At 41.8% G+C, this 72,089-nt stretch overlaps 2 protein-coding genes and 2 pseudogenes across 5 annotated transcripts; 3 read left to right on the plus strand and 1 right to left on the minus strand.

Annotated features, from left to right (window-relative positions):
* The first annotated feature begins 10,585 nt into the window (after positions 1-10,585).
* KRR1 (KRR1 small subunit processome component homolog) lies at positions 10,586-25,915 on the plus strand. 4 transcript variants are annotated; one of them, XR_004958368.1, is made up of 6 exons: positions 10,586-10,746; positions 14,335-14,502; positions 15,836-15,956; positions 18,692-18,863; positions 22,877-22,956; positions 25,745-25,915. XR_004958368.1 is itself a non-coding variant. In XM_036252876.1 (3 exons), the coding sequence occupies exons 1-3, from the start codon at positions 10,663-10,665 to the stop codon at positions 15,881-15,883; spliced, it is 300 nt and encodes a 99-aa protein (XP_036108769.1). In that variant the 5' UTR covers positions 10,586-10,662; the 3' UTR covers positions 15,884-16,245. The 4 variants fall into 4 exon arrangements, 1 of the variants encoding a protein (XP_036108769.1); XR_004958369.1 differs by lacking the exon at positions 15,836-15,956; XR_004958367.1 differs by lacking the exons at positions 22,877-22,956; positions 25,745-25,915 and having other exon boundaries at positions 18,692-19,295.
* Positions 25,916-27,330: 1,415 nt separating this feature from the next.
* On the minus strand, positions 27,331-59,301 carry GLIPR1 (GLI pathogenesis related 1). The gene is made up of 6 exons (XM_036251459.1): positions 59,000-59,301; positions 57,346-57,591; positions 34,614-34,723; positions 29,684-29,769; positions 27,642-27,668; positions 27,331-27,539 (listed from the first exon to the last, which is right to left on the minus strand). Exons 1-6 carry the CDS (start codon positions 59,171-59,173, stop codon positions 27,412-27,414), a joined length of 771 nt encoding a protein of 256 aa, XP_036107352.1. The 5' UTR covers positions 59,174-59,301; the 3' UTR covers positions 27,331-27,411.
* LOC118623653 lies at positions 43,515-44,094 on the plus strand (annotated as a pseudogene).
* Positions 59,302-70,490: 11,189 nt separating the features above from the next.
* Positions 70,491-72,089, plus strand: part of LOC118623722 — a 4,406-nt pseudogene continuing 2,807 nt past the window's right edge.

Genomic DNA, 72,089 nt, shown 5'->3' on the forward strand with positions numbered 1-72,089 from the left:
ATTCAGAGAAGATTTAGTAAGCACTACTATGGGAAGGACGCTGTGTGAGAGGACGAAAAAGCGAAGAAGGTAAGAATCTCTGCTTTCGACGAAGCCATCGTGGATTTCAGAAGAGGGACGTGACTGGGCATCCGAGTCGGGACACTGCAGCGTAACATGCGTGTGTGAGAGAAGAGCTGTTTTTCCACTTGGAATTTTCTCAGGGAAAAAAAGCCCTTTACTCAAAAGAAAATCAGTAACTGAAGTTCTTTATTTCATTCCTAATTTAAACATTTTCTTTAAGCACGGAAATGGCCGTGTCTCAGGCTGTGTTAGTAAACAGGGCCTGGTCTCTCTCCCGTCGATGTTTCTCTCTCTCTCCCCCCCCCCCCTCTCTATCTAAAGATAAATGCAAAAATGTCCTCGGGTGAGGATTAAAAAAATAATAAACAAACAAACAGGGCCTGTGTCAGCACAGTACCTATTCCTCCGCTGCTAGCACATTCCACCTCTACCTCCCAAAGCTCATAAGGTAGGAGAAAACAATCCTTCCTAACTGGATCCCTCTCTATGTTAGCAAAGCCACAGACATAAAGTCCTAAAGGGCGGGCCCCACCCACAGCAGGAATTGTGAGTGTATACTCACACCAAGGAACTGATAACTAGGTTGCAGATGATTACACTGTATTACATTTTCCTTTTTTTTTGGCCTATTAGTTTACTGCTAATGCATCAGGAAGGGACCCTTAGAATGACTATGCTAATGTTACTACATTACCCTCTCAATTACATTGTTAGCTGATATAATACTTTTGTTGTGATTGTTATTTGTCTTCTCGGGTTTGGATGCAAACACCATGAGATCAGGAACCTTATCTGCCTCGTTTGGTGTGATGTGCTGCATGCCTAGAACTCTACCAGATGTACAGTAGACAAATAAATTCAATATTCAAATATTTATTGAGCATGAATAAGTGAGTGGATGAAGGAATAATGTGGTTTAACCAGGACTTTTATGAAGCTAAAAACTGCATTCTCTAGAAAAGAATTACCCTCTCCACTTTACCACACGATTTTCTCATTTTATGTCTCTGAAGAACTCTTCTATTTCATGTAGCAAAGAGAGGACATCAAGAGATATTTTAAATGACCCTATGCTGAATGTTGATAGGTGTTTTGAATATCTATGGCTGTGTAACAAACATCCTAAGAACATAATGGCTTAACATCATCAAATAGTTATTAATTCTCCTGTTTCTGCAATCTGGCTGGACAGTTCTTTTGCTTTGTGTGGTGTCTACTGGAGCTGAAAAGTCTATGTAGCTTCTTCACTCACACATGTCCAGAATGTCAGCTGTGATGACTACATGTGTGAGTTGGCCAGGTGTGTCTCTGTCTCTCTCCACGTGTCTCGGGCTTCCTCCCACTGAGGTGGTGTCAGGACAGCTGAACTTCTCACACTGCAGCTCTCTTCCGAGAGAGAGAGAGAGAGAGAGAGAGAGAGAGAGAACGCAGAAGCCGCCAGTCCTCCTGAAGTCTTGACCGGGAATTAGTAGAGTCATATTCACAGCATCCTATTGGTCTAAATAAGTCACAAGGCCAGACCAGGTTCAAGGGGGAGCAGAAATAGACTCCATTTCTTGGTGTGAGGAGTGGCATGCATGTACAATGAGGTAAAGCACCAATGGTGGCTATTTTGGAGACTTTATATCACACGATGTGGTTCTTTTAGGGTTGCCTTCCTGACTACTGGAATTGCTGTGACTCTGTACCAGGATGTGCCAGGCAGGGACAGTGAACTCAGCAGTGTGTGGGGTAGGCAAAGACTGCACCTTCCTTGCTCCTAACTTGATGTCGACATTACTTCATTGCTTTGGTGTGGCAACAGCTCCAGCCAAGTCACTATTGCCAGACACCTGCCCATCTCTCCCAAATTATGACTAATCACCACCACAGTGATTCTAAGCTTTATTAAACACTGGTCTTCTGAAAAATCCAATAAGATTCAGAAATACGTCCTCATCAATTATCACAGCCTCCCCATTGAGCGTTTGAGTGAGGTAGGTATATTCTCATTTTAAGAAAGAAAAAGGTGAAAAAAAATGAAGCTCTGGGAAGGCTAACCAAAGTCACACAGCTGGCCAGCTCGACCGAAGGGAAGAGGCCATGCGTGGGTAGGTGAATGTGTGCGTGAGAGAGAAAGAGGCAGAGAGAGGAAGAAAGCCCTCTGGAGAAAAAGGAAGAGCCATCAGAAGTATTGCTTTGTTTATTGTCCAATGATAAATGGCAACCATGTAAGTGTCTTAATGTATTGAAAGATTCCTAGGAGTCACAGACTTCCAGTACAATCAGACCAATGGTCCTTCCCAATATCATTGTAATGAGATTTAACCTGTGCCAGATTCAAATTTGCTTTGATTCTTTCGAGCTCTATATCCTTGGACAAGAGAGTGTTCTCAGGGGAACATTTCAAGGGTTTGTTGTGCAGATTAAATGAGAGGACACATAGCATATCATGTATGGGAAGTGCCTCATGATAGGTACCCCCTAAAGTAGATCAAAAGTATGTTTTTTTGATCTTAGAAATATTGATGTTAATTGAAATAGGGGAGATTTTTTTTTTTTTATTCTACACCTAGTGATTTTTAAAAACAACAGAATTGAATACCGGATCTGCCGTGTTACTAAATGCAGCTGAGTTCGTCCATTCAGATCTAAGTCTGTGTGACCTCACACCAGTCAGTCAGTGTCTCTGGGCCTTAGAATCCTCACCTGTAACTTAACAGATCTGGACCATGTGATCTCTAAGGTGTTTTTCATCTCTGACACCTGCGGCTCCACTGAGATACAGTCACTTTGCTCAAGTTATCATTTGGGACTGTTTTGCCCTCTAGTGGTGAGAATTGAGGAAAAAATTCCATCTGAGAATTTTAATTTCCACACCCTCCTCAAAATCTGATAAATGCTTAGACTTGCTTCAATATTGCTTTAGTTATGTCTATGGAAAAGTGATCGGTTTACAACAACAAACGTTTATACAGTTTCTGAGGGTAGGAGTTGGTGAGCAGCTTAGCTGGGTGCTTCTGGCTGGGGTCGCTCAGGAGGCTGGAACCCAGGAGTCAGCCGGGGCTGCAGTCCTCTGAAAGCTTGACTCGGAGATGGGCCTGCAAGCGCTCATGAGGCTGATGGAAGGCGCCTTCAGTTCCTTCCCAGCTGGACCTCTCCACAGGGCTACTCAAGTAACTAATGTAAAATACTTGTGTAATTATATCAAGTTTATTGATGCATCTTGTTTAAGAGTGTGTGTGTGTTAGCCAAACAAACACAAATATTCATGTAAGTGATAAACACCCAATTCGCGTAGTCATCACCTCTGATGGAAGAGGGAAGGAATGAAATTCGGGAGGTGTTCACAGGGGCTTTAATTGGCAACATTTTATGTCTTGAATTTAATTATGAGTACATAAGCATTTGTTGTATTAGTCTATCTGCTTTTCTATAAGTCTGAAGTTCATTTAAACATCAAATCATACTCGGCTAGTGTGGCTCAGTGGTTGAGCATCGACCATGCACCAGGAGGCCACTGGTGCTACTGTATTCCCAGTCAGGGCACATGCCTGGGTTTGGGGCTCGGTCTCCAGCAGGGGGCATGAGGGAGGCAGCCAATCAATGTTTCTATCTCCTCCTCTCCCTTCCTCTCTCTCTCTCAAATCAATAAAAACATATTTTAAAAAACTTTATAAACATAAAATGCTATAGTTATTGCCTCTAGAGGAGAAAATAGAGAAATAGGACTGTGGAGAGAGTGACTTCATGTTGCGTATACGTAAGACTACCTTATACACACATTTACGTAAAGCTGGAGTGAAAAATGACAAAATGTTAACTTTTATTAATTATAGGTGGAGGGGTTCTTGGATAATGGTTGCATAGTTCCTTGCATTTTTCTTTTTTTCTTTTTTGGTACGTGCCCTTAGCGGGAACCAAACCCAGGACTCTCTGGTCCACAGGCCGACGCTCCAACTGCTGAGCCAAACCGGCCAGGGCCATTTTTCTTTTTTTTAAAATAAAGAAAAAAAAAAATAGCCAGTTCCTGTAAGGAAATATATCGCATGAAAGAATAATCATCATAAAAGGGAGATGCACCAAACCACTACAATGATGGCAGATCACCTTGTCAGTATCACCACATGTGCCTGGAGAAACATTAACCAGCTCATTAAACCAATCAACGCATGTTTAAAACCTCACAGCAAAGATAAAGAGCTATTGCATACCTCCCCAAATAAAATTTTAGCAAATAATTCCTCCATCTATCTTGCGACTGAGCTTAAGTGATTCTTTAAGTGTGTGGCTTAATTTTAATAAAATGGTGGCATGGGAATGAGGGATGGTGATGAATACAACCTGGACGTGTATTAATCCCGTGGATAACTTAGTATACTTCCTGTGGTACGCTCTGGGCTTTTGCTCCCAGGCCAGCATCCATCCCCTGCTTTGGCAACAGCTCTCAGTTTTCCTGTAGAAATCACTCCTTCCCATTCCCAGCCCACCTGGTTTATATGGGTGTGATCCACTTCTAGGACTGGGCACTGAGAGTCTTCTGGGACCTTTGATGGAACTCTTAGAGAGAAAGAAGCGCCTTCTGCTGAGGATTTAATTCTAGAGCTGCCAGTAGACATCTTGCGTCAGAGGACAACACAGAAAAGCAGAGCCACAACATGGAAGGGTGTGGCAGGCGGAGAGGGAGAGGGGCAGAGAGGGAGGGAGAGACTGAGACAGAGACATGAATGTCTCCATGACCTTGTTGAGGTCCTAGAGCTAATTCCCAGCTATGCAGGACAATACACTTTGTTACTATTTTTTGATACTTTGAGTTTCAATAGCTTGAAGTCTAAGGAATCTTGAGAAGTATACCTACATGCAAGTACTAAATCATCTCAAAATTCTCATTGTAAAAAGCATGTGTTTATTTATTAAGGTAAAGGATCCCCTCCACCCACTCTGCCTCTCCTGGGGAGCTCTAAGAACAGGGCATTGGACTGCACACAAGATCAGACCCAGGCTAGTGAGACACTCCTGCCAAGCTGCTTTAAAGCAAGTCCTTAGCCTGACCTCCAGGGTCTTATGAATGAGCATGACAGATGTGTGAACCTCTTATCAAATTGTGGGTAGAGTGTTATGTGTGCCCAAATATATGTGCTTTTCTAGGGAAATAGCCCATAGATGTCATCACATTAGTAAAGCAACTGGTAAACCAAAAGAGGTTGAAGTCACTCTTAGGTGCTCATGGGCGAAAGTGTAATGTTAAAGTCTGAATTTTCATGTCTCTGTGTGTCAGGTGCCAGGGTTTTTAATGAGAGAATTTGAAACAAAGAATAAACAATGTCACATTTTGAAATGGTAACATTATGAAGTGACTTGTTTAAATATCAACCTATTATGCATTTAAAATACATCTAGAAAGTTCATTTCATCACAGGCCATCTGCAGTTACCACTATCTGAAGGATGGGAGAGGCATATAGATTTTTTTTTTATCCTCACCCAAGGACATTTTTCCATTTTTTGTTCAGATAGAGTAGGAGGGAGAGGGAGAGGGAGAGAGAGGGAGAGGGCGAGAGAGAGAGAGAGAGAGAGAGAGAGAGAGAGAGAGAGAGAGAGAGAGAGAAACATCGACGTGAAAGGGACACATCGAGTGGTTGCCACCCGCACAACCCAACCAGGGCCAGGACAAACTGCAACCAAGGTACGCGCCCTTAGCGGGAACCAAACCCGGGTCTCTCTGGACCGCAGGCCAACACTCTAACCACTGAGCCAAACTGGCCAGGGTGAGGCATATAGATTTAACAAATGACTAGAAATTTGCTTTCTGGAAAAGTTCAAATGTTCCCCTAGTGTCATATAAACAAATAAAAGACTGTAGTTTGCTTGTTCTATTTGCATAAAATAATAATTCTCAACAGTATCAATACATTTCACATGCTACTGATTAAATCTTGAATATGCATGCATGCATTAAAGTGCCTTCGGTTGCTATGTGGAACTAATACCATAAGTGTGTTCCAGTTTCTCTTTAAACAGAAGAACATTATACTAAAAATTAAATCAAAGCTGTTGCTTATCAATAAGAATCAGGAAGAGAAAGAGGAAAGATCGCCCTGGAAATAACACAAGGGGCTAGATTATATTCCCAATGAAATCTTAGTGTTTCCTGGGCCTGGGGCCAGGAGAGACTAATATTTAAGCAGCCTTGAGTGTCTTTAGACCCCAAGCATCCACTGCATGTAAAGTTCCATTGTCTGTTTGAGTAATGGGACAACCGAATTCCAGAATGACAGGAGCAGAGCTGAGCTGAGGGGAATTGAGCAGACTGTCTACTGAGGAGCCCAGCACAATAATGAACCTCATCTGGAAACTTTGGCTTTTGATTCCAAGCAAGTTCTCCCCTAAGTAGGTAAAAAGAGTGGAAAATAACCTTGCTTTCATGGCATGCCTGGTTAGAAGTAAGGCACTTTCTGACCCTTTGAAGTAGAATCACAGAAATTAAGAACAGCTATACATCCAAGATTCTCATTCTTGGCACTACTGACATTTTTGAGTTGGATAATTCTTTTTTGTCGGGGATCCAAATTCTCAGGCCCTACTCCATGCCTACTGAACTGTAAAGTGAGAGAGGAGCCATCCCTCCACATTATTCTGAGGTTGGGTCAGGTTGGGAAATAGTAATCTAATTCAACTCCCTCATTTTACAATTCAGGGACCACAGAGGCAGGTTAAGTAGTGCCTACCCAAGATCCAACAGCTGGTTAGCAGCCAAAGCAGTACACCTTATCTCCTCCTCCAGAGAGATTGCTACGAGTGGCCTTGAAGGATGGGTGTATATCCTGTAGGGATAGTTCATCCCAGCTCCAGCCGTGGTAATGACACATGAAACATCCTCTTGCACAGCAGAAGACAGCCCAAGACTAGCCGTGTACTTCTCAGATTTGCTCTCTTAGATTCCCATGTTTCCTAGGCTTTCATGCAGAGCACTTCACTTTCATTATTTTTCTAAATATACACGAGTAACATGATTAGTTTACAATGAAGCTGCTTTATTGTGTTGTTTCTCCTTGACTGTTATCACTAGACTCCTATTTTATTACGCAATCACTTGGGGAGTTAGAAGGGGCCTTCTTTTTACAACCATAGTAATTCTTATTGTTTTTGATGTTCATAGATATATGTTGATTTAAGATTTTAAATATTTCTGTGAGGTCGACTAAAGTATAAAGCAGCTTATGGATGTTAGAGAATAAAAAATGTTTGACCCTATGTATTTGAGAAATCTTCTCTTGATTGCTTACTTTTAAAGAATAGATTCCTGTGCAAAAATAATTTTATCCCTGTAAATGAATATAGAAATATTAAATGAAATATAAACCATGATTATTTGCCCAGTGTTTCTGCTCTTTTTAATAAAAGATAAATGCCCCCACTCCCCTCCCCCACAGACACTGTTAAGTCCCATCCTGACTTCTCTGCCCATACCCTCTGGGTCAATTTTGTGGGAATTAAGTTCTCTAAGTCCAAAGGAGAGTTGTGAGGCCCACTTGCTTCGCATGGGAAAATGAATGAGCAGGGTAAGGGCTGGTGAAACATCTGTAGGAGGATGACTGCACGTGGATCTAGGTTGCTCAAGAGGCCAATGATGGGGGAAGTCACAGTCGAAATGGGTCTGCCTGTTGATACGGTGACCCAGAGAGGACTTTCCAGGCCAGGTTCTTGCCCAAACAACTCTTCAGAGATGGTAAATTTTCTTTCCCCTTTTACTGTTATTTGTGCAAATTCTGAGAATAACCTTCCAGACCTGAGTGACTGTATTGTTATTTAAATTACCATTCTTTGAATTGTCTCTATACTGAGAGGTTACAGTTAACATTTTGTTGATTTTCATTTCATACATCTCCCTATGCAGGTACATCCACACAGACAGTTTTACATAAACAAAGTCGTACGCTCGATGTTTTATCATGAATATCTGTTGCGTTTATTCTTTTTCCCTACTTCCTGTTTCTTTTCTAATTGCCTTCATCCCTTAGATAAGCAGCCTTGAAATTTCATGTGTACCCTTCCAAATTGTTTTGCATTGTACAATCACACACATATATTCACACACACACACACACACACACATCACATTAGTAATGTGTAAAATAAAATAATAATTATATATAATTATCATGTCCAGCACATAGAACATTACCAAGTATTTAGAACAGTGCCTGAAACATTACAGATGCTCAATAAATACTTATTGAATGCATTACTGATGTTCTTTATAAAAGTGGATAATTATATATGTATATATAATTACTATATAATCATTTTAATGTATATAATTATCCCATCTTTTTGTACCTGGCTTTTATCACTCAATGATTCTAGGTAATCTCTCCATATATATTTAATTAATTCTCATGACTGGTTACATTATATTTCACAGTCATGATGGTTACATCAATTTACTTAACAAATATCTCTAATTGATAGTCAAGATTTTTTTCATTTTTTTGCCACTATAAATAAATAATAGCTAACACCAATTGAATGTGTACCATATGCAAGGCACTTTTTTAGTACTTTACATGTATAAAGTCACTGAGTTAAGGTTATTCTGTCCATTGTAGGAAAGTGAACAGGGATGGAAAAATAATTGCCCAAGCCTATATAGCCAGTAGATGCTAATCTAGTCAGTGTGGCTCCAAAGTACCTTTCACTGAACCACTTCTATACAAGACAGTCATCAACACAATTGTGCATACATCCTAATGGCATGGTGCTTTATTTCTAGTTGACAGTTTTCCAGGAACAAAATTGTTTTGGAATAATATGCATGTATTTTATATTGATAGATTGCTTTGCAAAAGGCAGTAACAGAATAGATTTCCAACAGCCTGTATGACATTGCTCTTTCCTCCAGCAGATTATCATAAAAAATATTTTTATTATTTCTTTTTTTCCACTCCGGTGGGTAAAAACTGATATTCTTATATCTATATGCTTTGCTGATAGTAATGAGGTTACTATCAGAAATATGTAATATGTTTATCAGCCATTTGGATTTGCTCTACTGTAAATTGCAGTATTAGTCAGGGTTCTCCAGAGAAACTATAAATAAGAGTATAGTCATGATTATGGAGGTCTGGAAAGACCAAAATCCTCAGGGTGGGCCAGCAGGCTGGAGACCCAGAGAACTGTCGCTGCTGCATTTCAAGTCCAACAGCTATGAGGCCGAAAACCCAGCCCTCTTTGCAACAGAGCTACAAATGATCAGACTGCCTGGACTTGAAGTGACTGAGTTCCTTAAATAAAGATAATAAAAACCTGCTTCATAGGTTTTCTGGGAACATTGAAGGAGTTGCTTCTCACTTCATAACTTTCACCTGTAATTTGTTCTATTATAGGCATTTGTAATTTTTTTTAGCAATTGTAAAAATATCTGGATGAAATAATTGCCTATAAGACACACAGGATAAAAATAAGAATCTTAACATAATCATGTGTCTTGGGATCGATCTTCTGTTCCTAAATAACAGTCTGTTTTCTACAGGTACTTCATAAGAATCTTTTATAAAAGATACACAAGGGTGGATTTCAGATAATTTTTTCCTGTTCCACTGATGTGAGGAATTCAACCCATCAAAGATTGTTTTCTTTTTGTGCTGCAGAAAGAATTTTAAATAGCAAGCAATAAAACCAATCATCAAAATAAGTGTTATCTTTAGTGAGTTTAAAAACTTTTAGATTGCTCAATGGGGAGAAAAATGGGGGAACATCTGTAATACATTCAACAATAAAGATGAGTTAAAAAAAAAAAAAAGAACTTTTAGATTCCTAAACGTGTAAAGATTTGTAGTAGTGATGAACCTCACATCTTGAAGTCAGCTAATATGCAGTATTGGAGTAGCCTGGAGTTAGTAATTTTGGTAAATCTTAGACTAGGTGAACTACTTCAGAAGTGCTGCTTCATTACTGTCCCGTAGAGTCAGAAATATCAAGACCCTAGAAAATTACTATCAGAAACAAGGACTTTGAAAACTCACCTTCCAAAAAAAGTACCAATCTTGTTTTAACTTTAATTTTCTCGCTTTATAACTTTGGTTTTAAGGATTAGATATAATGCACATAAAGTACCTTGCACAAAGTAATCTCAGAGTAAATGGTAGCTATTACTGTCACTTCCTGCCAGTGAGAAGCACATATTCACATATTAGTACCTTCTCCCCACACCTACCATATATTTGACTATCATATAAATATTTTCCGAACGAGTGACAGTGACAATCAGGTGGCACTATGCGGCCAAACCCTAGAGTGGGATGTCTGGGTTAGACTATGAGGCCATGGGAAAACTACGTACAAAACCAGTCTCCGACGCGCTCACAATGCTAAACTACAATTCCCAGCATGCAGTCAAACTCCGTGGTTGCAGTGCATCCTGGAAAAGAAGTCTCTGGCTCTCCATTGGCTACGTGAGAGAAGCGCTGTACTTTGCACAGATCCGCGGGCTCTAGCGTGGGCAGGCACGGAGACTGCGCAGATCTCCTCGTCTGAGTTCTGCGGAACTCATTGTGAGTACAGGGACTTCACCCGAAAGAATTTAAGAGACGTTCCACTTCCGGAACGAAGCACTTTGACTATGGCGCCCTCCGAAGTGGACGGGCCAGCCTCAGGGGCTGGGAGAAATGAATTTCGTAACCAGAAGTCGAAGCCGAGGACCGAGGTAAGGTCGTGTGAGAACCGAAGCCTGGGTTTCAGGGTTTAGTTGCAATTGCTTTCTTCGCTTGCTGGGAATGGGTAACGCCGCCAAACGTCTGTCCTCTCAAGTCGAGTACCTGTAATTGCTGTTTTTTAGGGTCATTAACCCGGCCTGCGAAACCGTCTGGCGGATGTGTCAGTCGCGTGTTTCTCATTAACCGCTTTTGCTAAAGGTCCCCAAAGTGTAGTTGCTGCGGAATTCGTCCTCTGTAAAATGATGCGGATTAAGACATTTTGGAGGGCCTTGCGGAACCTTAGACTTGCGGCGACGGCTGGAAGTCATTGAGAAAATAAGGAAGTCCTCGGAGTAGGAGGTGGTTGTATATTTGAGTGAACGCTGATAATGACGGAGTGAGACTGGCATAGTGATAAGGAGAAGGGGATGTCTGGCGTGTCCTGAACGCTCGTTTGTCATTTCGTGAAGACGTTTTGGAACATATTTCATTATTTCTGTTTGTCAGATTGCTGAAATACTAGACGACGCACCTACTACTCTTTAGACTGCCCTGCTTTTAAATTGCTGTCTTGTTTTGTTTAATTCTGGTTTTATCCATTTTCTTCAGTATGAGGGACAGGAAGAGAGACCAGAGCAATAGCCCAGGGAGGGCCTCAGCAACCATTCTTATTGGACTTGAACTCTCATTCTGTAGGCATTATTAGAAAGTTATTAAAGGTGTTTTGTTGTTGTTAATTCTGAACGCACATAGCGGAGTACAGTGTATGTGTGTCATAAAGAATGAAACCTACACGTGAGAAAGGAGCGCTCAGACCCCAAAAGCACCTCTCGGGTCATCACGTTCTTTTTCTTTCTGAGACATGAAGTAACTGTTCTAAGTCGTGTTGATTATTCTGTTCTTTTTCTTCATAATCTTTACCACGTATACACAAAGCGGCTTAATTTTACCTGTTCTTTAATTTTATATGAATGAGAGAGGACTGTAGGCATGGTTCTGTGTCTTGCTTCTTCGGCTTAACTTTGTTTTTGTTACTTAATCAGGGCAATACTTAAAGCTGTAGTTTATTTTTTTCACTACTATATAATGTTCCCTTGTGTTATTTTTTATTTATTTATTTATTTAAAAATCCTCACTTGAGGACATTTTTGCATTTATCTTCAGATAGGGAGGAAGAGCGGAAGGAAGAGAGAGAGAAACAGACACACATTGAGTGGTTGCAACCCGCACACCCCAACCAGGGCCGGGGACAAACTGCAACCGAGGTAGGTGCCCTTAGCGCAGTGGTTCTCAACCTTCCTAATGCCATGACCCTTTAATGCAGTTCTTCATGTTGTGACCTCCCAACCATAAAATTGTTTTGTTTGCTACTTCATAACTATAATTTTGCTACTGTTATGTCTTAGGTGATCCCTGTGAACGGGTCGTTCAACCCCCAAAGGGGTCGCGACCCACAGGTTGAGAACTGCTGCCTTAGCGGGAACAGAACCCGGGACTCTGGTCTGCCAGCCAACAACACTCTAACCGCTGAGCCAGGGCTTTTTTTTTTAATAATTTTTTTTTCCTTTATTGATTTTAGAGAGAGGAGAAGGGATAGGGGGAGAGAGAGAGAAACATCCATGAGAGAGAACATCAGTTGGCTGCCTTCTGCTTGCCCCCCACTGGGGATCGGGCCCACAACCTGGGCATGTGCCTTGACTGGTAATCGAACCGGCGACCTCTTGGTGCATGGTTCGATGTTCAGCCACTGAGCCACACCGGCGGGGCAGTTCCCTTGTATTACTATATGCTTGTTTATATTTCCATTCTATCATTGGTGAGCACGGTTTCCATTGTTTCCTGTTATAAACATCTTTGCACATATCTATTGGTTTACGTTTAAGAGTTTCTCTAGGTTATGTTCATGAGATTGGAATCCTTGAAGGGTAGGGTATGTGCAGATGGTACTAAATCTTTCCCAAAGGGTTTGTACCAGTTTATACTCCCACTAGCAGGGGATGAGGATTCCACAGTAACACTTGGTATTCTCTGAATTATGAATTTCTGTCACTTTGGTAAGTATGAAAAGGAATCTAGTGGGGTTTTAATTTGTTTTTTTTGTTTTTTTTTAATCCTCACCCGAGGATATTTTTCCATTTTTTGTACAGATAGAGTGGGAGGGAGAGAGAGGAAGGGAGAGAGAGAGAGAAACATCAACGTGAAGGGACACATCGAGTGGCTGCCACCCGCACAACCAACCAGGGCCGGGGACAAACTGCAACCGAAGTACGTGCCCTTAGCGGGAACCGAACCCGGGTCTCTCCGGACCGCAGGCCGACGCTCTAACCGCTGAGCCAAACTGGCCAGGGCTGTATTTTTTTTTTTTTATTACTAGTGAAATTGCAAACTTTTTTTATGTTTTGGGGCTATTTGTACTTCCTCTGTTGTGAATCTTCTATGTATTTTTTCACCAACTTTTAAGTTCATAGCCATTGAAACGTTTAAATTGGATAAGGACTTGGTCAGATGTGCATTTTAAGTAATGACAGTTGTAGATTTTGAGCTTACTTTTTAGGATATTGAGAATGAGAATTAATGATATATGAAGACTAGCTAATTCTCTGTGATTTCAACTAGAAATAGCAAAGTGAATGTGAGTGTAAGGAACAGAAAGCATATTTACCTGACCGAGGTGGATAATATGGACTATAAAGACTAGCTTCTCAGACATTAGTGTGCATAATAATCTGATGATGAGCTTGTTAAAACAGATTCTGAGGCCTCATCCTAGAGATCCAGATTCAGCAGGTCTGGGGTAGAGGCCAAGAATTGCATTTCTAACACACTTGAAGTTCATGCTCATGCTGCAGACCTATAGATCATACCTTTGAGTAGTACTGATTTAATTTATAGCTGTTGGATTTAAGAGGTTCCTAAAATCCAGGAGTTTTAATAAATGATGTGGGAGATAACCCTTCAGAGGCATTTTGTTTTAATGAAAGGAGACCTTTATGTCCCCTTAGGCAAGTCACTAATCTTTTTGGACTGAATGTCTTTTATAAAATGGGAAAAATAATAATACTAGTTCTTCCTAATTGTCATGATGGGTATACAGAAATAAGCACATGAAAATTCTTTGGAAAACCTAAAACACTATACCAGTGATTATTAACTGAAAGTGTACGTGAGTGTATCAGCTTTTAAAAGTTTTATGCACATACACTCAAGTATAGTATATACATATATACACACATATACACAGGCTTCACTTCAATAAAATTTGAAAGTTTACTTATATTCAAAATAGTCTTGTAAACAAAATATTTGAATCTTTAACACAGTATAGTGCAGTGGAAGTTACTTCAGTATCTACTATCTGTCAGGCATATGTTAATTAGTGTGGTTCCCTGCCCTTAAAAAACTTTGTTTATGAAGAGATGGAATCCTGTACAAGTAATTTTAATACAGTGTGTTGACAATGATAGAGCCCTGTTCTTTGATGATTAAATAATCTAAAAAGCATAGGAAGAGGAAATGCAAGGAGAGTATTGGAGTAAATGTATGCATATAAATTTCCAAAAGTAGGTATAATCTGATGTGTAAATTTTTTTTTTCTGTAGATGAATCAGAACTCCTCACTGTACCTGATGGTTGGAAGGGACCAGCTTTTTCCAAAGAGGACAATCCCAGAGGACTGTTGGAGGAGAGCAGTTTTGCAACTTTGTTCCCAAAATAGAGAGGCTTACTTGAAATGCTGGCCATTGGTACAGAAAGCCATGAATGACCATGTATGCATATGTTATATATTTCATTGAGATTTTGCTCCTTCTATACCTTTACTTTTAAATAAGTATGTTTATGCTGGTGTTTGTTTTTTAAGGTGCCAACATAAATGGTTAATTTGGTTTCTTTGGTATTTTAAAAAGCCTAAATAAGCTTTGTTCTTGTACTCCATTTGTTTTTAATTTTGTAAGAAATAGAGTACTTTGAAAAATTCATATACCTTTAAAATTGTAGGGATTTCATGGACTGTCTGTGAGCTCCAAGTTTCAGAATGCTTACTCGGTGCTATGGTGGTTGCCACGTACCTGTGCAGTTTGAATCGAGGCATGTTTCTAGTTGCTTAATTTTCATTTTCAATGAAAGATGTGGATACCTTGTCTTTGTTGCTGCTCCCATGCCCCTAGAGTGGTATATTTGTTTTCGTTTTTCAAACTGTAGATCCAGAAATCAGTTTAGTGGATGTAATGTCTTTAAAATATGAATATAAGGATGGTTTTATGAAGCTTTTGGTTCATTTATATGTATATATATATGTATATGTGTACTAGATTGTGACATAAAATATATTTCTCAGACTGAGGGACTACTCTAGAGTTGTTTGTGCCCACTGGGTATGAGAGTGACTAGGCAGACTGTAAGCAGTGTTTTACAGTTGTCTGCATCTGGGATTGGTCTCGGTCTCTCTCTCTCTCTCTCTCTCTCTCTTGTAACTCATAGAGATTCAGCTTTATGTTGAATAGTTCATCACTCACAATATTGAAATATTCTTCAGAATATGCTCATATGTAAAAAAAAAAGAGCATTTTTATTTGCTTTGTTGAAATCTGGTTCTTTCTACTGAGAGTTGATGCATAATTTTCCAATTACTGCTTCTTTCTGAACCTATGATAATTTGTTTTCACTACGTTGTTTGTATTTAGCTAATACAAACCAGCTTGAAAAAAGCTTGAAAGGGAAGACTAAGGATAAGGTGGTGGATTAGAGCCAGGTCCAGGGTAAGGAAACCATATAGCTTAACATTTTACCTTAGGTATTAAGTATGGCCTCATTTGGATTAATGTATAAACTAGAGATCATCTTTATTCCAGTAAGTACAAAGTATTCTAAAGCCAAGTAAGTATAATGGTTTCAGTTGCTTGACTTTCTATATTCTTTGAAGTATGAAAATAATCAAGCATTCTTTATATTAACTGCCTAGCTTCTTCAAGGAGAGAGTTCACAGAATTTTAGAAAGAGCTCAACTCACAGTAATTAATAGTTAGATTAGGATAGGCTCTATAATATCTAAAATTGAATTCGCTTTTAGACAGCTGCTTGTTTGTTCTTTCCTTTCTGTAGCATGTTTATGCAACCCTGGACCTGATCAAGGCCGGCATGACTGCATAGCATGGTCTGTATATCATCATTAGGGCCAGAGACCTAATAAAACTTACTAGCAAGGAGCGTTTCATTTGAACAGGTAAATTTACGATTACAAAGATTTTGCTTTATTTATGCCACTAGCGATAACATATAACACTGCATCCATCTATCCCAGCCTCCCTCGCTCGGTAGAGTTTTCATTATTTTGCTTAGAAATCAGTGTGAACTTTGGAAAGAAATTTATTTGTAAAGAACATTGGTGGAATATTTTTTTTCAAAAAGCAGTACGAATTCTTCAGGATGATATTGCATCATTAATATAGGTTCTTTAGTAAGAAATAAAGATTTGTAAAAAGAAGACAATAGCATATTGGTCCCAAAGACTCTACATTGAAAGTACTTTTTATCAGTAGAAAGACTCTACATTGAAAGTACTTTTTATCTTCTTTGTCATTAGTTTTTCGTGTATTTCAACTTATTTTTCTTTTGCTAATAGGCATTGGAACTCTTAACAAACTTATATTGTGGTTCAGGGAAACATGGTATCAGCCACTGGACATTTTAGTGGCTTAAAAGAGGTGGGAACTACTTTCTCTCTTTAGTTAATTTTCAGCAGAGAACAAGTTAAATAATTTGGCTCTAAAATATTGTTTTATGATTATTGTATTATTTTTAGAATATGCTTGTTTGATTTTCCATTAGTAAATACTTCATACTTCATGGGATTTGAGGGAGACATCACATATTATTGTCAACCTTTGACAGTTATAGACATCCATTTCTCAATTAGAAAGTCTGCACACACCCTTTCGCTACAAATTTTAAATGGTGTTTAAGCTCTTAGTCTATAGTACATATGAGAAACATGATGCGCTTGCATGTGCTCAGATATTAGGGAATTGAGCAGGTGTTATTTGCAGGAACAGATAGACTGTCAAGGTCAAACTCTGAAAACTTTTTTTAAAGATACATTTTCTTTTGTTTGAATTTATTGTATTTAATGTTTTCATGCAATTTTTTAAAAACTTGTTATGAGGAAATCTGTCTAGCAGATACTGTTTCAATGAACTCCCTTGGATGCTGTTGTCTGGATCTGGCTGTGAGGTCTTCCTTTCCAGGGCCTTTAATAGAGGTCTGTTGGACCTCATCCTTGGAAATGATCTGCTCTTTTCTCATGGGGCACTAGTAACTTAAATACTTCGAATACTTTACAGTTCTATACAGTCTAAATATATGTTGAGTTCTTACAACAGATCCTTGAGGTATTTTCATTTCTGCATTACAAATGAGAAAGCTAACAGGAAAACTAAGTGGCTTTCGCATAAAAAATGGCAGTTCCATTATTGGAGCTGACTTGAAATCTGGCTGTCTTCCCCCTAAATTGCAGTTCCAGAGTGTGGAACTGGTTCTATATGTCACATTTTAGCAGTATAATTGAGTAACGTCATTGTACCCAGGGGAGGTTGACTATTATGAAAGATCTAGGAGCCACTAAGAGCAGTTAAAGGAACTATTATTTCAGTTTGGCAGCTATTGCCTGGTTTGTAAGCTATTTTGCAATATAGTAATCCCCTTCTACCTGGTTCATTAAAATCTTTATAAGTGACTAATTCATTTTTCTTTGCAAATTTCAGGTTCAAAAAGTAGTCCTAGATACTGTGAAGAATATTTATCCAATTTATAATATTACAGTGAGCGTTAATTATATATATCACTATAACAATGGTTGTCAGACTTCTTTTAGCTACAGAAACCTTCCCTGAAATTAAATTTTTTATGAGAGTCTAATAGACAGAACAGATAAAGCAGAGCTATTTTGGGTAAAGTAGAGGTAGAGTTCAGCCTATTCAACTCTACCCAGTCCTATAGTTACTTCCTTGGAAGCTTGGATCTCTGCGGGGCCCAGTATTGACAGGGACACTGTAATATATTACTATAGAGTTCTAATTCAAAGAAAGGCTTCACAAAATGTGTCATAGATTATATCAATCCTGTTTTCTTAGATTGTGAGCCCATGTTTTATATTTAGAGATGTGATCTTTTACAAGTCTGCCTTTTTCTAATAAATAAAGCCTGGAATATTTCAGATTGCATTAAAACCTTTTTTTTTTTCTTTTTTAATTTAATACTCAAGTTATTTAGTGTTAGCCTTTTGAGAGAGATCTTTTATGTCCCCGTGTGCCAAATTCATGACTGTCCATGGAAATGTAACCATGTAGTATAGGGAGCTATTGACCCCGGTATTTGTTGACCAATCCACTTAAATTTGATAAATTTAAATTAAAAAGTCTCTGTTAGATTGGGGCAGAAGAACAAGTTTGTTACATTGAAATATTAAGGATAAAGAAAGCTAGTCATGCATCTGATGCCTGGTTTACAACCTCTCATATTCCAATGTCTGTAAAATTCAAATGTGGTAGAGGAAATGTGAGAATATTGGTTTTGTCTGATCATGAGAAAGCTTGCTTTTTTTCCCCGTGATATTTCAGGTGTTACTGAAAGCTTCCTGCTCTCAGGGAACATTATTAAGAACTCTCCCTGCTGTTAAGTTGAATTTTAAGGTTTAAAGAAATAATGGTTGGAAAGCTGAATTAGTCTCATTTTCATCTCTATTTTAATCTGAATTCATCTAAATTTCTAATGGTTTTCTGATGCTTGATTAATTTTGCATGTTTGATGTTACATGTTTTTTTTCTTTATGCAATTGTTTCCATCCTTCTGAAGAAACAGAGAACTATGTATAAGAAAAATATTTATAAATGTCTTAGTTGGACAAATGTATGATTTTTGAAATTAAGATTTTTACACTGTTCCTATATTGCATGGCTAAAGACCTAATGATTAAACGACAGTTGGCAGAAGATTCTGAATCAAGATCACAAAGTTGGGAAAGATATTTGCCACAGTTCAAGCACAAAATATGAACAAATGCAAGGAACCAAACGAAAAAAAAACTTTTAAGAAAAAGTATACATCATTCCCACCACCACAGCCAGAAAGTCAGGTTAGTATTAAATGTTGAATTTTGTTACATAAGGGGAAACTGTTAAAATCAATTATGTCAAAAACTTTACTGAGGATATATTAGATGGAATTGCTCTGTGTGTGTGTATGTAGAGATACAAAAAACTGAAGGTAAGTGTAAACAGGCTTATTTTGAGCCAAGTGCAGAGGAGTGGGGGCTTCGCGTTGTGAGTGTAATCGCTATCACTGTGTGGTTGGTGTCGCTCATGTCCCTTAGCCACTGTAAATGTCCATGGATAAAAAATGTCAACAATATAGCTCAAAATACTCTCTACTCTGCTTTAGCATCATTCCTGTGACTGTGAGCTATATGACTATCCTTTTTCTAAGTTAGAATACCCCTCATTTTGTCAATTATCTTCTGGTTTCTTTCCAGACTTTACTTTTCTGTCTTGCCCATCATTCACTTTCATGCTCCCTTTTCCTTCTATCACACCTGCTCAGCAAAACTCTTCGACTTGGGTCAGTCCTAAAACCTGACTTCTTTTCCATACCGTGGCTACCACACACAGGTGGAGAAGGTCATACCTTTGGATTAGACTCACTATCAATTTATGTTTTCTTCTCAGGTTCTCTGTATTGTCTGTCAGCTCTGCGAATCTTCTAATTTTCTAGGTACCCTCCAGATGACACTGCATTTTATTTTACTAACATATTTGAAACAATCAGGAAAAAACTTGCTCAACTTCCTCTTCTCTCATCTAAATTTTCCCCATCTGTATCAATTCTTCCTTTACCTGTTCTATTAATTCTATCTTCACCTATCTCCTAAGGGTTCTTGCTTCATTATTTTCTCCCTTGGAAACTCCTCCCTTTCTACTAGTTCTTTGTGCTCAGCATGTAAACCCATCCCTTTCTGGGTACTATCTTTCTTCTCCATAGCCCTGTGTTTGAAGTTTTTTTGGGAAGGTTTGATGAAAGGTCAAAGGGGAAAAGGGAATGGTAATCATCATGGTGAAAAAAACAATGGAAGTGTCGTATCCTGAGGTTTCCTCTGGAAAAGGAAGAGAGTGAAGCCAGAAAGAAACTAATTGTTGGGGGAAAGTGGAGTGATCCAATTACCATATCCATAACACCTGCTATACTTCTTTTGGCCCTGTCCTTTAGTTAGTGATTATCTTGTCTTTCTCTGCTATAACTGTAAGCTTCTTGAATCAGTGATGTATTGATTTATTCTGCCACTTATTTTCTGATCATTTATTTAACTTGTGCATATCTCAGTTTTCCCATATATAACATGGGGATAATGATAACACCTATCTCAAAGAATTATTATTATTTTTTTAATTATATCTTTATTGTTGAATGTATTACAGATGTTCCTCATTTTTTCCCCATTGATCCCCTCCTCCCCTCTCCTGCCCCCCTCCTGCCTTTTCCCACACTGTTGTCTGTGTCCATTGGTTATGTATATAAGTTCTTTGGTTTATTTCTTCCCACTCCCCAACCCCCCTTCCTTTTGAGATTTGTCAGTCTAGCAACCAATTTGTACTTCTTAATCCCTTCACCTTTTTCACCCATTCCCCCAACCCCCCTCCCATCTGGCAACCAACAAAATGTTCTCTATATCTATGAGAATGTTTCTGTTCTGCTTGTTCATTTTGTTTGTAAATTCAGTTGTTGATAGCTATGTATTCCTTGCCATTTTGTTTGTTCATGTTTTTTATCTTTTTCTTCAAGAAGACCCTTCAACATTTCATATAATAATGGCTTGGTGGTGATGAACTCCTTTAGCTTTTCCTTGTCTGGGAAACTCTTTATATGGCCATCGATTCTAAATGACAGCTTTGCAGGATAGAGTAATCTTGGTTGTAGGTTCTTGCTTTTCATCACTCTGAATATTTCTTGCCACTCCCTTCTGGCCTGCAAAGTTTCTTTTGAGAAATCAGCTGACAGCCTTATGGGAACTCCCTTGTAGGTAACTAACTGCCTTTCTCTTGCTACTTGTAAGATTCTGTCTTTGTCTTGAACCTTTTGCATTTTGATGATGATGTGTCTTGGTGTGGGCCTCTTGGGGTTCATCTTGTTTGGGACTCTCTGTGCTTCCTGGACTTGGATATCTGTTTCCTTCACCAAGTTAGGGAAGTTTTCTGTCATTATTGTTTCAAATAGGTTTTCAATTTCTTGTTCTCTCTATTCTCCTTCTGGCACCCCCAAGATGCAAATGTTGGCACACTGGAAGTTGTCCCAGAGGCTCCTTACACTATTCTCATTTTTTTGGATTCTATTTTCTTTTTGCTGTTCTGATTGGATGTTTTTTGCTTCCTTATATTCCAAATCGATGGTTTGCTTCTTGGCTTTACCTACTCTACTATTGAATCTGTGTAAATTATTCTTTATTTCAGTTAGTGCCTCCTTCATCTCTGACTGTGCTTCCTTCATTTCTGACTGGTCCTTTATTATGCTCTTGAGGCCCTCACTAAGTTCACTGAGGTTCTCACTAAGTTCATTGAGCATCTTTATAAGCAGTATTTTGAACTCAGCATCTGTTAGGTTGCTTATCTCCATTTCGCTTAGTTCTTTTCCTAGAAATTTTTTCTGTTCTTTCATTTGGGACCTGTTTCTTTGTCTCCTCATTTTGGCTGCCTCCCTGTGTTTGTTTCTATGTATTACTTAACGGGAGGTATGGGGCTCGCTGACACCAGATGCTGCTTGTTTGAAAAAATTTAGAAAACCTGAAGCAGGATCCAAGATAGGCCAATCCTATAGTTAACCAACTGGCAACAGCATGGGTGGGCCTGAAAGTTGGGTGGGGCGTGGCCTCAGGGAATCACCAGGGCAGTGCAAACAGTGTGAACCAGGTTGCTGGAGTCCCAGTTATGCTGGCTGTCTGCAGCCCCAGGGAAGGGCTCACCAAAGGCACAAAGGCCTCTGTCCAGGAGAAAGCCCCCTCTCCAGCCCTCTCTCCAATGCCAAACAGATCAGTTCTTCCCTGTATGTCTCTGGTGCCCCTCGAGCTGCCTCTCCTCCAAGCTTAGAGGGAGTGAGTCAGATAAGTCCGTGCGCGGGCCCTTTAAGAGTAGCTGCCTGGGGCTCCAGCTGCCTCAGCCTCCCTGAGCCTCAGTTCCCGCTGGTTTTTCCAGCCAGAAATTATGGTTCCTGGCACTGGAACCCTGAGCTGGGTGCCTGGTGTGGGACGGGGACCCCTCAGTCCTCAGGGAGGACCTTCCCAGCCGAGGTGTCCTGATTATTATCTGTCACATCATGTGGGTGTGGGACCAAGCCCATCGTGTCTCTGCTCCTCCTACCAGTCTCATTGCAGCTGCTGCTTTCGTAGTTGTAGGGCTTCCATTCAGCTTGATTTCAGGCAGTTTTGAATGATGGTTGTTCTATAGTTGTAACTTTGATGTGATTGTGGGAGGACATGATACTGCATTTACCTACATGGCCATCTTGACCGGAAGTCTCAAAGAATTATTATTAATGGGGATTAAATGAATTAGTAATTGTAAAGAGTTTAAAACTATTAAGATTTAGAACATGGCCTTAGGTATAATGATGCTATGTATGTGCAAGACAGATCAGTTATCAATGTCGACTATATAGTGAATGAATGAGCTGTAGCTTTCTCTAATTAGTGTTTCATTAGTCACCACATCTTGCTTTTGTCTCTTCTCCATTCTCCTACCTTAAAACATGCTGTTTTGGTCTCCACTCTTCCAGAAACTCAGTCACTTCTAAATCATGTCCTACCTCCTTCACCTGACATTCACGTGGCTTCAAACTTCCTCAAAACTATCTTTCCAGTTTCCTCTTACACTTTTCTGAATCATTGACCTTCCATCCTACATAAAGGAGTCTGTTGTAACACATCACCTCCTTCCCGACCTCCCGCTTTTGTTCAGGTATTTCACTTCAGCTACAGTGCGTGTCCTTTTTAAACTAATAGATTTTTGACCCCACTGTCTTTACCTCACAGACATTGTGGCTTTCTTAGGAAGTGACTCTCATCTACATTATTTCTGATGTAATTGTAAATACTGATTTTAACAGATCGATGAAGAATTTTGGCTGGTGGTGAATACTTTCTGAAGGCAAGTCAAAAGAAGCGGCAGAAAATGAAAGCAATAAAGGTAACTGTCTAGCTCACAACATTAATAACAGAGTTCATAGAAACTTGAATTCTTACTTAACTGTAAATTATGTTTTGCTAATAATGTAGACTGAAAAAGCAGTTGTGAAACCTAAAGAAGGTAAAGCTTGTTTTCCAGCTCTTGGTATAATGTAAAATCTGTTACTTGAAACTCAAACCCTTAGTGAATTTATCTAAATCTCTTTGAGGGTTAAGTAAGGACATAACATTAATTTACTTAGCATTTCATTAATCACTAATCCTAGGGACAGGAGACAACTGAGGTCATTTATACTTTAGTAGCAGCTAATGCCCATGTAAGTACCCAAACTGAGAGTCCTCTCCTGACCTCGGTGTGTGCTTGGGAAGGACCTTTTGTTTTGAAAGATATAAACCAGAGCAGTGACTACTCTGTAAAAATAAGGGTAAAGCTGTGAGATCCCTGAGCTCTATTGTGCCTTTCAGAAAGAGCTTATTAGAAGCTGTGCTTTTCTTCTCTTAATGTGATCTGTGGCTTAAAGTTTGATTCCCATATTGGTAACATGGATTTCTCATCACCTTGGGCTAAAGGACACCAACAAAATAATGGGAAGGCTTTATTCAGGGACTATTACACAGATGCTCAGAGGAAACACTCTTGTGCCTTTTCTTCTCCATTCCTTCCTCATTTTGATTCATCCTCTCCTCTTTTGCATTTTTTTCCCTACTAGTAACATTGTGCTATTTCTAAAGTAACTGTACAAAGTGGCTGTGGCACAGTGAGGGGAGGGAGGGGTGTCGCTAGCAGAATTGCATACGACCTGTTGGTCGAAACCAGATATAGCATTACTATTTTCCTATCTTACATTACGTACATCAGTGTTAACTGCTGTAAAGATACAGGGTGGGGCAAAGGTTTACAGTGGTTCATATGGAAAATAGACAATAAGTAATAATACAAGAATAAACTCTGTGTTTTATGTACTCACAGCTGTAAACCTACTTTCGCCCCACCCTGTACTTTGTCCTGTGGAGATCATTGGTTAAGTAAAACTTAAAAATGTCCTAAGCACTACATTTCCAGTTTGTACAATGTCAGTTATGTCAATAGTTAGTTTAATCTCAGTGCAGGATTTTAAAATGTAGCTATTCCACTATAGTGGAGGCTTTAAATCTCTGCTTCTCAAGTTGCTAGGTTGTTTGTATGATATTTTATCTTGCGATTCTTTTATGCTCTGAATACTATTCATTAAAAGGTAAGAAAAAAGCTGCAATTTTTTTTGTTGCTTTTCTCTGTTTTTAAAGTATTTATTATTTTTTAATTGAATTTATTGGGGTGACAATAAAATTATAGGTTTCAGATGTACAGTTCTACCATACACCATCTGTATATGGTGTGTTTACTACCCCACTCGAGTCTCTTCCATCACCATTTATCTCCTCTTCTACCTCCTCCTCTCTCCCTTCCCCCTTTCTCTATTTTGTTCAAGCTTTTGGCATTGATTAGATGGTTGAGTTCTGTTAAAAGGACCTCTAAATACTATTAGATTATTATTTTTATTACCAAAATCTTGTTAAATAAAATTCTGCTGGTCATTCATTGAACTTAAAGTCTTTATGTGGTAGTAAGTGAAATAGATTTTGACCTATATTTTCATGATTAGTTAATTAAAATTAATGAAGCTAGAAGGACTACAGGTAATAATATTCTTTATGAAATGTAATTTTGCCCTGGCTGGGTAGTTCAGTTGGATAGAGCATCAACCCGATATGCTATGTAGGTTTGATCCCAGGTGTGGGCACATACAAGAATTAGCCACTAAATGCACAAATAAGTGGAACAGTAAATCGATGTTTCTCTCTCAGATCAATAAAAAAAAATTTTTTTAATTCTCATCCAAGGATTAATCCTCACCCAAGGACATTTTTCCTTTTTTTTAATCCTCATTCGAGGACATTTTTCCATTTTTTGTACATAGAGTGGGAGGGAGAGAGAGGAAGAGAGAGAGAGGGAAACATCGATGTGAAAGGGACACATCGAGTGGCTGCCACCCGCACGACCAACCAGGGCCGGGGACAAACTGCAACCGAGGTACATGCCCTTAGCGGGAACCGAACCCGGGTCTCTCCGGACCACAGGCGGACGCTCTAACCGCTGAGCCAAACCGGCCAGGGCATTTTTCCATTTTTTATTCAGGTAGAGTGGGAAGGAGAGAGAGGAAGAAAGAGAGAGAGAAAAACATTGACGTGAAAGGGACACATCGAGTGGCTGCCTCCTGCATGACCCAACCAGGGCTGGGGACAAACTGCAGTCGAGGTACGTTCCCTTAGTGGGAACCGAACCTGGGTCTCTGGATCGCAGGCTGACGCTCTAACCGCTGAGCCAAAGAGGCCAGGGCAATAAATAAAAAATTTTTTTAAGGAAATTTTAAATTATTTTAATGTGCAAGATGGAAAATTGGTATATTAATGAGTATTGTAAAGTACTAAAATATGGAAAAGTCTATAAGTAAAAATAATGTAATTTCAAGCATTATTTAAGAGGGAATAAATGTAATTGAATCTAGTAATTGGTTCAGATAACTAAACTATAATGCCGTTTTCAGGTATACTTTCACCAATGTTGGTTTTTTTTTTTTTCTCAAAGAATTTCTAACTTTTCTTTAGGCCAATGGCAGGGGTTTTTTGTTTTATATCGTGACCTTCCAATTATAACAGTATTCTGAAATTGTTTTTCTAAATACATATTCCTTATGTCTTATTTGGTAAAATCTAAAGAATTATACATATTTTGTTTTTAATTTGTCTAGCTTCTACTGAAACTAAAATTGACGTGGCTGCCATCAAGGAAAAGATTAAGAAAGCAAAGAATAAGAAACTGAGAGCTGTTACAGCTGAAGAAGTTAAGCTTAAAGTGGAAGCAGATAAGAAGAAAAACAAGAAAAAGAGGAGCACACACACACACACACACACACACACCCCACCCCACCCCCACACACCCTGAACTGGAACTTACTAAGCTCTCTCCTTTTGTAAGGGACCTTGAGATACTAGGGCCTTAGTTGCTTATGTATAAGCAGTGATACTCTGATTACTTTTTTCGGAGTTTGTTTTGTTCTTTATAAGAGTGCTTATAAATTCAGCTGTTCTTTATACATATAAATTATATTCTCCATGTGTTTTTTTTTGAAAAATTGTGTACTACAAAGTGGTATATGTGTGTTTGTATACATTGCACCCAGTCTGATCCTGGCAGGCTTTGTCTAGCGTGCTTTTAGGAGTAATTCTTTAGGTTTATGTAAAGAGTTTGAAATGTAGCTATTGGAATTATCCAAAAAATCGAATGCCTGATGCCATTGGTTAGTCTTTAAATACAGCTATGGCCTAGCATTTGGTTTTGAGGAAAATAAATGCAAGTTTTTCAGTACTTGCTCTACTGATAACAAATATTTAGGCATATTCCTTTTTGTAAATTTCATTTTGTTTTGTTCCAAGATTAACCCATAAGCAAAAAAAAAAAAAAAGCAAGGCTTCCTTATATCAAATCCCTTAATTACTATTCTGTTCTGAGTCCAGGGAAGTGATAAACCAGAAAGACATCAAAGTGCATGTGGGTAAAACAGATATTTAGAGTTGAATCAGCATGCAAAAAGTTATGTAGAAATGTTTTTACTCATGAAGGCCAGTGGAGTTGTTTAGAATCATCTAAATCTAGCTTACTCATTTTAGGTTACTTATGAAAGTCACAGTGTGGCAGCCTGAAAATAGTGCTTATTCATAGAAAATTGGGAAATAAAGGTGAGTTTATTCTGTACAGTGAGGACGTTGAACAGTTTCTTCTTTTGGTTATGGCTTTACTGTAGCAATGTTGGTTTTTATCTGGAATGTTTAAAAATTAGAAATACACCCAATTGTTATTTTATTTATTTTTCTTTATTGATTTTAGAGAGAGAGGAAGGGAGAGGCAGAGAGAGATAGAAACATCGATGAGAGAACATCGATTGGCCGCCTTCTCCATGTCCCCTGCTGGGTATTGAGCCCACAACCTGGGCATGTGCCCTGACCAGGAATCGATCCGGCGACCTCTTGGTGCATGGGTCAGTGCTCAACCACTGAGCCACACTGGCCAGACCCAGCTGTTATTTTTAAAAAGTCATCTATAGCCCTGGCTGGTGTGGCTCAGTGGTTAGATCGTCAGCCCGCAGACCAGAGACACCCTGGTTTGGTCCTGCTAAGGGCACGTACCTCGATTTCGGGTTTCGGTTTATCCTGGCCCCGGTTGGGGTTGTGTGGGTGGCAACCAGTCAGTGTGTCTCTCACATCGATGTTTCTCTTCCTCCCTCCCTCCCTCCCTTCCGCTCTATCTGAACATGAATGCAAAAATGTTCTTGGGTGAGGATAAAAAAAAGTCATTTATAAATGAGTTTGTAAACATTTTTTTTCCTGGGTTGTATTAGTCCAAAAGAACTAAATGAGGCTATTTGTGCTTGAACCAAATGGTAATAGCACTCAGTATTAGTATTGGTGAACTAACAATGAAAAAGAGAGATAGGGCTCTATTACGTGAATATATTGGCCAGTCTTGATACACAATGGAGTAGTAACCTGTGAAACAAACACACAGTATCCTCTTAATCATTGTTTCTCATAATGCAGTAACACAATTCACAAAGATCTTAATGAAACAGTTAAGATTCATATACATACGTGTGACTTGGTCTCGCTGTGGGCTAGCTGTAAAGTCAGAAAAGAAAAAAATTAAAAGGGTAGGTCTGGTGAGGCTTTTGTTTTATTTTAAAAAGCCAAGTTTCTAATTATAACCATTAACTGTTGCTTTGGCTTTATTGCAGTGATTTTCAAAAGTTAATTTATAAAGATTTTAGTGTACTAACTGTACTAATTTGGTATTTTTAAAGCAACTTATTATATAAACTTTAAACTTTTTATATACCACTACTGTAAATGGGAAATCATTTTACATACCATATCTAGCAGATAATAAATACAACTAAAATTAAAACATTAGAATTTAAAAATAAAGAATTAAATATTAGTGATACTTAGTGTGAACAATTTATTAAAATATTTTCCTGAAAATAAGTTCCTCAGAAGAATGATAGTATTTATGACCAGTCAGTAACAGAGACAGTGGCCTCTCTCTCATCCATTCCAGTATGTTGGTAAATCAGAAGTGGGGCGTTTGTCAGTCATAATTACTCCTCTCCCTTCACTGAGCTTTCTTCAGACCTGGACACTAGAGCACCAGGAAGAATCTCCACATCTGCCTGCGACTCCAGCAGCCCCGTCTCACCAGCCACAGTCGCTGCCGGTTTTCACAGCTGGGAGTTATGGCGAGCTCTCTTCCCAGCCCTGGAGCCCTGGGCCGGGAGCTGGCGTGGAGCTGGCCCCTCCGGGGACTCCGCAGCCAAAACCCCCCCGGTGTTTAACCCCCACACATGGGTGTGTGATCAGCCAGGGCCACATTCCGCCCCTCCTACCAGTCTCTGTGGCTGCGTCTGTATATCCTTAGTTATACAGAAGTTTTTGTTACATAAAGAAGTCTTCTGTTCAGCTAGACTTCATACGGTTCTCAGTGATGGTTGTTCTGTAGTTCGTTGTAATTTTGATGAGGTTGTGGGAGGCGGTAAGTACAGCGGTTACCTACTCTACCATTGTGACTGGAAGCCTGGCCATATTGTTTCTAAAATCTATAGTTTTAACTCCTGTTACAAAGCCCAACTTGTAAAAAATAGTAATAATATGCTTTGTAGTGTAGCAACTATGCAAGGGAAAATTCAGTTAATATATCGATGATTGAGAAGAGAGTCGTTGCATTTGGATTACACCTTAACAGGTTCTCTTAGCAAAACTGATTAAGAGTGAAGTAAGGAAAGGTTGAGCTGGGGAGAATAAGGAAAGGTTGAGCTGGGGAGAAATGACTGGCTCAAAAAACTGGTCAATAATGTGTTGCTGCGCTTGGAGTAAAGATGAGAGTTAAGTGTTTACATCAGGAGAAAGGGAACGAGCAATTTAAAAGATTTTTATAATTTTATACCTCGTATTGGCCTTAGAGAACATGTAAGCAGTGGAACACTTTTACCAAACCAAATCTATGCAGTTGACCTTGGTCCACTCTATCCTGCCCCTTACTCCAAGAACCCCACCCTGCCCTGGAGCTCTGGGAGTTGAGTTGGTTACACATGTGGACACAAAAGTACTATAGGATTTGCACAACTCTAGTAGCTTGATTGAGGTTTCCTTTCCTCACATCATGGGGAAAAATTGAAAACATGGCCAATTATGGATTATTCTTTCAAAATTACAAAGGATTTTGCTAGGACATTTAGTAAAACATCCTTGAAGTTACTTACCTTCATTGGCTTTCTACACTGTTTCTCATTAATGCTATTTTGCTCATTTAAAAAAGTGCCATATTACAGCTTATTTCATTCATTATGCATATTTTTGATCTTGCTGAAATTAGCAAATCTTGGGTCTATATTTCCCAACACCATAGTCATTTTTCGTTGTACTGATTAGAGCTAAATAAAAAGGATACTATTTGCTTTCTTAAATTTATCTTAAACATGTATTCATTCCTAGGGCAATAAGCCATTGGTTTGATGGGGACCTGCTGCGAGCTTCCTGAAAATAGCTGTTAGTATGAAACAAATGTCTGCATTCTTAACTGTGGAAAGTTACAGTAGTTTCAGATACACTGTTACTGGTAGATTGTTTCTTTTACTCACCGCACAGATTGTCCAAACATTTGTCATTTTGGGGGCAAGCACTGCAAGTGGATCCTGATTTATATGGCCAAGTGGGGTAATTTCCTCTAGAAAGTAGAAAAAAACTGTCCATTAGGAGAGATTTTTTTTGTTTTGTTTTGCAATTGCAATTTTCTATGAATCCTCGACTGAGCCCATAGAAGGGAAGTCTATGGCTTCAGAGGGTTGGGAGAAGTGGAGAGGGGGAAGCAGACATGGAAGCCTGTTAACATTTAGCGTTTATTCTGTGTGCCTGTGTGTGAACCTGTGTCTTAATCTACATCATCTCATTTAATTCTCTAGACAACTCAGTGAAGAAGATATTTTTATTTCTATTTTATAGATAAGAAAACTAAAGCCGTAAAGATGAAGTAATTTGCCAAAATCACAATGTGTATCACGATGTATGTCAGAGTCAGAACGAAACCTGGACTTGTCTGGCCCCAGGGCACTGCTCCCTCTAACTGCGTGGCCTGCGTGGTTGCTGCCACCACACACTGTCCGTCAGAGCAGGCCTTGTGTCCCCCACTTCCTGTCCTCGCCTACAGCCCTCCATCGCTTCTGTGACGGGAGCCATTTGGCTGGAAAAGCACCCAACAATAAAAAAATATATAAGGGGATTTCTAAAATGCAGTTTGTTTTCACATAAAAGATGTGATATGAATAACAGGTAATATCACTGAATACTTCTTATGTGTTAGGTGCTCCGTTCTAAGCCTTAATGGATTAACCTCGTCCCTGTGAGAAAGATAGTTATTTATTTATGGCCATTATGTAGCTAGAGGCTGAGGCACAGAGTATAAGTAATCGACCACGGTCACAAACTAGGAAGTGAAATAATATCCAAACATAGATCCCCATGAATGTCTTCAGGGTAGTATTCCAATGAATTTGCAGTTGCACTGACTGTTTCTGGAATCCTGGTTTTGGAAAAGAGTTCTTCACTTTTTATGCCATGATACCCTTTGGTAGCCTGGTGGGCCTACGGACTCTTTCAGAAAAGAGTTTGTTTTTAATGTATAACTTAAAGTTCATAGGGATTATAAAGGAAATCAATTGAGAGATGTCAGAATGGTAAAAAATACTTGTAGTATAGTAATATGTGCTTCTCTATGAAATGTTAGATAAGATTAATCAGGGAGTATAATAACATTAATTTCAAAGTGGTGATGAATAAAAACAATCTGCAGCTACTGGAATGTGATATGAAAATAACTGATGTTTTCAGAGATATAAGTGCCAGTACAAAGTCACAGATGTTGCTGATGTTACCCTCATTCATAATGAAATGTTACTTTCAGTAGAGGTTAGTGAAAATAAAGATGTTACTTTTTTTCTAATCCAAGTTCTGGGACTCCCCTTCCCTAATACTATACATTTATGTCCAGTTAACTCCCTCCTTTAGAAACATTATGTTAACACCTCATTTCCAACCCAAGGTCTATGTTCTGGTCTCGTTTAGCTCCAAATGAATTTAGGTTGTTTTGGAAATTAAATGTACCCTTATGTTTACACTGTGGAAAATAGTCAAAGGAATGTAGTAGAAATACTGATATCAATTATAAAAGATGTCCAAGTGGACATTAATCATCGGAATATCTTTTTGTTAACACAATACTCACTGAGTGGGTAGGTTCTAGAATGTTTTTAATAACATTATGTATGCTACTTCATTCTTTGTCTAATTGTGCACTCCAGAGTGTAAAGAAGAGGGGGAAATTGCTACCACAAAAACAAGCTAAAAATGAAGCCGTTGTGTGTTCTAGGGAAACAGCAGAATTCATCTTGGGAGAAATGTACCCTTGAGAAGGCCCGAGTTTGTCCAGGTGGGAGAGGTTAAGACAAAGGGACATCAAGTATTCCTCCCAATAAAGAGCAAGAAGGTCTAGTGTTTCCCCTGGCAGCCTGAGAGAAAGGGTTGGGGCCCTGGGATTATGCGGGGGTAGGGGTGAGGGGAGACCTTTAAAGAAAAAGATTAACATGAGTAAGGATCCCCAAGGCAGTGGTGGCCAGAGTATACTAGGTATACTGGGTACTGTAGTATTTGATAGTGAACATTGTGATGTCCTCTTCTGTGTGTGACCCTCTCTTACACGAGTCCACTGAGTGAAGTTCTGTCATACAGCACAGCCCTGCTCGGCAGGGCCCGGGGGAATGAAGGAGAGAGTTGTGTCTGTGTTTGGGACAATGAGCAACGGAAACGAGCTGACGACTGGACTCCAGAACTGGAATCAGCACAGCTGCTTCTGAGGAAATCTCAGAAGTATGGAAGAGGATGCTGGACTTAGAATTATGTAAACTAGGGGTCTATGATGTTTTGTTTATAGAAGAAAAAACAGAAAACATCTCAGAAGGGAGAACTGAGCCTCCCCGACCGACCCCCATGCCCTCCTGTCCTTCCTCCACACTTCATGCAGAATAACCTCCACATTTAAAGCAGGTCTTGTCACTCTCTCACTTAAAATATTTGCATGGCCTCCTTTTGTGATGTGCATGAAGTTACGTTTGCCATGACCTACCAGGCTCTGCAAGACCTGAGCTGCCTTCTCCCAGTTTCTTCCCGTCCAGCGGTCCAAGCACCCCGGGCTGTCTGTCCTTTAACCCTCCCCAGGCTTGTTCTCCACCAGACGTGTTCCTGAAGTTACACGTCTGCGTCCTTCTCATTTGTCATGCCTAAGCCTAAACATGCCACAAAGCTCTTCCCTGATCGTTTTAGCTTAAATAGGGCCCTGTCTATTGATTGTATTGATTACAGTATTATTTATATTTCCTCCACTACTATCATAATGCAGTTAATATTGTTTGCATTTGTATCTTTATTGCCTGTCTGCCCCATAAATATAAATTCCATAAGAGTAGGAACCATGTTTGGCTTGTACTCCTTTGAAACTCAGTAAACAAAATTTTTTTTTTACTTTTATTTGTTAATGTATAAATGCATTTATTTGTATGAGTAAATGAATGTTAATCTTGATAGAAGCATTATAGCTTGTGATAAGTTTTACGACTTAATATTGTTTATAACTGAAGACAAGTAAAGTGAGTCTAAACTAAGAGAGTTCACAGTTGTACCTCATTATTATAACAAAGATAATGATTATGAATACCTCTCAAACAATCAACGTTGCCAGGCATTGCTTATACTTGGTGTTTTACAAAGCCTTCCCATGTAATTTTCATAGCTACTCCATAAGTAGTAGGTGCTGTTATTATCCTGATCTTTTAGAAAGGAAACAGATTCAGTCCTGGCTGGTTTGACTGAGCGGTTAGAGTGTGGACCAATGAGTCTCGGTTCGATTCTGGTCAAAGGCATATACCTCGGTTGCGGTTTGTCCCTGTCCCTGGTTGGGTCATGTGGGAGGCAACCAGTCAATGTGGCTCTATCACACCGATGTTTCTCTGTCTCTCCCTTCCTCCCACTCTATCTGATGATAGGTAGAAAAATATCCTCAGGTGAGGAATAAAAAAAAAAAAAAGAAAGGAAACAGATTCAGAGAGGTTATGTAACTTGTCTAAGGTCACACAGTAAGTGAACTAGGGTAGTGGGTCTCAAGAGCCTGTATCTTAACCATTGAGATATATAAATGCTATGAAAAGTAATCACTGATTGACTTACAGCTTTGGCTAGTCTTTCCTGGGTTTCCCTTATATTCTGACACTGGGATTTTTAGGCAACACTGTTATCTTCTGAACAACACCTGATTTAGTCCCCTCATCCCATTCACAGTCACTGTTAAGCATCTCTACTGAACATAACTTCAGGAAAGAGGAAGAGGCTTTTTCTAATAAATCTTCAGGACTCCCAAAGATTGACAAAATCCAAAGGAAATCTGAGGGCAACAAATTAAAGAAAATTTTAATGTACATTTATTATCTTCCCCTTGACATAGTAATAATGGGCAATGATTTGGCACTATGTATGTTTAAAAACTTAAACATGATCGCACCTTTTACTTAATAGACTGTTGCTAGGAATTGTAGGGAATTAGATGTAACCAAAGACTTATATGCAAAGTTATTTATCATCTATTAAAAATACTGGGAACAATCTGAATTCCTCAGTAGGATGAGCTATGTGGCCCTCTGGAACCGGACAGCCCTGGTCAGAGTCTGGCTCCGGCAGTCACTAACCGAGAGACCTGTGATGGGCCATTCACCCTGTCAGGGCCTGTTTCCTTGTCTGCAGAGCAGAGCAGTAACGGGCTGTCTCACAGACGGTGTGAAGATTAAATCAGTCACTACATGTGAAGCACTCACAGCCATGCTTGGCACACGAGAAGCCGTGTACAAGGACAATGACCTAGAAATGCTCGTGGTGTAATTTAGAGTAAAAAATAGAAAATGTGTATTTCCACTATGATCTCAGTTTTCTGAATAGATGTGTGATGCATAAGCACGTTTTTGGTTTAAGGAGGTTGGGGAGATGTCATGCGTCTTCCCCTGTTTCCAAAGGGAGACGGATTATATCTATTTAGTAACAAAACTGTCAAAAGTAAATGAAATAAGTTATGTAAAATGAGAAATTCATTTCAGAGTTATTTTAATTTTGACAGCTGTGTAAAAATTGCCAAGTTTTAAATAAACCAATAAATATAAAGTAACATCAATCCTCTCATTTTGTGGTGTTATTACCATATCCAATTAACCCGTGTCCCTGAAAACATTTTAGTCGTGCTACTGTTAAAAATTTGTGCATATGTTTATGTAGTATTTATAAAGGGTGTATACACACCTCGCAGACACGCAGAAAAATGTACCAGAACGTTAATGGAGTAGATTTCTAGGCAGAGGCATTAAGGCTAATATTACTTTTCTTTTTTACACTTTATTTAATTTTCTGTAATGCATATAAATATTTGTAAAATAGAATTTAAAATACGTTTTTTAGAGAGAGGTTGATTTGGGTACTTACGCTGGTCCATAGTTGCATATAAAATGTGCAGCATTGGGAAACGTTAGGCCAGAAATTGTAGGGCAAAATCGTACTGCACAGCCAACTTTGTAACTATCTGCCCAAACCACCTGAAAGAAAACAAGAGAGAGAAAATGAACATTTGCTCATGATTAGGCCTTCATCCACATGGTGAGGTACAGTCACCCCAGTGAGGTAGAACACATACCACCAGGGAAGTCTTAGGTGCTCAGAATTCAGGTGGAATCAAGACTGGTAAATTATTCTTGTTATGGGTGTGTGTGTCTCTGTGTGAAATAAACATAACAAGTAACCAAGATCATTTTTGACAGTGCAATGAAGAAATAAAACAGGGTAACAGGATAGGGCATGACTGAGGGGGAGGAGACGGCTTTAACTTGGGTGCTCAGGGAAGATGTCTCTGGGGAGGTGGCACTAAAGCCAAGACCTAATGATGTGGAAGCAGCACTCAGAATGACTACAGGAGCCCTGGCCAGTTTGGCTCAGCAGTTAGAACGTCGGCCTGTGGACCAGAGTTCTGGGTTTGGTTCCCGCTAAGGGCACGTACCTCGGTTGCAGTTTGTCCCCGGCCCCGGTTGGGGTGTGCGGGTTGCAACCACTTGATGTGTCTCTGTTTCTCTCTCTCTTCTTTCCGCTCTTCCTCCCTCTCTATCTGAAGATAAATGCAAAAACGTCCTTGGGTGAGGATCAAAGCAAAACAAGACAAACCAGACAGAATGGCTACAGGAGGCCCGCGTGAAGGAGGAGAGCACCCCATGCAGAGTGAGCACGCGCGCGGGGGCCCTGAGATGAGAGGAGAGAGAAGAACTGCAGGCATCCAACGAGGGGGGCGAGGCAGATGCAATCAGGTCAGAGGCAGAGGAGAAGGTCACAGGGAATCTTGTATGTATGTGAGTCATAGGCTCTTCTGCATGTCTTGGGAAGACCCCTTTGGTTGTTATAAGGTAAATGAACCGAGAAGACCAAGGGGAGAAAGAAGATCACACTTGGATGGCGGTAGCGGAGTTTCTGAGGGCCGATCGGGTTTATGGTTCACCTTAGATGCAAAGCTGAAAGGATTTCCTCTTGCTTTGAGTGTGGGGTTAAGAGGAAAAGAGAAAACCCGGGTTAATGTTTTAGGCCAGAAGAACATTTACTGAGATGAAGGCAATCACGGAAGGGGGAGGATGAGTGGGAGAAGGGACAGGGGTTCTTTCAAGTCCTGTTACTTTGGAGATGCCTGTCAAGTGCACAGCCACTCGGCTGCTGGAGAGGACCACCTGCAGCTCAGAGATGTAAGTCTGGAAGACATGGGACTGGATTAGACCACACAGGCAACTCTGCTAGCAAAGAGGTGAGAACATGGAATTGAGAACCACCTCCAGCAAAGGAGATTGAAAGGAGTGGTCAGTGACACAGGAGAGAAACCAAGAACAGAGACAGCTTCAGGGAGCGGGTGGGGCCTGTGATCAGAAGCACTGTGTACTTGGTTTAATTCGATGCGGTCACGCATTTTATCACCGTTAGTGACACTTTTCCCCTTATTTTTTATTTTTATTATTATTTTTTAATAATTTTTTTTCTTTATTGATTTTTAGAGAGAGGGGAAGGGAGGAGAGAGAGTTAGAAACATTGATGAGACAACATCAATTGGCCGCCTCCTGCATACCCCAACTGGGGATCGGGCCCACAGCCTGGGCATGTGCCCTGACCGGGAATCAAACCAGCAACCTCCTGGTGCGTGGGTTGATGCTCAACCAGTGAGCCACACCGGCCAGGCTCCCCCTATTTTTTAAACATTTGCACTGGGCCCCACAAGTTATATAGCTCATCCTACCATGGTGTTTGGTGTCACAGAACCTAAAGGAAAAAGTATTTAGAGAGCTAGTGTCTGGAGCTAAGCCAGCCAGTACAAGTACTTTTTTACAGTGATACCCAATTGCATTTTAAATTATTTTTACTCTTAAAGTTTTCACAACTTTGTGGCAAGAACTGGACTGAATATGGGGGATGCAAAGTGAGTGAGCTGGAGCCCAAGCTGGGGGGACTGGGCTGAGAGCCAGGGGAAGTCTGCCAGCAGAGGGCAGCATCCCTGTGAGCCCAAGGGGAGAGAGACTCAGAACTGAGACAAGGCCATTGTGGCTGCAGAAAAGTGTACTGGAAAAAATCAATAATCAGTCCTGGCCGGTTTGGCTCAGCGGTTAGAGCGTCGACCTGCGGTTCAGAAAGACCCGGGTTTGGTTCCCGCTAAGGGCACGTACCTGGGTTGCAGTTTGTCCTCGGCCCTGGTTGGATCGTGCAGGTGACAGCCACTCAATGTGTCCCTTTCACGTCGATGTTTCTCTCTCTCTCTCTCTCTCTCTCTCTCCCTCTCTCTCCCTCCCACTCTATCTGAACAAATAAATAGAAAAAAATGTCCTCGGTGAGTATAGAAAAAAAATCAATAATCAAAACCACTTTCGGGGAGAGAGTATAAAGTGAGGGAAGTGGGAACTGAGGATTGAGTCTGATCTTCTCCATGGCTTAAAGGTAGGGTAGAAGGCGAGGGACGGCACCTCCACCCAGTACCCCCTCCCCATCCCACCCTACCCATTCTAGCCACCACCACACTGTTGTCTGTGTCTATAGGTTATGCGAATGTATTTTTTAGTTAGTCCCTTCACCTTCTTTCATCCAGTAACCCCACACCCCTCCGCTCTGACAGCTGTCAGTCCGTTCCATGTATCCATGCCTCTGTTCCTACTTTGTTCATCCATTTATTTTATTCATCAGATTCCACATATAAATGAGGTCATATGGCATCTGTCTTTCTCTTACTAGCTTATTTCATTTAGCATAATAATATCCAATACATCCATAGTGTGGCAAAAAGTAAGATTTCTTTCTTTTTTACAGCAGTGTAGTATTCTATTGTGTAAATGTACCACAGCTTTTTTATCCACTTATATACTGATAGGCACTTGGGCTGTTTCCAGATCTTGGCTATTGTAAATAACACTGCTATGAAAATAAGGGTGCATATATTCTTTCAAATTAGTGCTTCAGGATTTTTAGGATATATTCCTAGAAGTGAGATTGCTGGGTCAAAAGGCAGTTCTGCTTTTAATTTTTTGAGGAAACTTCATACTGTTCTCCACAGTGGCCGCACCAGTCTGCATCCCCACCAACAGTGCACAACGTCCCCTTTTCTCCACACCCTCGCCAACACTCGTTTGTTTATTTGTTTATTTATTTATTTGGTACGTGCCCCTTAGCGGGAACCGAACCTGGGACTCTCTGGTCCACAGGTCGATGCTCCAACTGCTGAGCCAAACTGGCCAGGGCTGTTTATTGATTTATTGATGGCAGCCATTCTGGCAGGTGTTGGGTGATATCTCACTGTAGTTTTAATTTGCATCTCTCTGATAATTAGTGATGTTGAGCATTTCTTCCCATGTCTCTTGGCCATCTGTATGTCCTCTTTGGAGAAGTGTCTATTCAGATCCTTTGCCCATTTATTAATTGGATTGTTTGTCTTTCTGGTGTTGAACTGTATAAATTCTTTATATATTTGGAAATTAACCACTTATCAGATGTATCATTAGCAAATATGTTGTCCCATGCAGTGGGTTCCCTTTTCATTTTGTTGATGATTTCTTTTGATGTGTAGAAGCTTTTTAGTTTGATGTAGTCCCATTTGTTTTTTTTCTTTATTTTCCTTGCCCTAGGAGACATGTTGACAAAAATATTACTATGAGAGATGTCTGAGATTTTACTGTCTATGTTTTCTTCTAGGATTTTTATGATTTCACGACTTACATTGAAGTGTTCTATCCATGTTGAGTTTATTCCTGTGTAAGGTGTAAGTTGGTGGTCTAGTATCAATATTTTTTGCACATACCTGTCCAATTTCCCCAACACCATTTATTGAAGAGACTGTCTTTACTCCATTGTATGCTCTTGACACATTTGTCAACTATTAATTGACCACATAGGTTGATTTCTGGACTCTCTGTTCTGTTCCATTCATCTATGTGCCTGTTCTCATGCCAATACCAGGCTGTTTTGGTTACAATGGCTTTGTAGTATAGTTTGACAACCAGCATTGTGATCCCTCCAACTTTATTCTTGTTTCTCAAGATTGCTAAAGCTATTCAGGATCTTTTTTCTTTCCATAGACATTTTTGGAATATTTGTTCTATATCTGTGAAATATGCCATTGGTATTTTAATAAGAATTACATTGAATCTGTACATTGTTTGGGGTAGTATGGACATTTTAATGATGCTAATTCTTCTAATCCATGAACACAGTATATACTTTCACTTATTTGTATCTTTCTGAATTTTTTCCTTCAATGTCCTATAGTTTTCCAAGTGTAGGTCTTTTACCTCCTTGGTTAAACTTAGTCCTAGGTACCTTATATTTTTGTTGTTGCAATGGTAAATACAATTGTTTTCTTAGTTTCTCTTTCTGATAGTTCATTATTGGTATATAGAAATGTCACTGATTTCTGAATATTACCTACTACTTTTCTAAATTTATTTATCAGATCTAGTAGCTTTTTTGTGGAGTCTTTAGGGTTTTCTATGTTCACTATCATGTCATCTACAAATAATGACAGTCTTACTTCCTTTGTCAATTTGGAAACTATATTTCATCTGGCAGATTCCTGTTATATGTTTTAAAATTTTTATTTTAGTATGGTAAACATAAAACATAATTATAATAAAATAAGAGCTACTCATTGAGAATTTACCCAGTGCCAGGGTAATGTTAAACTCCTTACATGCAACGTCATGTTTAACCTCATAACAAGTCAATAAGTAGGTATTGCCCTGATTTTTATAGATGAGCCTTGGAACCGAATTCCACTTGACCAGGACAAACTGTGAGGACAGTCCCTGTGCCGAGCAAGATGGCTTCTGTGTGCTTTCCCTTTTAGCACAACCTGGAATGAATCTCTCTCTCTTTCTCACAAAACCACTGCATTTGGGGAACTCAGTGTGGGCAGGAATGTCCCTCCCTTCCAGCTAACAACCCCTTCCCACTGTATTCCCCTTTCAGTTTTCAGTATGAGTCTGTCTGGAGTCTGTCTGGCTCACTGTCAGGAGCACGGTCACTTTGCAGCATATAAAAAGCCAGCTAGAAGAGCTGAGGGACACGTCACGCTTCCTTTGTTTCTGTGAGAGTGTGAATAACAGGAATTTCAAGAGCGCCGGGTGGGTAGGGCGGATATGAAAACGAACATGAGACCAACAGTACCATCTATTGGGCATCCTCAGTACTACCAAACCTAAGCTGCTGCCCCGCCCAGATACTGAAGTAAAACTATTCCCAAACTTGACAAAGCTGAACTGTCAGCAACCAAATATGTAGTTTAAAAACTCTTTCATATTAATATACCAAAATCCTTCCACCACACAAATCATCTCTCGTCAAGACAGAGCTAAAGTGTTAACATTTTAAGAAAGATCACACCTTTGTGAGGTAATAATGGGTCTGAATCTGTTGTCTTTATAAAATCATCCCTCACAGGCCAAAGTGTAACAATAGCTTGCTTTTCATTAATATAAGGTGGCAATAAGTAGAAGGTTATAATACCACTTAAGGCAGTTTTCAGCATGAATTTAAAATGGCAGCTGAGTAGTCTCGAATCTCCCAGCAAAGATTCATGCAAACAGAGCCTTCCTCCAATATAACTGGGGGGAAACCAGCTCATGAGAGAAATGTCATCTTTGTTCAGTGAGTACCAAATACTGGTACCTTACTAGATAATTTACAGACATTGAATTATTTGTTCTTTACAACATACCTGGTATCGGAATCCCAGCTCTTTTTCTTACTAAGTGACAGGGAAAACAATTTCTTAACCTTTTCTGAGGCTATTTATTCATATATGAAGAATAGTGCCTCTCTTACAGGTTTCTGGCAAGAATTGAACAAGATCTTAAACAGAGAGAGCTAAGCACACACTCACTGAAAAAGTAATTGCTGGTGGTGCATCTTCCCAGACCCCGGGGGGTGCCTGGACATGTTCCCCATAATGAGGACCCCTCTTCTGAAGTGGGGGCAGAATATCTCTTAAAAAGGACAGGTTAGAATCACTCCGTTTGGGCTCTGATACCTGTATGCAATGACATGGATTTTAGGAAATGAGTTTTCTCGTGTCCAAAATATTAGCCCTCCTTTCCCCCCCTAGATGTAAGGGGAAATTTTACAAGTAAACTCAGTTATTTTGGGGAGTGCCATCTCTAAAATCGTAGGACATAAAATCAAGTTTTGGCTTCCAGGAATGATAGACATGGAGTGTTTTAACTTGCATTGTTTTAAGAGTCTGTTGTCAATTTATTAGCCTTTTTGATCTCTACATGTCTGGTGTGCGGAGCTCCTGGCCATTCTGGAGTACCAGGCTCCGTTATACACCCTGCATGCCTTCTACACCTCGTAAATTTTACCCGGTGTTCTCTTTCCTTTTCATTTGACAAATTCTCACTTCGTTTTTGAGAACCGAGTCGCACGTTTCCTGCTTTATGAACAACTCCTGTATCTCCATACCTCCCTTCGGCCAGGTAAGTTGCTCTGTCCCCTTTGCTCACATGGCCCTCTGTCAGCTTCTCCGAACTGCAGTAGCCATGCACTGTCACATGTCCATTTGCACATGTGTCTCCCAAAACGAGGTCAACTTCTAAGATCAAGGCCTTTCCCAGCTGTGTCCCTCATTCCCTGGCTCATTCCCCAGTTCTCCTCACTCCTACTTCTCCCCCACAAAAGTGTTAGCACATAAGCTGTTGTCTCAGGTTCTGTTTTTTAGGACCGGCATGTGACCAGTGCCTTACAAAATGCCTGGAGCAGGGAGGAAGCTTACACACTGCATGAAGGAGAGATGGCTTCCTCAAACGGACCGTTGTTTCTGGAGACTTAAACACCATAATGTATAATGTTATCAGGTACCACTTGTAGGCAATCTGGACATAGCTTTCTTGTCTTCTAGGACTTGTGGGAACCCAACAAAATTTATTTTCTGGTTAATTTTATTTATAAACATAAACCAGAAGTGATGGTTTATAGGATAAGTTTAGGGGACACTTATTTATATTTCCAAGGCATGGACTAATGCTGCTGATGACTTCATAAACCCTCCTTGCTTACATTAATCTTGAGATTAAAAATTTCACTGAAGCCTGGCCGGCGTGGCTTAGTGCTTGAGCATCGACCCATGCACCAGGAGGTCGCTGGTTCCATTCCCAGTCAGGGCACGTGCCCAGGTTTTGGGCCCAATCCCCAGTGAGGGGCATGTAGGAAGCGGCTAGTCGATGTTCTCTCTCATTGATGTTTCTATCTCTCTTTCCCTCTCTCTCTAAAACCAATAAAATAAATAAATAAATAAATAAATAAATAAATAAATAAATAAATAAATAAATGCAGGAAGGAAGGAAGGAAGGAAGGAAGGAAGGAAGGAAGGAAGGAAGGAAGAAAGGAAGGAAGGAAGGAAGGAAGGAAAGGAAAATTTCACTGGAATCTGTCTTGTACTTCTCATCATAACAATCTCCATGTAAGTGTGCCAAGCTGTTTTAATCCTCACCTGAGGACATTTTTCCATTTTTTGTTCAGATAGAGTGGGAGGGAGAGAGAGGAAGAGAGAGAGAAAAAAAACATCGACGTGAAAGGGACACATCGAGTGGCTGCCTCCCGCATGACCCAACCAGGACCGGGGACAAACTGCAACCGAGGTACATGCCCTTAGCGGGAACCGAACCAGTGTCTCTCTGGACCACAGGCCAACGCTCTAACCACTGAGCTAAACTGGCCAGGGCCCAAACTGTTTTTACTTGTAACAATACCAGTGAGGTCGAAGGCTTTATGAGGTTGAACTATATTGAGAGCTTTTCTAATAACACTTGCTCTTTAAAAACATCTAATATTCCAAGTTAACTGCCTTGTTAGGAATGTTTTTGCCATCATACCATCATTTCACACATTCTTGCTTATTCAAACCAGTCAAACATAGATTAAATACCTTTAGTTCTTGGTTTAACCAGAACTCCAGGAAATAAAAGCAAATAAACCAAATGTGTCCAGGATAGGAAAGTAGCCTATGGAGAAGACTTCAGAAGATGCGACCTAGGGACTTCTTTCCAAAATGTTACCAACTTGAGTTGGGGTTAGGAAGCTAAAACCAGTTTAAAAATCTCAATGGGAGGCTCTGAATGTGGCTTTGAAACTAATACTATCAATTTTGGGAGCAGAAAAGCCATAGCATGGTTTATACAAGTTTATGTGTCTAGGGGATGTGGCTTTTATTTCTTTTTCTTTTTTTGTGGTACTTGATAGGTTCTCGATCCATGCTTGCAAGAATTAGAGGATATGAAAGTATCCATTTTTATTGCTACTTCTGTGTGAGAGGCTTACTTCTCCCAATTCTGTAGTTCCAAAACAACTGCTTCAAACTGTATGGAGCACTCAAACTTGAAAATCCACTCATAAGGTCCTTTGATGGCTCACAAATGGAACAAAGCCCCACGGGAAATGGCTATTACAAAAATTATTCAAGGAGAAGTTTCTAGGCCTGCGTCCCGGGGTTTATGAAGCTCCTGGCTGCACTGGAGACCTCAGCGCTCTGGCTGCGGGCCTGGGAGGGCAGTGGCTGGAGATCTCGGGTGAGGCCGTGTGGAGAGGGCGCTCTGGGATTCTGCAGCACCGGGGGTGGGGTGGGGGGCGCCTCTGGAGGCTGGAGTGGTTTTGGAGGTTGGGACCTCAGCCTGGTGTGTGCCTCCACCCTCGGCAGTGGACGGTTCAGCGGTTTTTGATGCTGAAGGATATGCTTGGAAGGCTAGCCCACTCACATCACGTTGCTGTGTGACCTTGGGCAGGTGGCTCCCTCTCTCTGAGCCTCGGCTTGAACTCCAGCTCAGCATCCACATGGCTGATGGTCAAATGCCCTTTCCCTGCCACCACCCAAGCCGCCTGCGTCGAGACCCCTTCCGAGACTCGCCCCTCTCCTCCCACTTGCTGGATGATGGCTTCGGCATGGATCCCTTCCCTACACCCTGACTGCCTCTTGGCCCCACTGGGCCCTGCCTTGACTCTCCTCGGCCTGGCCAGGATCCGAGGCCAGGCACGGTGCCCCGGGGGCCGACTGCCATGGCAGCTTGGGGATACCTGCTGATGGCAGGAGCCCCCACCCTTCCCTGGAGAGCCCTGGAAAGTGTGTGTCAATGTGCACCGCTTCAAGCCGGAGGAGCTGATGGTGAAGACCAAGGACAGATACGTGGAGGTGTCTGGCAAACGTGAGAAGCAGCAAGAAGGTGGCATCATGTCCAAGAACTTCACAAAGAAAATTCAGCTTCCTGCGGAGGTGCTCCTGCGACAGCATTTGCCTCACTTTCCCCAGAGGGCCTGCTGACCATCGACGCTCCCCAGGTGCCCCCACTCGACATTTGGAGAGAACAGCTTCAACAACGAGCTTCCCCTAGACGACCAGGAAGTCACCTGTACTTGAGACCCCAGTCTTGACCTATCCTTGTCACCCTCCAACCCCCAGGGCTTCTCTGATTCCAGAGTACACTATACATTATTTTAGCTGAACTCAGATTTAGTGCGATTAAAATGTTGGGGGTCCAGGTAATTGTCCAGTCTCTAGACAGCGTAGTACTAGGTTTTTGCATCACAGGGCGCAATGGGCAAGTCATGCTCGGTTGCGATAGGCCAAAATGCTGGGAGTTTTTCTTTCTTTACCTTTTCTATCTTGATAAAAATGTACATTCAATAGCTGCAAAGCATATAAAAGGGGACATAGCATTTCACATCGTATCTTACCTTGCAACTAATGCAAGGATTGCTTTTCTCTGGGGACCTCGCATCACCCAGATTCCTGTTCTGGGCTCCTAATGTCCATGCCTGCCCCCTGGTTGATTGATGGAGCCCGTGATCTCACCCCACTGTTTCTGCAGCCTGGCCTGCGAAGGGTGACAGACACGTCTACATCCCCAAGTGGGACCCTTATCCAACAGTCACATGAAAACAACGAGTGCCTTCTGCCCTCCTCCCAGGCGACTGTAGCGCGTTCCCAAGCTGGCAATCCCCAAGGACTCTGGAAGCCCCTCAGTTCATCCCGGCCAAAGTCCCCCTTTCTTGTGTCTCCTATGTCCTCGTCGGGAGTTTTACAGAGTGGGCTGTCTCCAGACAGCTCCCCCGGGAACCAAGCAAAGGCCAGACAGCCTGGCAGGCAGGAGAGTGGTATTGTGTATATGGGTGGGCGTGTGTCTTGTATGTGAATTGTGCTGTTCTTTAGGGGAAAATAACAGTATATGACAATAAAAATAAAGGAGCTGATGTTCTTGAAAAAACATTATTCAAAGCCTTACTGGAGCTCACATTCTACCTATGTCCACTTAATTTTCAACCACTGTCAACTCTGATATTGCAGTCTGTTTCATTTATTTATTTACTTACTTATTTATTTATTTATTTATTTATTTATATTTTAATAATTAGTTTTACCTAAATGAGTCTAGTATGGTAGAAGAGTTCTTGAAATTGTGGTGGTTGATGTACTTTTATTTTTTTAATCCTCACCCAAGGATATTTTTTCATTAATTTTTTTCAGATAGCCTGGGAGCGAGAGAGAGAGAGAAACATCGATGTGAGAGAGACACATCAATTGGTTGCCTCTTGCATGACCACAAACAGGGTCGGGAACTGAACCACAACTGACGTACATGCCCTTGACTGGAACTGAACCCGTGACTCTGGTCCATGGGCCGATGCTCCAAAGCTGGGCCAAACTGTCCAGGACCGGCTCCATTTATTTATCTTTAAGAGTAAATCTGCCCCTGGGCCGTGTGGCTCCATCAGTTGGTGTCATCCCATGTACCGAAAGGTTGCTGGTTGGATTCCCGGTCGGGGCACATGCCAGGGCTGTGGGCTTGATCCCCGGTAGGGGGTGTGCTGGGGGCAGCCGATCGATGTTTTGCTCTCACATTGATGTTTCTCTCTCTTTTTTTCTTCCTCTCACTCTAAAAAAAAAAGAGTAAACCTGTAACCCTGACTCTCATATTTACAGATGTACTAGCTTCATATATATATATATATATATATATATATATATATATATATATATATTTTAACACTAGGTTCTGTTATAACCCAGTAATTCTCCATCCGCTAGAAGAAGGAACCTCTCCTGGGTTCCTTGAACCCGAGTTGTTTTTGCAAAATTCTTGAAGAGGAAGGTATGCATCAGCCATGACCAGGGTATTGACCATGAGCTTAACTAATCAGGAGATGTCAGACGGGGCAATGAGACATTCAAGGCTGAGATCTAATCAATGTTAAGAAATATAAAATAGGAAAAAATGGCGGCGAAGTGAATGGAGCGACCCAGACCGTCTCCCAAGACCAAACTGGATTTACAAAGAAAATAAAGGCAAACCGTCAGGAAAGGGCAGCCGAAAGACATCTCGGAGGACCACTTAACCAGAAACACCCACTCAGTCCTGGTAGGCTTGCGAGGACGGGAGAGGGGACCCAGAGCCCAGGGTCCGCAGCCTGGGCAGGGGCCAGGGAACTCGGGAGAAGTTAATTCTACCATCTCCCTTCCCACCGTGCACGGCCCTAGAAACTCTGTAGCCGGCTAAACTCTCCGCTGAAGCCGCACAGACTCCAGGCCCCCAGGGAACTTGGCGGGACCGGGGAACTCGGGGAACTCGGCAGGAAGTTAATTCTACCGTCTCCCTTCCCACCGTGCACGGGCCCTGGAAACTCTGTAGCCGGCTCAACTCTCCGCTGAAGCCGCACAGACTCGTGGCCCCCAGGGAACTCCGTGGGACTGGGGAACTCGGCGGGAAGTTAATCCTACCGTCTCCCTTGCCACCCTGCATGGGCCCTGGGAACTCTGTAGCCAGCTAAACTCTCCACTGGAGCCACACAGACTCGAGGGCCCCAGGGAACTCAGCTGGACCAGGGAACCCAGTGGGACCAGGGAACTCCGCGGGACCAGGGAACTCAGCGGGAAATTATTCCCACCGCCTCCCTTGCCACCCTGCATGGGCCCTGGTAACGCTGTAGCCTGCTAAGCTCTCGGCTGGAGCCACAGAGACTCCCGGAGAACAGGGGACTTGGCGGGATTAAAGTGGGTCCTCCCTGGTGCATCCAAACCCAGGAGAGGGAGCCACAAACAGCAAAACACCAACACCACTGGGAAAACTTGGCAGACTCCAAAGCCCACTGTGATAACGAAAATGGTGAGAAACAGAAACAAAAGCCAAATGGAAGATCAAGAGACCTCTACAGAAGATGAAATAAATGAGGTGCAGTTAAGCAAGTTAACAGAACTAGAATTTAGAGCCATGATGTTGCGGAAGCTCAACAGCATGTGTAAGGACATGAGCAACATGAGTAAAGACATAGAAATGTGAAAATAAACCATCTGGAAATGAAAAACCAACAGGAAGAAATGAAGAATGACATATCAGAAATGAAAAACACACTGGAAGGTCTAAAAAGCAGAGTAGGGGAAGCTGAGGACCGGATCAGTGAATTAGAAGACAGGCTAGAAGAAATCAACCAATCAGAAAACCAAAAGGAAAAAAAGATTAAAAAACAGGAAGAGAGCTTAAGAGAATTGTGGGACAACTGGAAACGTAATAATATTCGTATCATAGGAGTCCCTGAAGAAGAAGAAAGTAAGCAAGGGCTAGAGAATATATTCAAAGAAATAGTGACAGAAAACTTCCCTAATTTGGTGAAGGAAGAAGGCATTCAAGTTCAAGAAGCTCAGAGAGCCCCAAGTAAGAAGAATCCAAACAGGCCCACACCAAGACACATAGTAATCAAACTGCCAAAAATTAAAGACAAAGAGAGAATCCTAAAAGCAGCAAGAGATAAGCAACAGGTTACCTACAAAGGAAACCCCATAAGGCTCTCAGCTGACTTTTCACAAGAAACATTACAGGCTCGAAGGGAATGGCATGAAGTAATCAAGGTCATGAAAAACAAGGATCTGAATCCAAGACTACTCTACCCAGCAAGGCTATCATTCAAAATAGAAGGTCAAATAAAGAGCTTCCCAGACAAAATAAGACTAAGGGAGTACATTAGCACCAAACCAGCACTGCAAGAAATGTTAAAAGGACTGCTGTAATTACCAGGAGAAATGGGAAGGAAAATAGAACCACACTAAACAAAAATGGCAATAAATAAGTACATATCAATAACCACCTTAAATGTAAATGGACTGAATGCTCCCATAAAAAGACACAGAGTAGCTGATTGGATAAGAAAGCAAGACTCATCTATATGCTGTTTACAAGAGACCCACCTCACAACAAAAGACTCACATAGATTGAAAGTGAAGGGATGGAAAAAAATCTTTCAAGCAAATGGAAAAGAAAAAAAAGCTGGGGTAGCAATACTTACATCTGATAAAATAGACTTCAGATTGAAGGCCATAACTAGAGACAAAGAAGCCCACTACATAACATTGAAAGGATCTATCCAACAGGAAGATATAACCTTGATAAACATATATGCACCCAATATAGGAGCACCAAAATATATTAAAAAACTATTGGAGGACTTCAAAGGAGAAATCGATAGCAATACAATCATAACAGGGGACTTCAACACCCCGCTCACATCACTGGATAGATCCTCTAGACAAAAAATTAGCAAGGAAACAGAGACTCTAAATGAAGCACTAGACCAAATGGATTTAATAGATATCTACAGAGAACTACACCCCAAAACTACAGAAATCACATTCTTCTCAAGTGCACATGGAACGTTCTCAAAGATAGACCACATGTTAGGGCACAAACTAAGTCTCTACAAGTTCAAGAAGATTGAAATTATAACAAGCATCTTCTCAGACCACAATGGTATGAAACTAGAAATCAATTGCAAGAAGAACATACAAAGACATTTTAACACATGGAAGCTAAATAGAATGTTATTAAACAATGAATGGGTCACCGAGGAAATCAAGGAAGAAATCAAAAACTTCCTGGAAACCAATGAAAATGAGGACACAACAATACAAAATCTATGGGATGCAGCAAAAGCAGTTCTGAGAGGGAAGTTCATAGCACTACAGGCCTACCTCAAAAAAGAAGAAAAATCTCTAATAGACTACCTAACCTCGCAACTTAAAGAACTAGAGAGTAAACAAAAAGAAAACCCCAGAGCAAGTAGAAGAAAGGAAATAGTAAGGATCAGAGCAGAAATAAACGACATAGAGACCAAAAAAACAATCCAGAGGATCAATAAAACAAAGAGCTGGTTTTTCGAAAAGATAAACAAGATTGATGGACCCTTAGCTAGACTCACCAAGAAACAAAGAGAGAGAACCCAAATACATAAAATCAGAAATGAAAGAGGAGAGATAACAACTGACCCTACAGAAATACAAAAGATCGTTAACAACTACTATGAAAAATTATACGGCAACAAATTCGAAAATCTAAGCGAAATGGACAAATTTCTAGAAACACATAGTCTCCCAAAACTGGATCAGATAGAGATTGAAAACTTGAACAGACTAATAACAACAGAAGAAATTGAAGATGTAATCAAGACTCTTCCAGCAAACAAAAGCCCAGGCCCGGATGGCTTCACAGGGGAGTTTTACTGAACATTCAAAGAAGAACTAATACCCATTCTCCTCAAACTATTTCAAAAAATTCAAGAAGAAGGAAGACTTCCAAACTCGTTTTATGAAGCCAGCATAACTCTAATTCCAAAACCAGAAAAAGACACAACAAAGAAAGAAAACTACAGGCCAATATCCCTGATGAACATAGATGCCAAAATCCTGAACAAAATACTAGCAAATCGAATCCAGCAATACACCAGAAAAATTATCCACCATGACCAGGTGGGATTCATCCCAGGGACGCAAGGCTGGTACAATATTCGCAAATCCATAAATGTGATACACCACATAAATAAATTGAAGAATAAAAACCACATGATCATATCAATAGATGCTGAAAAAGCCTTTGACAAAATCCAGCATCCATTTCTGATAAAAACGCTCAGCAGTGTGGGAATTCAGGGATCATACCTAGACATAATAAAGGCCATATATGAAAGACCTACAGCCAACATCATACTCAATGGGCAAAAACTAAAAGCATTTCCCTTAAGAACAGGAACAAGGCAAGGATGCCCACTTTCGCCACTCCTATTTAACATAGTACTGGAAGTCTTAGCCACAGCAATCAGACTGGAAGAAAAAATAAAAGGGATCCAAATTGGAAAGGAGGAAGTGAAATTGTCATTATTTGCAGATGACATGATACTGTACATAGAAAACCCCAAAGACTCCACCAAAAGCTTACTAGACTTAATAAATGAATTTGGCAAAGTAGCAGGATACACAATTAACGTCAAGAAATCGATGGCATTCTTATACACCAATGATGAACTCACAGAAAGAGAAACTAAGCAAACAATCCCATTTACCATTGCGGCAAAAAAATTAAGATACCTAGGAATAAACTTAACCAAAGAGATAAAGGACCTATTCGCAGAAAACTACAGGTCTTTGAAAAAAGAAATAGAGCAAGATGTAAAAAAGTGGAAGCACATACCCTGTTCATGGATTGGGAGAATTAACATCATTAAAATGTCCATATTACCCAAAGCAATCTATAGATTCAACACAATCCCCATCAAAATACCAACGGCATACTTCAAAGAATTAGAACAATTACTTCAAAAGTTCATATGGAACCAAAAAAGGCCTCGAATAGCCACAGCAATCTTGAAAAGGAAGAACAAAGTTGGAGGGATCACAATACCAGATTTCAGGTTATACTACAAAGCCACCATAATCAAAACAGCCTGGTACTGGCACAAGAACAGGTATATAGACCAGTGGAACAGAATAGAGAACCCAGAAATGGACCCTAGGCAATATGCTCAATTAATATTTGACAAAGGTGGCAAGAGCATACAGTGGAGTAAGGACAGCCTCTTTAATAAATGGTGCTGGGAAACTTGGACAGCTACTTGCTGAAAAATGAAACTAGACCATCAACTTACACCCTACACCAAAATAAACTCAAAATGGATAAAAGACTTAAATGTAACTCATGAATCCATAAAAATCCTAGAGGAGACTGTGGGCAACAAAATCTCAGACATCATACGCAGCAGAATTTTTACTGACACATCACCTAAGGCAATAGAAACAAAGGAGAAAATGAACACATGGGACTACATCAAACTCAAAAGCTTCTGCACAGCGAAAGATACAATCATCAAAACGGAAAGGCTACCCACTGTATGGGAGAACATAATTGCCAATGATATATCAGATAAGGGGTTAATTTCCAATACATATAGAGTGCTCATACAACTCAACAAAAGGAAGACAAAGAATCCAATTAAAAAATGGGCAGAGGAACTAAATAGACACCTCTCCAAACAGGACATACAAATGGCTAAGAGACATATGAAGAAATGTTCATCATCACTAATCATCAGAGAGATGCAAATCAAAACAACAATGAGGTATCACCTCATACCTGTCAGAATGGCCGCCATCAACAAATCATCAAACAACAAGTGTTGGCGAGGGTGTGGAGAAAAGGGGACTCTAGTACACTGTTGGTGGGAATGCAGACTGGTGCAGCCACTATGGAAAACAATATGGTGTCACCTCAAAAAATTAAAAATTGATCTCCCATTTGACCCAGTGATCCCACTTCCAGGAATATACCCTACGAAGCATAAAACACCAATCAGAAAGAATGTTTGTACCCCCATCTTTGTAGCAGCACTATTTACAATCGCTAAGATCTGGAAACAGCCCAAGTGCCCATCAGTAGACGAATGGATCAAAAAGCTGTGGTACATATACACAATGGAGTACTACGCAGCGGTAAGAAAGAAAGATCCCTTATCCTTTGAGACTACATGGAGGGACCTGGAAAGTATCATCCTAAGTGAAACAAGCCAAACAGAGAAAGACAAATTTCATATGATCTCACTGATTTGTGGAATATAATGAACATAACAGTTTGAGGACAATCCCCTAAGGAGTGGGGAGGTGGGAGAGGGATGAACCACAGAACTTATATGCATGTATGCATGAACAGTGGACATGGACAACAATCTGGGGAAGGGGCAGGGAGGGAAGGGGGAGGGGGGAATCAGTGGGGGAAAAAAGGAGAATCATTTGTAACAAAAATTAATCAATAATAAAAAAAAAGAAATATAAAATAACTCGTGCAGCTACTAACTGCTGATATCCACTTCTGTACATGTAGCTTGCTTGCTCTGCTAAACTCTTGAGTGACCCCTGTCCTATATCAGCAGCCCTCCCCCTGAGCTCGGGGCTGCAGTTCTCCTCTGTGTAGGTTGGCTGCAGTCCCTGCGCAGGTAATAAAGCTCCTAATATTCAAAATTACTTTGTGTTCGAGTAAGGTTGATTCTCCTGGGTTACAACATTTGGAGGCCCCAGCGAGATCACCGCGAGGTCCCCCTCCCTTTGGAAGAAGCCTCCATATCCTTCGCCTCAAATTGGCTTTTGATTTGACTATGAGCTTTTCAGATCCGTCCCGGGACGTCTGGAGGTAAGGGAAACACCATCCCTTTTCGTCTGTTTTTGGTTGTTTCCTCGAGGGCTGTATTGGGTGTTGGGCAGGGGGGACGCCACAGAACTGCCTCACCCCGGTCGGGACGGGCGCCGGTCCCCGACTTCTGGGAATCCGCTTGCGGATTCATCTGGTGTATGAAGGAAAGTGGACGTTCACCATCTGTTATTGTCTGTCCTTGTGTTGTCATTGTTATGTGTCGGCTACTTTTCTTTCCTCCAGAATGGGGCAAGCCGACTCCAAGGCCCAAACACTGCTCCAATGCATGCTGAATAACTTTTCTGATTTCTCAACGAGCTCCTGTGACTATGAAAAGCCTGCCGTTCCTGGTTTCCTGAGAGTACTCTATGAACTCGAATGGGCTGCCTAAGGAGTTAATTGGCCGCTCGAAGGTAGTTTCAATTTGTAATTGGCTTTTATGGTCCGTCAGAAAATATACAGGAGCCTTGGTCACCTGGATCAAATGCCATATATTGATATTTGGATTTATATAACTACTGACAAACCCAATTATATTAAGAAATGTCAGTATCCAGAGGTTCAAGTGAAAGGAAAACAGCTTTGTTAACAATGCCTCCGCCTGCCCTGAAGGACAGTTAACTCCTCCCAGCCCCGGAGGAAATTCTATCCCATCCTTCAGGACCCCCTTGAGGTATACTAAAATGTTAATTAACCTGAGTTTGCCTACTTGGGTTTTTATTACAGAAAAGCAAGAAGATGAATTTGGATCTGTTAATGATCTAACCCAATGTCTGAATGGATATGGATGTATTCGGATGTACTGGCTTCTTTGTGGGGAGGTCTCAACGCCTCTCTGCAAGGTTTATTAACATTCTCACAGGCAAACTGTTTAACCATTGAAGTGCCAGCCAGGTCCAGCTGCAAAGGGGGCATATTCCTTCCGTGCCAGCCTGGGCTGCTCCTCTGTAGCGGGTTTGGTAGCAGCTAGTTTCCAACAGGCTTCTTTGAACTTTGGGGAGTTGAATATAGGGATGCCAGGCAAGAATTGCTCTTAGAGAGTTTAAAAAAACCACTCTGCCCCACGTAAACATATGTGTTAGGATGTTGCTCCCCTTTCCTGCATCCTTTTGTAAACCTGGGGTCAGAGGAAATGTTCCCATTCCTCTGCCTGCGGTGGGACCCAAATACTGTCGGGGGAAGGGCTTCCTTAGACACTTTTCACCGTGTTCTCCTGTTAGACCTATTGGCCCAACTGGCTGAATTAGCAAAGGTAGTAGTTGCAGCCTTAAGAGAAACAGGGCATACAGAATAGGGTCACCCTAGGAAGGGAAACGTGAGGAAGGGTCAGGACGACAGGCCTAGGTCCCAGTTAGGGATAGAAAAGACAAGGACAAAGTCAGATACAGAGGAACAAAATGAAAAGCCATCCTTAATTTAGGAAAATGACAGGGCTAGGGCTCCTTCCAGCTGAACCCCCCGGAGCCCAGAATAATACAAGACAATAGGGGACAAACTAGTTAGTTTCCTGGTAGACACTAGTGTAGCAGACTCAGTCTTGACTGAGCCAATGGGGCCCTAACCTACCCCTGGACTTCAAAGAAGACTGTAGACCTTGGGAAATATACTGTGACTCATTCGTTTCTGTTCCTGCTGGAGTGCCCATACCCCCTACTCGGACATGATCTCCTCCAGAGATCATTCAATTGCTGGCCACTGCCACTCCAGGCCAGCCCCCACATCAAGTTCCACAAGACGTTGGTCATCAATCCTGCCAACCTGCCTCCAGATGATGACCTGGAGAAACCTCTGCAGGACGGCCTGGAGGAAATCGACACTGCAGATCGCCACCCAGACCTCAGGGATGACCCACTGCCAGCATCAGATGAGATTGTTCACGGACGGTAGCAGCTATGTCCAGGAAGAAATCAGGTATGCTGGGGCGGCAGTAGTAACTCTGGACTGTGTCATTTAGTCTTAGTCATTAAGTAGGGGAACTTCAGCCCAATGGGCTGAACTCATAGCCCTAATCCAGGCTCTCCGATGAGATAAGGGGAAACCATGCTGCAAATAAGGAAGTTCGACATATGTCCCTAAAACCAGTGGGGACCTCTCCAGATATCAGTCACCATGCCAAACCCAAGTTTGCCTCTGACTCCTACTTACACTGGGTCAGAAAATGACTTAACCAAGCAGAAACAAGTCATAAAGGAAATCAACGAATGATAGACATTACCTGATGGGAGATTATTGGTCCCAGAAGCTCTAGGTCGGACTTTAGTCAACCAGCTGCACCAGACTACCCACTTAGGTTACACCAAGCTTACTGAACTCCAGTAAGGTCACAGGGAAAGGGAGAAGGCAGAAGAAAACAGGAATGTGTAGGTCTAAGTAGGGAGGAGCAGGAGAAAGCTGGGGGATGTGCACACAGCAGATGGATTGAGCAAGCTCTCAGGCTCATGTCAGGGGAGGGACTAAGAAAGTCGCAGAGGGTCTGTGTAAGTTGAAGGATTGTGTAAGTCGTAGAGGGTCTATCAGCAAGCTGAAGAAGGATTATGCAGAGGAAATAAAAAGATAAGGAAGGATGAAAGAAAGGGACATACATATTACAGGAAGACAGGACATTGGAGGAATACTCAAGAAGGGAAGAAAATAGGACACAGAGGGAGAGCTCGCCCCTGGTAATAGAATAACAGTCTGGGATGTAGTAAAGGGAGTAACAGGTTTAGGCTACTCCTGACCCCTAGATCAGACAATGGCCCCGCCTTGATAGCAAAGATATCACATGATATTTCTAAGGGGTTAAATATAAATTAGAAGCTCCATTGTGCTTACCGCCCACAGAGTTTCAGGCAGGTAAAGTGCATGAACAGGACTTTAGAAACCGGTGAAAACTGGACCACTCTGCTCCCCCTCGCCCTCTGGCAGTTCTTACAGGCCCTGCAGTCTTCCCAGAAGGCCGTCCATAGACACATCTGCGATGCCCTGCCTGTGCCCACCTCGAACCCTGTGCACCCTTTCCAGCCTGGGGACTCAATATAAGTAAAGAAATTCACCACCCAGGGACTAACTCCGGCCTGGAAGGGACCATACCCTGTCATCCTGCCTGCACCAACGGCTGTCAAGGTCAACGGATCCAGGTCTGGCTGCACCATTCCTGGCTGAAGGCAGAAAAAGCGGAATGGACAGTGCAGGCCTCTCCAGATCCCTTAAAAATGAGACTCTGGTGTTTATTGGGACTCTAATTTTTCTGATTATGACTGTACAGGAGAATCTTTATAGATCTAGACTCCAATAGAACTGGGAACTTAGAAATAGGATATTGGGAGAAATCTTAAAAAAAATGTCACCACAAAGGGGATGTAATAACTCCATTCTGACCCTCAGTTACTACACGTACACACCCTGGCAGACTTTTTTGTAGACATAAGGGCCTTGCGAAACCCAAAGAAAACTAAAAAGATAAGGGATTAATAATAGCCTTGGGAAACTCAGAGAAACCATAAGAAAAAAAGAGATTAATAATTGCCCTGACCTCTAACAAGCTCCTCTCTCCCCCTTCTCTGTATCAGCCCCCTTAGCAGTGCCAAAAGCGGTGCCAAGAGAATATATATATATTTTTTCTTTTTCTATAGTTTGTACCTTTAAAAGCAGGCAACAAAGAAGGCAGGTTGCTGCCCTGGCCAATTTGGCTCAGCAGTTAGAGCCTCCGCCTGCGGTCCGGAGAGACCCGGGTTCGGTTCCCGCTAAGGGCACGTACCTCGGTTGCAGTTTGTCCCCGGCCCTGGTTGGTCGTGCGGGTGGCAGCCACTCGATGTGTCCCTTCACATCGATGTTTCCCTCTCTCTCTCCCTCCCACTCTGTCTGTACAAAAAATGGAAAAGTGTCCTCGAATGAGGATAAAAAAATAAATAAATAAAATAAAATAAAATGTCCTTTTAAAAAAAAAAAAGAAGGCAGGTTGCTGAGGGTTTGGGGAATGCCCCCCAAGCCCGCCCATGTAATAAAGTGCTCCTTTACAATTCGGCTGTGCGTCTCTAGTTATCTCGCTGACACCTTACAGCATTTAGAGCACTAGGGGAAGCTTGCTATTTTTATGCCAATAGACCAGGAGTCATCAGAGAGAGTATTCAGGTTCTTAGGAAGCGCCTCGCAGAACAGGCCAGAAGCGAAGAGGCCTCTAGTAGCTCGTTCGAAGGCCTTTATAACTGGTCCCCCTGGCTCACTACTCTCCTCTCTACTCTAGCAGGCCCCCTCACACTCCTATTTCTAGGACTATTTCTGTGGACCTATAATTATAAACAAATTAATAGCTTTCGTAAGAGAGAGGGTCCAATCTGTCAAATTATTAGTCCTGGCCTCTCCTTACCAAAGGTTGCCATTAGATCAAAGATTTGATCTGTACATAAAACCAGTGGGGAATGTTATAACCCAGTAATTCTCCATTCGCTGGAAGAAGGAGCCTCCCCTGGGTTCCTTGAACCCGAGTTGTTTTCGCAAAAACTCTTGAAGAGGAAGGTATGCATCAGCCATGACCACCAGGGTATTGACCATGAGCTTAACTAATCAGGAGATGCCAGATGGGGCAATGAGACATTCAAGGCTGAGATCTAATCAATGTTAAGAAATATAAAATCAACAACTTGTACAGTTACTAACTGCTGATATCCGCTTCTGTACCAGCAGCTTGCTTGCTCTGCTAAACTCTTGAGTAACCCCTGTCCTATATAAGCAACCCTCCCCCTGAGCTCGGGGCTGCAGTTCTCCTCTGTGTAGGTTGGCTGCAGTCCCTGCGCAGGTAATAAAGCTCCTAATATTCAAAATTACTTTGTGTCCGAGTGAGGGTGATTCTCCTGGGTTACAACAGGTTCCAGTTTTGTCTTCACCCATGAAAAGATGGTTTCAAGAGAATATAGGGCAGCCCTGGCCAGTTTGGCTCAGCAGTTAGAGCATCGGCCTGAGGACCACAGAATCCTGGTTCGGCTCCCGCTAAGGGCACGTACCTTGCTTGCAGTTTGTCTCCTCCCCAGTTGGGGTCGTGTGGGTGGCAACCACTTGATGTGTTTCTTTCACATGGATGTTTATCTTTTTCTTCCTCCCTCTCTCCCTCCCGCTCTATCTTAAGATAAATGCAAAGAAGTCCTCAGGTGAGAATAAAAAAAAGAGAGAGAGAATATAGGGCAGATCCTTACCTGAGTGTAGTGGCCACAGACCTTGCTGCATTTCCGCGTCTTGAAGTCATAGTCTTGCCTTTCATTGTACCAGCTGGTAATGGCTGAAGACACAGAGAAGATGGACACAGACCCACTCCAGATGTTTTCTCCCAGGGAAGTGAAATTCTGGTGCAGTCTGTGGGGTGACTTCAGCTGGTCATTGTGTGAAAACTGACATTTTCTTGCCCATGCTTTTGCAATTTGGGCTAGTACTGGGTCCCAAGTCTGCAAAAAATATATATTAAACAATAAGAGTGTCGAGAATGCACCTGTTATCCAACAATGTAACTACAGTGAGCAACGTGGGAATTTGAATGGGTATGACGACAAGAAGAGAGAAGAAATCACTCCACACGGGTCCTCTCTGTAAGTATGGTCTTCAAGTATTAGCTAGGGCTAGCAGGAAACATGACCATCTCGTTTTGTAGAATTTGGAATCTAAATGATTGACACAGACCAACATTTTACCAAAGATCTATTACAGGTTTTCCTCAGTATCCAAAAGTAGAGCAGACCCGTGAAAACTCTGGTAAGCCGAAACGGCGTAAAGCGAAGAAACAAGTACCTTAGGACACGCCTTGCTAATGGATGCACAAAATAAATGGAAATAGAGCACAGATGCTCACAGACGTAGGCACACGCATGGCTGCTTGACGCTGCCATGCTGAGTGCTGTCCCTGGAGGAGCTTGCGGGGCCACTCACTGCTCGGTGCACACGGCTGTGTCACGGCTGCGACACACACCCTGACTCCTGTTTTTGCTTTCACCTTTTTTTTTTTTCATAAAAGGGAAAATCCTCTTCAGGTTTCTTTCAGTTGGCGAAAACAAGCAGGACTATAGGTCTTTCGTAAAAGCAAAGTGGCACAAAGAAAACCTTCAAAAGGCGAGGGATAATCTGTACGTGCAAAATACCGTGTGCCGTTTCACATATTTTATAGAATTTAATAACCACACTGCCCTATATCCTGAGAAGCTCAGAAAGGCTAAAAACCCGCTCAGACTGGCTGGTGTTGCTCAGTGGTTGAGCATTGATCCAGGCACCAAGAGGTCACAGGTTCGATTCCCGGTCAGGGCACATGCCCAGGTTGTGGGCCTGATCCCCAGTGGGGGGCATGCAGGAGGCGACCAATCGATGTTCTCTCTCATCGATGTTTCCATCTCTCTCTCCCTCTCCCTTCCCCTCTCTCTAATATCAGTAAAAAAAAAAGGAAAGAAAAGAAAAAAAGAGCAGCTCAAAGCCACGGAACTGCCATTCAAACCCAAACGTGAGTCAATAAAAATTCCAGCTTTTCTCCGTGCTCTATGCTGTCATCCTGAGAAAGTCAGCACTTTCCTGGCAACAACAAAGTGCAGTTTGAGACAGAACAAACAAAAATTTAAATGGAACAAACAGAGGATTTCAGTTTGCCTGTGCCCAGGGGAAAGGAAATGTCCCCAGAGAGGAGTGAAGTGTGTTGCTGAGCTGTTGACAGAGCCACACAAGGTTTGTTGTGATCACAGATGGTAAATTCACTGAGCATAATCACAATGAAGAAAAAAGTCATTCAGGGTTACCAAGAATTCACCTCCCAAATCAGTACACATTCGTTGTTTTTGACAGACTTAGTGCCACAAACACTCATATTTTCCTTACCATGTACAGCATATTACTGGCTTTCGGCTTCACCTCTGATCGGAGCTTGTTATGAATGTGAACACAGTCTTTGATAAACGCTTCATTGTCGATATCTGGCAAGCTGTTTGCTGAGAATGAATAACTGGAGGCCAGAGAAACCACCCAGGCTGTCAGAGCAAGGGCGGCTCGCATGCTCGGTCTGGTCTGCGGCGGAGCCCTGGCGGCCGGGGCCAGAGCCTGGCGGGTTCTGGGAGTGAGCTGTCTCCGTTTTACAAAGCGCAGCAGACTTCAGCTGAAGGAATCAGAAAGCAGAACATGAATGACAACAGTTTCAAGATAGGGGTTTCTCCATATATGGTTAGCTGCTTTTAACCCTGTTTTCAGTAGTCCTCGGTGACACAGACCTATTACAACATAGATTTTTATGAAGCTGAGTCAGACTTTTGTTCGAGTTGGGGGATAGTTCCACAGGAAACTCTGGAATCTCTAGAAATAACAGTTTCAGTTTTTACAGAGATTCTGCCAGTTAAATGAAAATATAACTCTTGTGGAAATGTCTTGCAAAATGACATTTAAACTTTAAACCTCTTTTTTACTCATATCAGCACAGAGTGGTTGGAATGTGTGGTTAGCATCATAACTTGACCTAGCTATGTCTTTTTAAATACATGATTAACTTTTTGTTGTTAATTCTCACCCAAGAGTATTTCCCATTGATTTTTACATAGAATGAAAGGGAGGGAGGGAAGGAGAGAGAGAGAGAAACATCAATGTGAGAGAGACACATCGATTAGTTGCCTCCTGCATGACCCTGAGCAGGCCCGGGGACAGAACCTGCAACCCAGGTACATGCCCTTGACTGGAATTGAACCTGCAACCCTTCAGTCTGTGGGCCAACGCCCTAACCTGCCAGGGCAATGATGAACTTTTTTAATTCTTGGGGAGAAATAATATACAATTCTTTTTAAAAAATATGTTTTTATTGATTTTATAGTGAGAGAGGAAAGGAGGGAGAGATAGAAACACCAATCGGCTGCCTCCTGCGGCCCCCTTTCTTGGGGATGGAGCCTGCAACCTGGGCACGTGCCCTGACCGGCAATCGAACGGGGACCTCTCAGTCCATGGGAGGGTGCTCAATCCACTGAGCCACACTGGCCGGGCAAATGATGTATAATTCTTTATACCCCTATGTATCCCTCTCTGATTATATTTTATAAATATTTAGGCTCCAAAGGCTCTAGTCATCCATTACATTGAGAATGAGGATGGGTGGGTAGGAATGGACACAGATAAAGAATCCAGAAAGGGAGAAAGACTATATTTATCAACTAAATACAAACACATGACAATTATATTGTCTGTGTGATAATACTTCACACCATAATAACTTGAGATAAGCCAGTTTTATGTATGCCAGTGTACACAAGTTGACGCTATCTAATTCATATCCTGTGAACAATCAGTTAGCTCTAAAGGACTCTAATCAGAAATCCACACTCCAAAGGTGGCTTTTAGCCACACTTCAGGGATGGTTATGGAAATGGACGCCAGAGAGTTGGTTGATTAGATTAGGAAATGTTCAAGAATAATTTCCTCTGGGGAAATGGGTAGTGTTCAAGATGGATGGTTTGTAGGAAGACAGACCATGCCCTCCTGCCCTTGCACAAATGAAGTAAGGAAGAAGCCAGGCATAGCTCTCTAGAGACCTGTCACAGAGGCCGCTGTCACTGGCCTTGACTCAGACCAGACTCCAGACCTGGCTAGACCTGACTTCAGAATGTATTTCAAGTGAGCCTCTCATACACTTTTATGCTTGGAGTGTCAAAGGACAGAGCAACTCTGTGTTTATAGCTGTTTGCTAATGAATGCTTAGACACTCAGCAGCACTTGTCCAGGACCGGCTTTCATAGCAGCACACCATCAGACACTGAGGTTGTCGGGGAGGGAAAATAGCCTTTGACGAACCAGCTCCCACTGCACGAGGCTCCCCAGTTTAGGAGAAGAACCTGACTTTGGAGGCCATGTCAGTTCAGGGCAGTTGGCAGCAGGGATGACCAACACCAAGCTGGGTTTTTCATATTCATGATCTCACTATGCTCTCACAATAGCTGGGACAGGCATTGTTATCTCTGCAGAGGAAAATACTGGGACAAAAGGAGGCTGAATGATTGGACCCAGAGCATGACACAAGTAAGATGTTGACACAGGATCTGACTGCGATCCTGTTTCAAGTTGTTAAGAGCACAAGTTCTGTAAGTTGTCTGGGTTCAAATCACTTCCTATGTACTGGCTGTATGACTGGACTTTTTACTTCTCTGGGCCTTGGCCTCCGTATCTGTAAAACTGGGATAATAAAAGCACCTGCTTATTGATGGGTAAAAAATTATGTGAAAGAAAACTCTTAGAAAGTGCCTGATACACAGTAAGTACTATACATATTAACTATTATTACTTTCCTTTAATTACCCTAGTTATAAGTATGCAGTTCACAGGGACAACCGAGACTGCATTTAACATAGAACATTTTCTTCAATTATGGAATTGTACTCAGATAAGCTCATTGTTAGAAGAAAGTAGATCTTGACACCATGAAAATTATTGCTTGAGATTCACAGTGGATTTTGATGCAAATTATATCACACATGCAGAGATTTTTTGCTAAACGAGGCCATGATTTTATACAATTTGGCTTTTTTTTTATCCTCACCCGAGGACATTTTTGCATTTATCCTGAGACAGAGTGGGAGGAAGAGCGAGAGGAACATCCATGTGAGAGAGACACATCCAGTGGTTGCCACTCACATGACCCCAACCGGGGCAGGGGACAACCTGCAACCAAAGTACGTGCCCTTAGCGGAACTGAATGCAGGCCGAAGCTCCAACTGCTGAGCCAAACCGGTCAGGGCCAATTTGGCTTTTTGTTTTCTCTACTTACTGAGACAGACTAGTAAGCCAGGACAAGCAGAACAGGAAAACTGAAACCGATAGTTAAATAGTTTGCAGCCATCTAAGAAATCTAGATACCAAGCAGTTTGCAACCATTTAGTAAATCCTGTCTTCCCTAAACCAGGGACACTTAAGAATAAATGGTTTGTACTTCTCCTCCCCAACCAGGGGGTATATAGCTGAAACCACCCTACTCAGGGAGACAAATAGCAGAAAGTCAATTAGTGCCATTTGTCAACCACACCCAAGGACAGATGAAGTTAAGAGAATAAACCTCATTTCGGTACATCGGCATAAAGTTGATGAATATTCTATTGAGATCCTCCCCTAAGAGGTCTTCTAAACACCCAGCCTTTAAAATCCCTCAAAACAAAGGTCCCAGCACATGCTCTCCCTCCCAGGAGCATGCCCTCTCCTCACTCCCACTCCCCCCCGCCCCCCCAGGCAGCATCTCCTAGACTCTAAGGGACCCCCTGAGACTTGCGACAGGGAGCCATGGGCAGTGCAGTGGCAGTTCATCCCAGGCCACTCCCCTGAAGCTGTTCCCAAGGCCCTCTTTTCTCTGACTTCTCAGTGAGCCAAAGCAGAGCAGCCTGGGCTCATTTCCCCGCCCCTCCTTGTTTCATGTCCCCAGCTCTACTAAATGTCCTCTGAAATTCACCTGAATTCCTGTTGTGAAACTTCCTGTGTAAAGTCGAGAACCCATATACTACCGGCCCCGCCCTAAGCAGATCTGCCAAGGGCCAGGTCCTCTTTCTGGTAACATTTGTTTGTTTGTTTGTTTGTTTGTTTATGAGGAAGAGAGAGAGAAACATCAATGTGAGAGAGACACACTGAGTGGCTGCCACCCACACGACCCCAACCAGGGCCGGGGACAAACTGCAACCGAGGTACGTGCCCTTAGCGGGAACCGAACCCAAGACTCTTTGGTCCTCAGGCTGACACTAACCACTTAGCCAAACCGGCCAGGGCTCTGGTAACATTATCATCATGTAATAAGTATGTTTTTGGTTACTATGACACTTGATAAACATTTTGAGGGTTGCACAGTACTTCCTCAAATGAATGCATTGCCAATTACATAACAAATTATTGGATATTCAAATTTCTTTCAATTTTTCTTTATTATAAATAATGCTGCTGTTGATATCTTTATACATAAAGCATATTCCATATTTAGTGACATTGATTCCTGGAAAGAGAATTACTGGGTAATTAGGTATGAATGTTTTAAATATTTTAAATAGACTATGTACAATTACCCTCTTAACACTCAAACTAATTTCTACTTCTATCATCATCACATGGGCATTGAGACCATATATTATGTTAAACATCAGAAGTGTGTGTATATATGTATCAGGTTGTGCACATTATAAGAGAACCAGAGCCAGACACTAGTTAAGGCAGTAAAGATAGTTTGATTCCAAAACTACTGCAGTAGATAAAAAGACCTCAGTATAAACTGTGCTCAATTCCCAATACAGTAAAGACAGCTGGGGATGTATAGCCAAGGAGCAGAGTTGATGTGTGGGGCAAACTGAGTGGACGGAGAATTACCAAGAGAGGGCTAGAATGTTCAGATATCCAGGGCGGGAGATATTCGCTCTAAACTGGCTTGACAGGGTTCTTGCTAACCCGGGTCCATGCAGGTGTGGCAAGGATGGGGAAGGGAGCAAGACAGGGCCCTGGTCCAGACCAGGGCTTAGAGAAATCTGACTAAAGTTTGGTCAGAGAGAGTGTTGTCATGTAAGTATGTAAGTACTTCCTCCTTTCTCTCTCTTTGCATTCTAGATTTTAATTTATCACTTCCTAACTTGAGCTGACGTCAAGGCATAGTGTTTCCAAAAAAGAAGCCATAGTAGAAATCCTAAATGTTGCTTTTCAAGTTTTTGTATGGTTTAACAAGAGAGACAGCACCCAAATCCAGTTCACAAACATGTGGATCAATTCTGCTTATACCTAAACAGAGTAGTCACTTGTTAAAATATGAATGCAAGGATAACGTTACAGTGAGAACTGAGTAGCATACACTTCTAAACTCTTTTTTTTTTTTTTTTATCCTCACCCGAGGACATTTTTCCATTTTTTGTACAGATAGAGTGGGAGGGAGAGAGAGGAAGAGAGAGAGAGAGAAACATCGATGTGAAAGGGACACATCGAGTGGCTGCCACCCGCACGACCAACCAGGGCCGGGGACAAACTGCAACCGAGGTACGCGCCACGTTTGCTTTAAATTAAAAAATGATTACAATGGCCCTGGCCAGTTTGGCTCAGCAGTTAGAGTGTTGGCCTGCGGTCCAGAGAGACCTGGGTTCGGTTCCCGCTAAGGGCTAAACTCTTAAACATTGTTAAACTTCCCCTTCTGCAGATAATTCTAAAATCTTATTTTAGCACTGACATGTTTCAGAGAAAAATATTTATTGTAGGTTCACATGCTCCTGTTGCATTTTTAAATTTGAGTTAGCTCAATTTCAGCATAAAGTGTGCCTGGTGTTCCCTATTCTGTTTCTCTTGGAGTAATGCTGCTCTGATTTGAGTAAAGCAAGAAAGTTCTTACGATGCACTCTTTTTTTTTATCCTCACCCGAGGATATTTTTCCATTTTTCGTACAGATAGAGTGGGAGGGAGAGAGAGAGAGAAACATCGATGTGAAGGGACACATCGAGTGGCTGCCACCCGCACGACCAACCAGGGCCGGGGACAAACTGCAACCGAAGTACGTGCCCTTAGCGGGAACCGAACCCGGGTCTCTCCGGACCGCAGGCCGACGCTCTAACCGCTGAGCCAAACTGGCCAGGGCTTACGATGCACTCTTAAGTTCGTTCAGGGCCTCTCTGCTGGGCTGACGTCTGAGATGGTTCACTGGCTGCAGGTGTTACACTAACAGCCACTTTGTAGCTGAGCAAAGGTTTTGTACAAGCTGCAGACTATATGCAGGAAAGCCAGCTCTCGCGTGGAGAGGCTGAGAGAGCCAGTGTGCAGTTACCCATAGGAACGTGCCTTCACCTTCTGCCCTTTAGCTTCCACCCTGCCCAGGACTGGGGGAGACTAACATTTGTAGGTTGGACTATTCCACTTACTCAAAGAGGGCAGCTGTCTTCTGCCAGTTCCCATGACAGCCGTCCATGGCCTTACCCTTTTCATTTCATGGTGTAGTGTAGCCCAGCGCGTTCTCAGTTAATGTTGACTTTGTTAGGATCCTGGAGAGTGCGTATTATATGGCTACGTTTTCGATGAGGACATTGAGGGCCAGCATTAAGTAATTTGTTCAAGGTCACACGGGTTGTAAAGGAAAGAAGTGACTTAAGCTCAGAGTTACCTCTCTTCTTTATGCCAATGACTCACGGCTGTTATTGTGCAGTAGACTATCCGCCCTGTGACAACCTATCGGTGCCTTCAGGCAGCCTCCCAAGTGTTTCTTAGATATGAAAGTTTGAGAACCGTTTTTTGCACCGTGCTGATTCTCTTGGCCCTGCTGACATCTGGCCCGAGGCTAAGCGCTTGGGCTGAAGCACTCACTCACTCACCCTCACTGTGCCTCAGGCTGTTGGGACCAAAATCCTCCCAGCCGCCTCCTGCTGTGTCCCACCTACCTTGCTACACAGCCTTTCCTACGTATGCTTCTTTGAGGTGTATGGTATTCACTCCTACCAAATTCTGCTCTTGCCACCAGCATCCTCAGACCTACCCTGCAGCCCGTGAGGACTAGTCTTCGTCTCCTTCGAATTATCAAACGCTCTGCCCACAAACTTCTCTAACCAGCTCTACTGATTTGAACCAATCCTTCGCACAGATAGATCATGGGCCTTTGCCCACTTCCATACTCCCCCTGGACGGGCTCTTCCTCCACATTCCTGCTCTTCGGCCATCTTCTCCCTCCCAACTCTCCAGCTCTGGCACTGTCCCAGCGACTAATGCTCTCCACGTATCTGGAGACGCAGGCCTCTCGTCTGCGGTTCGCTCAGCCCATCGTCCCCACTCCATCACGCTTTAACTTCTTTTATTATCCTGCCTAGGCACCAATAATCAAGCACCACAAGCATGTTCCCACCAGTATCTTCAATACTCTCACTCTTGAGATTTCCCTGTGAGCTAGTTCAGCCAACCCTCAATCAAAAAAGGTTTGTTGTTCTGGTTTCTATTAACCAGAACTACAGAAAATAGAACTGTGCTGATGGGGGTCACAGTTTGTTGTTGCTCAGCAACATTTTAAATCAGACCTCCTTTGCCCTGGCCGGTTTGGCTCAGTGGTTAGAGTGTTGGCCCTCGGACCAAAGAGTCGTGGGTTGGATTCCAGTCAAGGGCACCTACCTTGGTTGCAGTTTAGTCCCCGGCTCTGGTCTGGGTTGTGCAGGAAGCAACCAATCAGATGTGTCACATGGTAAAGAGAGAACTCTGGTTTCTTTCTCTTCTTAGAAGGAGACTAATTCCATCACGGGCGCTCCACCGTCATGCCCTCATGTAAATCTAGTCACTTCCCAAAGGCCCCACCTCCTAACCCCATCACACTGAGTGTTCAAATATGAATTCGGAAGGGACACAAACACTCAGTCAATATACCATCTAAATCAGAATCCCCTCCTCAAATCACATTAGGTACACACAGGCCTGCTTGGATGAGATGTGCTGCAGAGCTGAGGCAGCTTCATCTTGCACGAGTGCTGTCTGGGGTCATGGCCACTAGCCCTAGGCGGCCACTGAGCACCTGCAGTGTGGCGAGTCTGAACTGGAATGTGCTCTAAGTGTAAAATATGCACTGGGTTTCAGGCTTGATTTGAAACAAAGGATGTAAAATATCTCCGCAACACTTTTCATAGTGATTGCATGTTGAAATGATAATATTTTGGATATATTGGATTAAATACGATCTAGTATCAAAATTCCTTTCACCTGATTCTTTTTACTTTTATAATCTAGATACGACAAAATTTACAATAACATGTGTGGCTTTCGTTATATTTCTACTAGACAGTGATGTTTTAATTAAATAATTAATGGCCCTGGCAGGTCATAACACCAAAACAGAAACATTTGTTAATAAATGTGTATGGAATGATTTCCAAACCAAACATTCCTATTCCCTTATCACTTACACTTACGTTGTCCTTGCAGGAAGAGTCATCACCTTTGTAGCCTTCTTGCTAATGTCACAATACTGTCAACATCTTACAATTCAATGCAAATGCAATAGAACAAATCAACTGCAACATGAGATTACAATTCTTGCAAAAGGTTTAGGATTTTAGAAATTTCTTAAAAAGTTGTTGACAGCCTGGCTGGTATGGCTCAGTGGTTGAGTGTCAACCCATGCACCAAGAGGTCACCAGTTCGATTCCCAGTCAGGGCACACGCCCAGGTTGTGGGCCTGACCCCAGTGGGGGCATGCAGGAGGTGGCCAATAGATGTTCTCGCTCATCGTTGTTTCTATCTCTCTCTCCCTCTCCCTTCTCTCTCTCTAAAATCAATAAAGAAAAAAAAAGTTATTGACAAATAAAATGCTGACTAGAATTAAATTGGTTAATATTTGAAGGAGACAAATAAACAAAATAATGACTTTATTAGTCCTTACAGACAGAATGATTTAAATGTCAAAGTATTACAAGATTTCTGGGGAAAATTGGTAAAGAACTCTGATTTTACATCTGTCTGTCTGTCTATCTATCTATTTATCTATCTATAGACATAGTTAGATATATATGCCCCTCTTTACTTTGAAAGTCAAATGTGAAGTGAAATACGCTGTTTTGTATTCACATAACTTTTTTTTTTTCAATCCTCACCAGAGGATATTTTTCTATTTATCTTCAGATAGAGTGGGAGGGAGAGAAAGGGAGAGAGGAAACATCTACTGGTTGCCTCCCACATGACCCCAACCAGGGCCTGGGACTAACTGCAATCGAGGTACATGCCCTTGGCCAGAATCGAACCCGAGACCCATTGGTCTGAGGGTTGACGCTCTACCACTGAGCCAAACCGGCCAGGGCTTCACATAACTTTTTAAAAACTTAAGCCAATCCCCTCAATTAACACTCATTTTATTCTTTCCTGTTTCTAAGAATTAGTCCATAGTTACACATCTAATTTAAACATCTGTTAAATATAAGAAAGAACTCAATTTCCAAATTTTTACTTTGATTTTTCAAAAGACAATCTCATTTAATTCCCCCCCCCCCCACACACACATTTCATTTTGAGTTTTTGGTCCTCATTTAAAGTATATTTGCTTTAAACAGTCCTTTTCTGATACCAATCATCCTAAGGTAATTGTGATAACTATATTTTAAAAAATTATTATAAATTTAAAATATACTGTCTAAATCAATAAACATGAATAAACAGTAATAGATGGGTGCTTATGTTTATAAAGTGTTTACATCATACTGAATAACACTGCTCGAGTTAGTCATTCATGAGTGAAACTTGTTAGGCATCTGAACATAACTCAAGGGTTTTATAGGGAGAAACACAAGATATAAATGGGCAAAGACCTAAGGTCGCCAATATAACCTTTTAGCCTGGAGACCACACATCTTCAGCACAGTTAATGTCTCACTTCTAAGAAGGAAACTCATTTCAACTTATCAACCCAAAGGAAATTGTGGTTTCAACAGAATGTTTGCTGTTTTCTTTGAACATTTAGTAGGCAACTGTAAAAAATTTTTTTTCTGTTTCCTTTTTGCAGTTTCTTTCCTAAAATATGTTCTAAAGCATGTCCTCCCCGTTGTGGTTCTGTGGCGGGCAGTTAGATGGGCATGAGCAAAGCAGGAAGTGAAGGGGGCGGGGATAATAAAATAGGGAACTAATCACAGTGGGGTACTAGCCATAGTTATAAGGAATATTAATCATCCTTCGCAATGTTAACTGTGGTCGCTTTGTTCTGATTACAGAGAAGCCCACTCTGCCCTGGCTGGGAGGTTGTGTCTGGGGAGCTTACCTCAGGAGTGCTGTCCGTTCTCCAATTCTGGAGACAAGGGGGACTGCCCCACATGGAGGAGGGTTTAACAACCTGAGTATCTATCTGAGCGCTGGACTCTGGACCCGTGACTGTGACTCACTGGTGACCAGCCTGCAGCTCCAGCCCACATTCTTCCCCCTCCTGGCTGTCATTGTTTCTCTCCCCTTGAAAAGCAGCTGGCAAGTGAGGAGGGCAGAGCAGATTTTACGGCGTGACTCACTGCTCTCCCTTATTGCTGGCAATACTGGAGTGAACACTCATGCACGGTTCACCCTTGTCTCTGCTGAATTGGCTCAGGGAGTGATAGGCGGCCCAGTTCCAGAAGGATGGATCAGGTAGGTGCAGAGGGTCACGGGGGCAGAGAGCCCAGGGTGCCTAGCAACCAACAAAACTACAAGCCCTTGCAGGACCACTTCCTGAAGCATTAACAGCTGGAGGTGACATGTAGGCCTCAACTGTCTTTCAGGTCCACACCCAGAAAAGCAGCAAAACCAGGAGGAGCTGTGCCCTGGCTGACCTCAGGACCAGCCTCAATGACTAATGAGCCCTTGGAAAAGCTGATGAATAGTCGATTTAGATCCTCCCCTGAGACCGCAGATAAGAGCCCTCAGGACGGAGGGCCCAGCCCAGCCCTCTCTATGGAGCTCCCCCAGGTCTTTCCCCACCCCTCTCCCTGGGGCCTTCTCCTTCTTCTAAGGTCCAAGGGCCCTTCCTCTGCCTCTGTAACCTGTTTCCAGAGCCAATTTCTTCTAGGGCTCACTTCTTCTACCTCTGTGACTTTCTAAATAAATGTTCCCTTATAACTTGAGTTCCTCAGCTCTGAATTCTTTCAAGCCGAACTCAAGAACTGAGGTTGCTGAACTGATGTCTGGTGTTACTGGTCACTAGAGCCTGGTGCCGGTTCCCGCTTTCCAGCCGCTAACAATCCCAGAGGCAACTTTGATTTCTTTAATGATGTGTTTGTATAACTTTAACATAAATAAAATTTAAGAAATGAAATGTTTTTAAAAGCTTTAACTTATTACCATTACTATCCTTTGTCTCTGACCCAGAAGTCTCATATTTTCTTTCCGTTTTCTTGATACTGTGACGGACTAACTTGTTAGTTTGCAAGCAAGAAACAGTCTCAGCTCTTTCATAATTTTTTATGTTAGGCTATTCAGACTTTTTTTTTAATTCCCACATTGGTTTTGGAAGTAGACTCATTTAAGAATTTGCTCATTCCATCTAACTTGTTGAATCTATTGACAACAAGTTATTCATTATATTCACTTATTATTCCTTTCCTTTCTCTAAGACCACTAGTAGTAGCCCTTGTTTTATTTCTAATATTGGAAATTTATTTTTTCTCTCTTTTTTTTTTCTTGGTCAGTCTTCCTAGGGGGTTAGCGTTTCTATTAGCCCAATGCAGGTCATCTCAGCCAAGCTTCACTGGGGCTGCCAGTTGCAAGGAAGGTTAAACCTCAGGCCAGACAGTGTTTGGACAGCTGAGCCAGGCAGAGAGAAAGGATTGAGAATAAGCCAGACAGATCAAAAGTCAAGCAGGAAATTGGCCAATGAGTAGTGCTTAAGGTAACTTGACATCTAAAATTAAAGTCAGCAAAGATGAAGCCACATCTCTATAACACATGGGAACAAGTTGGTACTCATAGTTCTTCAGGGAGGCAGACGTCTGTCACCAAGGAGACTGCACGCTACCACTTCACTAATAGGTATGCAAATGCAGAAGGCTACACTTTTATTTAAAACAAAGTGAACAAGAAAAAGAGAACTAAAATATATACTACCGGGGTTGGCAAACGTAGGTTTACAGTTGTGAGTATGTAAAACAGAGTTTTTTTGTTGTATTATTATTTACTTATTATTAGTTATTGCATTATTATTGTTAACCTACCTTTGCCCACCCTGTATTTGTTATTTTTAGAAAAAGGATGCTATCTGCTTGTTTCGAGCTACAACGACAGGCCAGTACTAAGTCACTGATAAACATGACTGGTTTTTATTAAAACATTTTTATTAATTTATTTTTGTTACAGATGTTTCTCCTTTTTTCCCTGTTGACACCCTCCTCCCCATTCCCCCCCCCCCACCCCATCCCCAGCTTTGTTGTCCATGTCCATCGGTTCTGCGTACATGCATATAAGTTCTGTGGTTTAACATGACTGGCTTTCAGAGGTTTGCGTAAGCAGTTGGGCCCGGGGAGCCAGTCCATTAGCATAGCTCTTTCATTTTGAGTTCCACTGCCTCAAGGCTGTTTTTGAAGGAGGGAATTTGTTGGTTTTTTTCCTTTTGACTGTCCAGTGTCTTTATTTATTTAATTTTTTTATTAATTTATTATTTTTACAGATGTTTCTCCTTTTTTCCCCCATTGACACCCTCCTCTTGATTCCCCACCCCACCCAGCCCTGTCCCCAGCATTGTTGTCTATGTCCATTGGTTTTGCATACATGCATATAAGTCCTGTGGTTTATCACTTCCCTCAAAGGGAGGGAATTTGTATTGGTTGAAAAAAAACAAACTCGACTTCCGGTCAAGATAGCGGCGTAGGTACCTCCCACAACCACATCAAAGTTACAACTAAACTACAGAACAACCATCGGCTGAAATCGAGCTGAATGGAAGTCCTACAACTATGGCATTAAAGCAGCAGTTGCATTGAGACTGGTAGGAAAGGCGGAGGCGGATGGGCTGGCCCCACACCCACGTGTGGTGGATAAAAATCAGGAGGCTCCCGCGGCTGGGAAGGTCCTTCTTGAGGACTGAGGGGTCCCCGTCCCACACCAGGTGCCCCGCTCAGGGTTTCAGTGCCAGAAAGAGAAGTCCCCATAACTTCTGGCTGGAAAAACCAGCGGGAACTGAGGCTCAGGGAGGCTGACGGGACTCCAGCAACCTGGCTCACACTGGTAGCCCCGCCCTGCTGACTCCCTGAGGCCCCGCCCCGCCTCACCCAACTTTCAGGCCCACCCAAGCTGTTGCCAGTTGCTTTACCATAGGAATGGCCTGTCTTGGATCCTGCTTCAGGTTTTCCTAAATTTTTTCAAACAAGCAGCATCTGGTCTCAGCTAGCCCCATACGTTAAGTAATACACTGAAACAAACACAGGGAGGCAGCCAAAATGCAGAGACAAAGAAACAGGTCCCAAATGAAAGAACAGAAAAAATTTCTAGGAAAAGAACTAAGCGAAATGGAGATAAGCAACCTAAC

Source organism: Molossus molossus, unplaced genomic scaffold (genome assembly GCF_014108415.1).
Source record: "Molossus molossus isolate mMolMol1 unplaced genomic scaffold, mMolMol1.p scaffold_m16_p_10, whole genome shotgun sequence".
NCBI classification, from domain to species: Eukaryota; Metazoa; Chordata; class Mammalia; order Chiroptera; family Molossidae; genus Molossus; species Molossus molossus.

Coding starts and splice junctions, on each gene's coding strand:
- KRR1 (XM_036252876.1), top strand. CDS start 10,663: ATGGCGCCCTCCGAAGTGGACGGGCCAGCCTCAGGGGCTGGGAGAAAT. Junction 10,747..14,334: donor AGTCGAAGCCGAGGACCGAG/GTAAGGTCGTGT, acceptor TTTTTTCTGTAG/ATGAATCAGAACTCCTCACT. Junction 14,503..15,835: donor AGAAAGCCATGAATGACCAT/GTATGCATATGT, acceptor TCCTTTCTGTAG/CATGTTTATGCAACCCTGGA.
- GLIPR1 (XM_036251459.1), bottom strand. CDS start 59,173: ATGCGAGCCGCCCTTGCTCTGACAGCCTGGGTGGTTTCTCTGGCCTCC. Junction 27,669..29,683: donor ATGTTTGGACAATCTGTGCG/GTGAGTAAAAGA, acceptor CTGACTTTACAG/CTAGCCCACAGCGAGACCAA. Junction 27,540..27,641: donor ACAGCGAGACCAAGTCACAC/GTATGTATATGA, acceptor TTTGTTTCACAG/GTTACTACTCCATTGTGTAT.